Source organism: Melanaphis sacchari, unplaced genomic scaffold (genome assembly GCF_002803265.2).
Source record: "Melanaphis sacchari strain LSU unplaced genomic scaffold, SCAv2.0 Contig19_pilon_pilon, whole genome shotgun sequence".
In the NCBI taxonomy this organism is placed as follows: Eukaryota; Metazoa; Arthropoda; class Insecta; order Hemiptera; family Aphididae; genus Melanaphis; species Melanaphis sacchari.
In genome coordinates, this window is record NW_020270975.1 from 162,120 (window position 1) to 234,208 (window position 72,089).

At 28.9% G+C, this 72,089-nt stretch overlaps 7 protein-coding genes across 10 annotated transcripts in view; 4 read left to right on the plus strand and 3 right to left on the minus strand.

Moving 5' to 3' along the window:
- The first annotated feature begins 7,195 nt into the window (after positions 1-7,195).
- LOC112593037 (trypsin-1-like) lies at positions 7,196-15,733 on the plus strand. The gene is made up of 7 exons (XM_025337258.1): positions 7,196-7,621; positions 8,825-8,951; positions 9,924-10,086; positions 13,052-13,260; positions 14,061-14,257; positions 14,926-14,986; positions 15,390-15,733. The coding sequence occupies exons 1-7, from the start codon at positions 7,511-7,513 to the stop codon at positions 15,509-15,511; spliced, it is 990 nt and encodes a 329-aa protein (XP_025193043.1). The 5' UTR covers positions 7,196-7,510; the 3' UTR covers positions 15,512-15,733.
- Positions 15,734-16,514: 781 nt separating this feature from the next.
- Positions 16,515-28,000, plus strand: LOC112593040 (trypsin-1-like). The gene is made up of 6 exons (XM_025337260.1): positions 16,515-16,617; positions 16,797-16,893; positions 20,757-20,919; positions 22,399-22,604; positions 24,824-25,084; positions 27,356-28,000. Exons 1-6 carry the CDS (start codon positions 16,549-16,551, stop codon positions 27,475-27,477), a joined length of 918 nt encoding a protein of 305 aa, XP_025193045.1. The 5' UTR covers positions 16,515-16,548; the 3' UTR covers positions 27,478-28,000.
- LOC112593036 (U5 small nuclear ribonucleoprotein 40 kDa protein) lies at positions 27,254-32,961 on the minus strand. Of its 2 annotated transcripts, XR_003114577.1 has the most exons (8): positions 32,626-32,961; positions 32,409-32,538; positions 32,153-32,326; positions 31,532-31,746; positions 31,268-31,471; positions 29,708-29,873; positions 28,911-29,010; positions 27,254-27,509 (listed from the first exon to the last, which is right to left on the minus strand). XR_003114577.1 is itself a non-coding variant. In XM_025337257.1 (7 exons), exons 1-7 carry the CDS (start codon positions 32,707-32,709, stop codon positions 28,961-28,963), a joined length of 1,023 nt encoding a protein of 340 aa, XP_025193042.1. In that variant the 5' UTR covers positions 32,710-32,961; the 3' UTR covers positions 28,866-28,960. The 2 variants fall into 2 exon arrangements, 1 of the variants encoding a protein (XP_025193042.1); XM_025337257.1 differs by lacking the exon at positions 27,254-27,509 and having other exon boundaries at positions 28,866-29,010.
- Positions 32,962-33,082: 121 nt separating this feature from the next.
- Positions 33,083-36,245, plus strand: LOC112593035. Its single transcript, XM_025337256.1, has 6 exons — positions 33,083-33,958; positions 34,025-34,161; positions 35,074-35,308; positions 35,398-35,448; positions 35,559-35,710; positions 35,940-36,245. The coding sequence occupies exons 1-6, from the start codon at positions 33,421-33,423 to the stop codon at positions 36,045-36,047; spliced, it is 1,221 nt and encodes a 406-aa protein (XP_025193041.1). The 5' UTR covers positions 33,083-33,420; the 3' UTR covers positions 36,048-36,245.
- A 2,462-nt stretch (positions 36,246-38,707) lies between these two features.
- LOC112592992 (trypsin 5G1-like) lies at positions 38,708-47,181 on the minus strand. The gene is made up of 7 exons (XM_025337178.1): positions 47,089-47,181; positions 42,812-42,875; positions 41,915-42,077; positions 40,994-41,226; positions 39,786-39,991; positions 38,944-39,001; positions 38,708-38,850 (listed from the first exon to the last, which is right to left on the minus strand). The coding sequence occupies exons 1-7, from the start codon at positions 47,179-47,181 to the stop codon at positions 38,729-38,731; spliced, it is 939 nt and encodes a 312-aa protein (XP_025192963.1). The 3' UTR covers positions 38,708-38,728.
- Positions 47,182-51,716: 4,535 nt separating this feature from the next.
- On the minus strand, positions 51,717-58,352 carry LOC112593007 (stearoyl-CoA desaturase 5-like). Its single transcript, XM_025337210.1, has 6 exons — positions 58,173-58,352; positions 55,239-55,545; positions 54,177-54,307; positions 53,863-54,068; positions 53,367-53,552; positions 51,717-52,179 (listed from the first exon to the last, which is right to left on the minus strand). Exons 1-6 carry the CDS (start codon positions 58,179-58,181, stop codon positions 51,810-51,812), a joined length of 1,209 nt encoding a protein of 402 aa, XP_025192995.1. The 5' UTR covers positions 58,182-58,352; the 3' UTR covers positions 51,717-51,809.
- A 3,559-nt stretch (positions 58,353-61,911) lies between these two features.
- Positions 61,912-72,089, plus strand: part of LOC112593006 (deoxyribodipyrimidine photo-lyase) — a 29,416-nt gene continuing 19,238 nt past the window's right edge. Inside the window, exons 1-10 of one of the 3 annotated variants that reach the window (XM_025337201.1) lie at positions 61,912-61,992; positions 62,046-62,230; positions 62,512-62,587; positions 63,914-64,124; positions 64,903-65,097; positions 65,261-65,510; positions 66,001-66,298; positions 67,590-67,666; positions 69,769-69,958; positions 70,762-71,202. In XM_025337201.1, the coding sequence (XP_025192986.1) occupies positions 63,928-64,124; positions 64,903-65,097; positions 65,261-65,510; positions 66,001-66,298; positions 67,590-67,666; positions 69,769-69,958; positions 70,762-71,108 (1,554 nt within the window). In that variant the 5' untranslated portion in view covers positions 61,912-61,992; positions 62,046-62,230; positions 62,512-62,587; positions 63,914-63,927 and the 3' untranslated portion in view covers positions 71,109-71,202. Of the gene's footprint in view, positions 61,993-62,045; positions 62,231-62,511; positions 62,600-63,913; positions 64,125-64,902; positions 65,098-65,260; positions 65,511-66,000; positions 66,299-67,589; positions 67,667-69,768; positions 69,959-70,761; positions 71,203-72,089 lie in introns of those variants that run through there. The other 2 variants (XM_025337200.1, XM_025337208.1) reach the window with 2 other exon arrangements.

Consider the following 72,089-nt stretch of genomic DNA (forward strand, 5'->3'; position numbering starts at 1 on the left):
ATACCTAACTACCATAATTTATGTGAAATATATAATAAAATACAAACGGATATAATAATACCGATACAATTAAATTCACGTGACATTGATTTAACGATGCTTATTTTTTCGGACAATTTTTTTTTTTTAATCAAGTGAATTTATCATTTTTACTATTTCTACAAACATAAAAACGTATTTATTATATGTAAGTACTAACTTACATTCAAATATTCATTCTATACGACTTTATATAATATACTGACTATAAAATATCCCTTGCCTCGTATTTGAACCATTTGAGAGTTAGAAATCCAGATTATCTAGGTCAACAAGAAAATATACAAATAATTATTGTTGCTGGGTACAAACGAGAAAAAAAATTTTTCAATATCTTATCTCATTACAGGAAGGGTAGAAAAAGATGAAACGTTTCCATCGAATTCTTTTCTATATCTCCGTGAAGTACTTAGAAATTATTGTTAATAACGTGTAATACAATAAATGCAATTAAAATATTGCTTATAAAATATATTTTAATAATAATAATAATCATAAAAAATAAAAATATTTACAATAATAAGCCAATGCAACAGTACCGATACCGGAAATATAAAACCGTATTTAATATTTCAGTATTTCAACTGAATTTTTATAATGCACACGGAAGCTTTGAAGTCATATTTCACGGAAAAGACGCACACAAATGCATAACACGATTTGTTAAACCATAGAATTAATATAAATATATTATTATTTTTCAAACAAAATGCATACCGGCCATAACATGGAAAAACGTTTCCGATTATTTTTAAAACTGCGGTTTGATGTTAAACGCTAGAAGCGTAACCATAATAACTGAGTTATACAATTTTACATATTATATTATGCTGAAATATAATATTTATTTGTGTATTTATATTATATCAGTCGTATAAGTTAATAGAAAAACAATCCTTTGATTGCTGTTATTATTATTATTATTATTATTATCATTCATCATCATCATCATCATTCTCATACTCATACACCGCAATAATTTACTGTTTAATTTTTGAACAAAGTAATATTAATTAATGTTTTGAGAAAGAAGCCCGCGTGTATGCACGTTATAGTAATCAAACAACGACAACTGTGATTCAAACATTCTTTTTGATCTCGAAGATATAAGTTTGACGTGTTGAGCTTTGTATAACTTACAGTCAACACAGTACGGTTATTGCTGTAACAGCTTCATAAATATTTACAAATGCTGATATCCTGCGATATTCTTTATGTTAAGACATTTATGCATAATATACGAGTATATTATAACCTAAAGCGATACGAATATCTTTTATAATATACACCATACATTATACTCTTAAGTTTTATAATTTAGTGTAGGCACCTATCTAGGGGATTTACGATTCGAATAACAAACGACATTTTAAATAAACATTAATTATCATATCTTTCAGGAATCAAAAACTTGGGCGTTGTACCTACATCATACATAATGAAACATTAAAAGATTGACGCTCAGCGCTAATAAATTTTCGACTTTGTACATGTTAGCATGTTAGTATAGAAACATTGTTAAAACATTTTAAACGTTACGTATACCATAGTATTCTATACACTGAAAGTGATGAAATTTATAATTCATTATTCATAACCGGTAAGTATACAACAGTCTTCCATAATTCGTTTTATTATTTTTTTATATCAGCGTAATTCAATTTTAATACAATAGTAATAATAATAAAAGCTGATACGTATACAACAATTATTGAGCTAAGCTCGTATCTCGTATACGGAATTTAAATACGCACTTCTATTAAAATATAATTACGTTACTTCTTTCAGAAATAACGATTTTCTGGTTTAGCTTACTGAAAAGTCTTACAACTGATCTGACGTATTCTAAAAAATTCATACAATAAACTAAATCTTTTTATTTTATATTTGTGTATATTAAAATTATAATTAAAATGAAAATAACTACATTAAATCAAAATTTTGTAAAACTAATCACATCAAAATTTAATTTCGTGCTGTTTCCAACAAATAACTTGTAGTTCATCTTGACGTCATTTATTTTAATCAAAATAGTTAATATTAATTTATTTTATACCACTGTGTAAACATTTTATAATTTGTATTTCTGATTATTATTTTTATGATAATGTATTTAATTTGAAATTTCACCTTTCACCACTCAGAAAAATCTTTAATCCAGAGTAAAAATAATATAACATCATTAACAAAAAATATATTATATACTCATACATGCACAATGAACGATTTTAAAAATTCGTGTTTACTTTGTGGTTTGCATAGAAATCGTCAATGCTGGTTTTTATTCGGTTTTTTTTTTTTTTTTTTTTAGTGTGCGTCTTGATTTGAGTAAACGTACTTCTACCGTCGACGAACACTATCTGCTAAGTAAACATTTTCACTTTCATAAAGCCGGTCTGACGCCATTATCACATTCTATTAAAAATGACAGTATCTACCGATTTCCAATTAAATTGAAGCTAAATATTAAGTACTTATTTTATTTATTTATAGTATAAAAATATTATACTATATCACAAAACTGTAGTAAACCATGAACGATCTATTTTGCTACACTACACGATTAGTGTCGGTTACATAAATCAAAGATATAAAAATAAAAACGTCATAGAAATGATAGAACTTATTTTAATTATTAAATTGTAGGTACTTTCAAAAAAAATAAATAAATATAATTTGCAGGATAATAATTTTATATTATTTTTCTCAATCAATTTCTGTGATTCTGAAAAAAAATGAATTTAGTTTGTTTGATTTAATTACAACGATAACCTATTATTTAATTAATTATTTCAGCTGTAAATTTTTAAATGTCAAACTAAACTTTAAATTTCTTAAAATAATATGTGATACTTAAATATTGAAAAATTTTAATTTCTAATTAATCAATATTTTGAATTCAGACCAACGGACGGAGTAGCACAACAAAAATCGTGTGGAAAAATTAAGATTGAACAATATTATCTATAATTTTTGACGCTTCGTGATTAAGTTTAATCATGTGGGTACGATTAATAAATACTAAAATGGAAAATTTTATTTTATTTATTTTTTTTTAACTCGGACAACACACAAATCGGTTAATAGTTAATACTATCATCATAAAAATTTATTTCGCTTTCTTTTTTCGTTTGTGAACTACAGATATGAATCATAAAAATATTTAATCGTCATTAATTTTATAACATAATAAAATAAAATAAAAAATCATATTAAAAATAATTATTAAATTAAAATAACAGAAATCATTAAGCTCTGAACAACGAACTTTACTTATTATGCAATGTAATTTTAGCAACAATTGATTTACCTGGTTAAAACTCTTTTTAAGTCCATGTATTTTTTTAACTTTTTACCATAGTGTTTTAACTATTCGATAAACAGTTGATGAAAACATTATTAACATATAAATACACCTAAGTATCATTCCAAAAGTTACAATAAAAATGTTAAATATTACTTGGTACCATATATTTAAAATCAAGATATAATAAAAATAATAAAAATGTTTAACTACATTTACTTTACAGTTGTTGTCAAATCCACGGGTTTTGCGTAAATTACTGTAAAAATTAAAAATAAACACTATATTTGGTTAGTTAATTTGAAATACATGTTAGTTAAAAATACGTACCTATTCATAATATACATCTTATAAAATTCAAACATAATGCTTAATAGCATTATTTATACATTACCCTATAATTGTTATAAAAATACTTAAGTCTCATAAAATATATTAACATAGTAGGTATACATTACTAGATGTCATTATATTTAATTTATAAAAGTTAGAAGTAACAACCGACGAAACACTTAATGAGTACTGAGTACCTAGGTATGAGTTATAAGTTATAACCATTTGAGTGGAAGTAAATTCACTTTTAGCCGTTTGAATTTCATTTGTATATTTGCATTGCATAATAATTTTAGGGCTGTAAAAAAATAATGCTGACATTGTATTTTTTTTTTAACCGATCCCCTTGTATCGAATTATTCAAATCGACTGAAAAGTTATCTCACGTTGTGTTACAAACGTAATATTATATGCACATAATGTATACGTTAGCAAACGGTTAATAGTAAGCTATATATGTTTGTACCGTGTAAGTATTGATAGATAGACAGAAAAGACAAGAGGGCAGGCAAGTCTAGCGGGTAGGTAGAGCTGCTGCTGTCCAATACACGTTTACTTAATACACTTTTGCCAACTTTCTGGTTGTAAGTCAATCAAAATTCGACGATCGTCTTCACAAAACAAAAGTGTGCACGTGACATTTCTGCAGTAACTTGATTTCCGACGAATTTCATTGTTACGAAATACATTAAAACTTTTGGCGCAATATATATATATATTATACACATATAAACACTATAATATAAAGCACGACGGGAGCTGCAAACACGAGTTATTAGTTTTACATTTATTAAGTGTGTAAAACTATTTTGAAAACTGCGAGTGTCGAACTCTTAATGCATTATATTATTCTATACGTATATCTAACTAAGACGGTATAGTATAGCGCGCTTATAGTGTGTTATTATTACCATATGACGAAGCTTTGCCTTTGAAAGTTTAATGTCGGTTAAAATTTCGCATTGCTTAATAATGTATCACCGCATATAAGTATAGTACACTTTGTGTAATTAGCTTTTAACGGCATTAAAACGAAATAAGACAAATATGTATAATATGTTTATATCTATACACATACGTATCATCGTTTGACATACTATATGAATCCTGCAAGCTTTTACTAAAATTATTATTAACTGTAATTTAATAATACGCAGAGTAATTTCACATACTGCATAATGGCATAATATATTATTTATAAGATATACATTAACACATTAATCTGTAAAAAAAAAAAAAAAACATCAAGTAATGTTCACTACTATATACGTAGTCTATAAGATATAATCGCTATATCTTGTACACGTGATTAAAAAAAACTGTTCAAATTTTAATTAGCCGACTTATTAACGTTTTTTTGCACTGTGCGAGTATGCAATATAATATTAGATCGTATCATTTAAAAACTAAACGAAACATATAATTCTCAATAATCTATAGATAATCATTAAACCTATTTGTAAAATGTCCATACATTTTCGTAAAAAGTATGAGATATCTAAATAATAATAAATTACTTAAGTTAACGTCGTGGTTCCAATACTTGTATAATTAACGTAAAAAATAAAATGTTTCATAAATTGAAATTCGTTCCAAGAATCTCTAGGGTATACAGAGTACATTAATTAACTGTATGAAATGGTTTACTATACGTATATAGATTAGTTTCTTTTTTTAAGCTAAGTGATTTTTAGTTCCGAGTAATGAGAAGATATTTTAACTTCTATAACTCGTTATTTTATTTTATTTTTTCAACATACTTCTTAGCTTTTACTTTTAATAAGGGAAAAATAATTAAATATTAAATACTAAGCACTCATAATAATAATTAAATAATTCCATTACACAAAATGTTATAATTTTCATGATATTTAAAAGGTTTTTATTTCACATTAAAAATATTATTCAAATTTCATATTAACTAGTCATCTCAGTTTAACATAATTTTATTTATTTCTTTTTATTTTATAAAATATATCATGGTATTTTATGATATAATAAATAGCGCAATCAACATGAAACACGTAAAAATTAGAGAATTAAATAGGTATATAGGTAAGTAATCTTTTATAAGAATAGCCAATAGGTATTTGGAGCATTTTATTTTAATATGACGATGAATGTTTTAAGACAGTGAGACATAAATATCTAAATAAATGAGAGAATTAAAGAGGTTTAAAAACTTGAGTTACAATTAATTATTTACAATTCCATTAAGCTATAAATATTTAGCTTTGGATCTCTGTGAGTATGTTTAAAGGCAATTTCTTGAAAAATGTGTGTTTAAAAGATATTAAGATATTACTATCTTGGCAGAGCTTCATATTTTGCTTTTTAAATAAGTATTTTATTTTTGAAATAAAATTTGTTTTTAAATTTCAAATAAGACAAGTAAAGTAAATCCGAAACGATTAATCGGTTGCTTGTGTTTTTGATTGATGTGATTAGCCCAGAACAATCTTTTGTATATTTAAATGGCTAGGTATTTTATTGATAGTGAATAATGCACTAAAATTATTATTTGGATTGAATGAAGGGCATTTACTTTTTTAACAAAAAAGTTTACCTGAGCTAATTTTTCTTTGATAATTTTAAATTTGCACTGTTTTACCAAAACTCAAATCTATTTAAATGCGATTGAATAATGATATGAAAAAATATAAAAATTTTAAATGAGTAATGTTTTGTGAGAAAATGTGACTAAGAGAGCGCATTATCGGAGTTGATAATATGATGATATAAGTACACGCCTTAGCATAAATATTTTACCTGAAATAATACATTATACATTGGTAATTATACAAAATAATATAATCATAACAAATACTATAAACTACAAAAATTGGCGTGCTGAATATTGATGGGAAATAATAAAAACAGCTTTATAAAGCGCCAAAAACAAAAAAAAAAAAAATTAGTGAAAATAAAGTGAAAACCATTGTTCTAAACTCTATAACATAAGTGATGCGATTAGACATTAATCAGTTTGAGAGAGGAAAACGGTTAAACTGCAGGTTATATCGATATCAGCAACGAATTAAATTCGCGTATAAAAACACAACTGTGAGTATTATATGGGTGGAGGGGAAGCGGTAAGACATCGAATTGGCCTTGTCGTCGAAAAAATATCGTCCCCGGCACGTCGCTGCAGGATTATCGATTACAAAACGACAAACGGTTGCTCGAAACGAAATTTTTCGGCCCCGTGACAATGTGTTTCGGCGAGATTTTTCTGCGATGTATTACATTCAATACACGCTATAGGTACATCGGATTTATGATATTATATTATATTATATTATATTATATTATTGCGGACTCGAAGCACACGATCGACCGTCGGTGGCGGGGCGCCTTCAAGGTCGTCGCGTCCGCAAGAAAGTGAGAGTAGGCAACAAGTCGCGTACGGGTCCGTACAATAATAATAATGTATAAAATGTACGTATACGACGCATACCGCGACCACAATACCAACGATATTACGCGGCTACCGGTACCTCGCGCGATCACGTCCGCTTTTACTCGCGTCCGGTCCGCTGGCGGGTGCACTTTCTTTCCGCCGCCGCCGCCGCCTTCGTCTCCGTCTCAGTGGCAGCGACTCGCAGTACGACGCGATAACTCGGTTTAGTGTGGTGCACACGGCTCGCGTTGGAGGTAACCACTTACCGCGGTGTGTAAATACGCGCGTCGCGTCCGGAACGCCGTCACGTCGCAAGGCCGGCCGCACGCTCGCCAGGTACGCCGATCGCCACTGGTCGCTCGCTCGGACGGACGGACGGACGGACGCTCAGACCGCGGCCAACGCGCGTTTATGGTGCACGGCCGCCGCCGACGATGCGGTCGCAGCAGCTGCAGCTGATGGTGGTGCACGTGTGCATGCTGACCGCCGCCGTCGCCTCCACCGTCGGCCACGGATCGGCCACCGCCCCGGCGGCCGCGTCCACGGTAAGCTCCTGCGCTCGCGGCGGCTACTTCGAATTCCGGCGGGTTAAGGGTGTGCTGTGAGAGGAGAGCGACTACGCGAGACCGCCGTCACAAGACGATTTCCGGATAGGGGTGCGTATCCGGACGGACTCGTGCGTTGCTCGGTCGATAATTAAAAACGATTAGGATCACGGTGTGTCGTTAGTCGTTACGCTCTAAGGTTTACCGTCGCCAACGTTTTTTTATCTCTGTGACACGACTTGTATTTCGTTCGTTTCTATATAGGCATACGCGCGGTCTGCAACTCGTATATTATATTAGAATAAAATCATAACGCATGAGTATGTGGTAATCTTAAATAATTACAATAACCGTGATTTATTGTTATCGAGGTGCTAGGGTGTGAGAATTTTAATGATAAAAAAATAAATACAAATCTCTTCGCAGCGATTCGTTATTGCAAATATCGACATAGGTAGCAAATTCTGACGGTGATCGTGGTTATTAGCCATTACCTGTGTTATTGAACGTTCAATATTCTCTAACAATTTTTTTATTCTTTTCTCTCGTTGTTTAGGATCGAACAACAAAATATATAGTTTCCATAGTGTTATTATTTAAATACCGAATACTATAAATCACATTAACACTGATATTTCATGAGTTTAAATGACCGTGGTAAGTCAAATAAGCTAACATTTTGGGAATGTCTGTGGTTATTTTTATCATATTATTATTATCATACTATGATAATTAAGGGACATTCGTTTTCCCATGGCCTTGAAAAATTCTAAGATGGCACTAATTGATTATTAACAATAATCGTGTCTGTCTCGAGATCGTCATTGTTGTTCTCTCATGGCTGGTTCGAGACCGAGACGGTATGTGACATTTGTGTGGTAAAAGTAGCTCTACCGTCACCGAGAAAGAAAGAAAACACATACGTCGCGTGTCTAAGAAAAAGAAATTTTCAACGACCAAATAACGTTTTGACGAGACGTACGCTTAAAATAAAGTACTATTATTACAATTATTTTTATTACTACACATCTTAAAATTCCAATTCGATGTCACGTGACCCATCCTACTACACCTAACCTATCTGTATGCATACAGGTTTTATCAAGAAGTTATTGAGAACACCTGTTAGGTCCTTGTGGTTTATCCTTTATGAATATAAGTGTGTATGTAGGTGCGCTTATTGTTTGTACTTTCTTTCCATAGGATGATGACGATGACGGCACGTCCAGACCCGACAGACAAGACGACAAACGAATATTCTTTGACGACATATTCGGTTCGGTCAGCTACGAACCCGAGGAGAAGTTACCAGTGTCCAATTGCACTTGCAGTGAGTACATAATTGATAACATAAATAAATTATCATTTAGTATTACATTATTAATTATTGCATATTAACCTGACACGATAAACCATCATGAACACAATTTTTTTGTGTCAAAATTTTATTAGGGACACCGTTTGACCTGATAACCGATTTCAGGACGTGTTACGGAAACTCTTCCCATACCGGCTACAGTGGCGCTAGTGCGCCACACAGTTTTCGGGTCAGAATGTAAATACATAATATTATACTTTTACCGACACGACGAAATGCGTTTAATATAATATATTAATGCATATTTCAAATTCGTAACGGAAAGCGTTCGAAATACTTCCTAACAAGACAGTTCCTAGTTTCTTTCGTGCATACAACACATTGTATAAAATCGGTTGTATTCGATCGACAACAACGCTTTCGATATATAATATCATTTTATAATACCACACGCCAATAGCTCCCACATCGAGTGACTCTTATAAATTTAAATTATTACACACGCACATTCATCGGACGGGGATTTTCATTTAGCATTATCATTGCTTTTTTTCGACTGTTAATATGACGTCACGACGATTTGTATACGGTTAATAAAGTCACTTCATGATTTCTAGTTTGTTATTGTCAATCTTCATATAAAATCCGCTATAGCCACCCGTTTTTTGGATTAAATAACCACGTATCTTTGACTAAATCATATTTATGTCTTAAAATTACCAAAGAAAAAGTGAAAATGTCAATATTTTTATTATCTATTATAATTTAGAAAAAACAAACAAGTCTTTTAAAATTTACGAGAATCAAATCATATTATTAAAACTCGCGGGTCGATTAAGTTTTACGAAATTCAAATGAAAAGTGACATTAGCCCTTCTACTAATGCTTTTACTCAAAACTGATTAAATATCTTTGATGTAGCTTCTATAGCAATCTATAATTGTTTCGAGTCGTCCAATATTTTAATCGTTTATTTGTGTATAGATTGCGGAGTGCCAAACCAAGAAATCCGTATAGTGGGCGGCCGTCCCACCGGAGTGCACAAGTATCCATGGGTAGCGAAACTCATGTACGAAGGTCATTTCCACTGCGGTGGATCACTCATCAACAGCGATTACGTGTTAACCGCAGCTCATTGCGTCCGAAAGTAAGTGCATATATTTTTAGTTGATTACGATGTTTTTTTTTTTAAAGGTCCATACTTTAATATCTTGCTGTTTATTTATTAGTAAAACATTAAAAATTATGTAAAATGAATGCAAAACTGAACAATGATTAATAGTTATTTGATCAAAATCTGAAAACAATTGTGAATAAAATATAAAAATATTAACATACATTTGCATAATATGCATTGTGCATATACAAGTTCACGAAACTAATGGATATTTTTTAAGGAGAGGAGAGTTATTAAGATGACAATGATGTAATTTGAGCACCAATAAAACATTGACATACGTTAAAATAATCCCTTATATCAGTCAGAAAATTATACGAATAGATAATATTTTTATAATTAGGCAATGTTCTAACTAAAAAAAGTTAACAATTTCACGTCCCCGGAGATTTTGAGTCTCGTTATCATAATATAGTGTTTCGTATAAAAAATCTAAAACAGAAATTTAAAAAAATATTTTTAAAAAGTCTAGCATTCAAGCTCTAAGTTCCGGTAACTATTACCACAATAATTTAATTTAATTATATAGCCACATGTGTACGAGTACACTAAAGAGAGAGAGAGAGATGGAAAGACCTATCGCTGTTTTTTTTATACGCGTTACTATAATAAGTCAACTTCTATGTATAGAAAGTTTTAAGACCCTCGACTCGTTGTACAGCGGTGGCCAATAGTCAATAACATTTAATTACGATAATATCATAGTCCATAATACAATTTATGTAGTATGTACAAGCTCTACGATATTAAATTTTAATTACTTACGATCGATTATCGGTGTGTCATAACGGTTCTCGAATGCTTCTCCGTCGACGTGACACCAGTAATACGCGGTAAAGATCTCAAATTTGGGGTTTTCTAACTTTCTATACACTCTTACACATGGGTATCGCTGTTTAAAAATGGTCTAATAATATTTATGTATAATATGTTTGCGTACGCGTTTCATAAATACGTCATGTGCCCATACTACTTACTACGCGTGACACCGATACATTATTATTATTGATCGTCTCTGATTTCGGAACAACCGTTATTGTAATAATAATATAGACAGTAGACACCTATATTGTACCGTAAAAATCACTCGAAAAAAAACCGCAAACGCATGCGGTTAGTTATATGCGAATGTGCTTACTGCAGTTGAGCAGTATATGGGTGTTGATTCATTTAAGTAGGTACCGTCAGTAATATTTTAGATCTGTTTTCATTTTTCAAAAACAAATCACACATTCTGGAGAATGGTTTGTAGCGCTCTTTTTTTACGACTGCGACGTTTTATGGATTTTTAACTTTTCAACGACTGCTTTATTTTTAATTTAACTATCTGAAGCAAAATGCGTTTCTAAAAGTGTTTTCTACTTATATGTATAAATATAGTTAGCACTTAATCAGATATTTAAGATAGTTTGAGGTAACTTGACTAAAACCTCTCCAATGAATAGTGCTACATTATGCACGACTCATATAATCTCGAATTATACTTTGAGTATCTATAGGTGTATATCCTAGATGCACAGGTTAACTGTTTTTTAGATATTTTGCTTCAGATTTGTATCAAATCAGCATTGTAAAAACTTGTGCATTGCGTGAAAATGTATCAGCAATGACAATACTTTAAAGACTTAGTGACTAAAACACATAAATCGACTATGAAAATTAGTGATAAGTAATGGGTAATAGATAAGCCACATACACGTACCACTCCATAATATCAATATGTTACGTAGATGATACCCGCGGTATTTGTACCAGCCGATTACCGTGTAGGTACACTAGGTACCCGTATGTTGCCGTATAATATAATATTTGACGCGTAAAAACGTTGTATTTCGTTTCCACTATCGGAATCGCATCGTCATTATATATTATAATATACGTTTATATACCTGCTATATTTCAATTCACCGTCGCCGCACCGAGAGATTTCGTCCTAAATTGTTGCTTTACCAGCGTGGAGTAAACAACGAGGTTAAAATATGCATCCGATAGATATGTGATAGCCGCGGTACCTATACGCGCGCGTAATAACTTTCCATTGCGAAATTATTCATAAAAACAATTTCGAATACGCGAAACGTACACATTTTCATTTCACGAACACATACGGACGAAACGTGAACATCGTTTACATAAACGTATATGCGTATTGTGATGTGAGTTTGTCAATTAAAAATTAAAACGTTTGTACGGTTGTTGTGAATAGCAACGATTGCGATCGGAATATTTTTTACGATATAATTTTATGAACTATCGTTACATAATAATATATAAAATATTATATTGTATATTATATTATTTGATCGAATACAGTGGGTAATTAAAAATGCAATTACATTACACCATTGAATATAATATTAAACGTTTGATGTGCTTTTATCGGTGTAAAAAATCACGTTCGGTTGAATATATTTACTTTTTTTTACTCTTAATAGTACCCGTCATAAAACATATATATATATATATAGCTAATAAAATATAAGATTCAACAAACACATATATGTAGGTAGCGTGATTTCGAGTTTGTACCAGTTATTGTTAATCGAGGACTTGGAGAAAGTTAAACACACATTCACACTTGTTTTCGTATTATAATGATAAACAGGCGTATATCATCTGATTAAGATCCATAAATGTAAAGAAAGAAAAAATACTTCTATTTTCTTCTGGACTGCAACTTACTGTTAATGTAATAACAGTTAATTGTCTACACACGCGTTATATCGTTATAACCGAAGCATAATATCATAATGTGATATTATATATCCTATTGGCTATTACCATATATTATTATACGTACACAGTGAATCGGCGTTTTATTCTTTATCGCCGTGTTATGCATAATATAATATACCTATGTGTTATTATCGTCTCTTAACGAGCAATAACGACTATAAAAAACTATAATGTAACAAACGGTGATATTTATTTATAGATTGAAAAAATCTCGTATACGTGTGATATTCGGCGATCACGACCAGAGCACGGCGACCGACGGTGAAACGATGACCAGAATGGTATCTTCGATCGTGCGTCATCGGAACTTTGACGTGAACTCGTACAACCACGACGTGGCTCTATTACGACTGCGGAAGGCGGTACCGTTCTCCAAATCAGTGCGGCCGATATGTTTACCGTTAGCTAGTAAGTGCATACTGTGTTTAATTCGATAAAACCGAGTGGACTGCGACGAAATCGTTGCCGATGGTATAATAATGACTGAAAATTCCATACGCCTTGTCCATTGTCTTCCGCCGTCTTCTATCCTACAATATCACCGCCGACTTACCCTGGCACGTCGACAAATCACAAAGATTTCCTTAATTCCTCGGCCTTTTAATCCGTCCAAATATTTATATTTCGTTGTAAAAATCATGCTTAGGTTCCGTTACAGTATATTAAAAAATATTATAAATACAATAATGGTCTACTGCTCTTCACCTTCTTCGTAATATTATGTATTAGTTAAGTGTCTCCGTCAAATAATTTAACTTTTCTTTGAACGTTTTAGTCCGCTGTAAACATATTACATTATATTATTACCATGATTTTATGGGTTTCAGCCGAAAACTTTATTAATACTCGGAAAACTTCACAGTTTAGAAAATGTATAAAAAATAAAATACTACATACTTACGTCTGAGAATAAAAAACATTTTTAATATTATTACACATTTATGCCCAGCAATCGAAAAAATTCTACCTATAACCAGGCTGGACAGAAAACTGATAAACAAACACGCGATTTTTAATATGTTTCAATTCTAACATCGGTTAGTTTAGGTTAATTCCTGGTCCCTATGGCATGTTTATTAATACAATCTACACGTCATTTTAATAATTTACAACTATAATGATAAAGTAAAATCGCTGTAGAACGACTTTTCCAAAATCTTATCAAAAACACGTTAAGTAATCATCGTTATAATTTATATTATGTGTAGCTCGCGAACCATCCGGAAAAGTGGGAACCGTGGTCGGTTGGGGACGTTTGTCGGAAGGTGGAAATTTGGCGGACGTCGTGCAAGAAGTTCAAGTACCTATCCTGTCGCTAGCGCAGTGCCGGGCTTCAAAATACCGACCACAGAGAATCACCGCCAACATGATTTGCGCCGGAAAGGGTGTTGAGGACTCTTGCCAGGTTAGTTATTTTAATTTGTGCGTAATAATAACATTTTGACCTCCAGTTCGTTTATATTAACCCAAGTCCAGCAGCTCAGCATATTGTGGTCATTGCCGCTTGTACGTCTTTTTTCGAACTCTTTTTTTTTTTATAATCATTATTAATAAATTGTTGCATCATTAATATATATTATTCCGGTTTGACGGTTTAAGACCGTGATCCCGGGAATGAGACGTCCAATTCTGACGAACAATGATTCATAATATGAAATTATACAAAACCAGCGAGATCAGAATAACCACTACTTTATACATATCATTATTATCAAAATTTCCAGTAACAATATGACGTCGATAACATGAATACCCTGTTATTTTCTAGAAATAGCAACCTAGGAACTTTCTAATGTATAACTTCGTTAGTAGTATTTGATAAACGTCATCGTCATGTAATTTATTTCAGTTAATTACTCTACATATTTTATCGATCATTATCTATTATTATGTACTTCCCACGCGGAAGATGGAACGTGTTTCAAACTGTTTCGAAACGCAAAACCAATTTAAAAATTTTCGTCCACGAAACCGAAAATTATCAACACCCTACTAGTGATTTGCGATAAATTCGCGACGCCCACCATCTATCTATAGAGGCGTGTTCAATAATGTTAATTATTTTCATTGCAGGGTGACAGTGGAGGACCTTTGTTGATAAACAGCGAAACCGATGACAAATTGGAAATAGTTGGTGAGCATAATATTATGATATTTTATTAGTCCATTCGTGAAAAATACAACCGTAATGATACAGAGGGCGATTCTTTTAATAGTAAACATTCGTTGTCGTAGATATATATTAACACTTTGAAAATAAATCATTTCCAATGAGTAGATAGTCAATTTTTGTAAGTATTTAAACTTTAAATAATTTCATTTACTAAAACAGTAAATGATAAAAGTTAGATTTTGTTACGACTTCGAGTTGTGTAAAAACAGTAATTTCAGAAACTTGTACACTTTTTGAGATGACGAATGTTAACTATTAAATGATGCACTCAGTATAGACTGCAATATTGAGTTCGGTCAAATAATCGGTTACCTACCTTAGTAGGTTTAGTCGCCTTAATTTTTAATAACGTGTCGTTTTCCAGGCATAGTCTCTTGGGGCGTCGGTTGCGGTAGACCCGGTTACCCGGGCGTGTATACCAGAGTTACAAAATATTTGGATTGGATTCAAAAGAACATGCGAGACACTTGCGCATGCATTAGATAATGGCCGGAATTATTGCAGTACGACATTGGCATATTGTTCGTGACAAATTACGTATAAATTTTAGTCCTACGAGTATTATATATATATATATACATATAATACGTGTATTGTACACATTATATCGTGTTATTACTTAACATCTAAGTATTTAAATTAAATTATTTATTTGATCTTGTATTTTTTTTTTCTTTTCGTTATATACTATGTGTTCACGAACATTTAATAAACGTTTTGTATGAAAAAAGAAAAACTCGAATAAAACGTTATATAAAACATACTACCTACCTCTACCTATATATATATATATATATCATTTTGTACGCACATCATCGAGCACACTGTCTATTATTCTTCGTTTTGTGCTCGTACATAACCGTCTGCAGACAAAAAAACGTCACTGCCGCCGTCTCACTTTCAAGTTTTGACGATATAATAGTAAAACATGACGAACAATGTGCGAGTACAATCGATATTATATTTTGGTAGGTGTGCATTGTACAATAATGTACAGCTCTGAGATATCACAGCGTGCTCGCGCTCGTAGTGCCTATACGTTACGCGTTGCTCGCCAGTCATCGTTCCTGTCATTCATATTTTCGTCTTCTTTCACCGTCTCGCGGTGTGTACCCACATGATGTACGTATAATATAATAATATAATAATAGTATATAATATGTATGACAGGTACTTCCGTCAGACGCATTTCTGAAATTCCGCACAAAATGCACACACAACGTTTATATTAACCTCGCGGACGCATTACACAATCCAAACACGTTTTAATAATACACACACACACACACACACACACACAAGCACGCACGCACACGCATTAATATTTATATATATATTTACTGGACCCGTCGGTCGGTCTTGAATTGGCGTGTAGAAAAGTGGATTCCCGTTTGTTATGTCCAAGACGCATGTGTGTGTGTGTATATTTAGTGTATTTATGTGTATTTGTGCGTGTGTATGAGTTTTAACGATGTCCGACACCGTTAAACGTATAATACTGGTGGCCGCTTCGGGTCACAGTCATGACACCGAGTCGCCAAGGTTCGCTTCTCGCCGGCGTTCTGCTCGCGATAGCATGTGCAACGCAACAGGCAAGTACCTAAATTTTATAAAAAATAACATTATATTGTATCGTAATGCTTTCCGAATCATCGGCTCCTGCATTGCGGTGCATATAATAATAACAATAATATTATACGTTAGAAAATAAAAAAAAAAAATAAAAAACCGTTAATGTTCGACTAATATTTTGCGGCGATTTCTGGTGCAGGGTCATGGCGTGAGAAACGTATTCACAGACTTCGGGTTTCGTGCGCCTCAAATGGCCGCGAGTTCGGTCACCAAAAACGACCAAGAATGCGACTGTAGTAAGTTTGTCTGAATATTTCTAGATATCCGATAACCGTGGTCGTTCGTACTGTCGTACGTACTTACTGCACGAATTTTATTTTAATATAAAACCAACTCGTGTTGAAGACATAACCACAATAGTACAATAGTGTTAGATAAGTTAATTTAAACTTATTATTTCGTTTTAACTAAACAAAATCTGTTGATTTACGACTTTGGTAAACTCCAACCCGTATGTATAGAAAATTTTAAAATGCAGTTAAGTTTAATAATTAAACTAATAATTTTTTTTTTTTAATTTGATCGTTAAATTTGATATTATTATTTTTTCTCCAATACACTAAGTTTTACATCATAGAATTATAAAATTGATTAAAATTGTATAACATTTATTCAGAGATTAAATTTTTTTTTTTCCATTAGTAGAGTATAAAATTCAAGAAATAAATACATAAAATAATATTTAACACAACTTTATGGAACACGAAAAAAGAAACTTAATTAAAGGGTATCATTCGAATTTCTACTTTGAACGAGTACAGAAATTAAACACTCCGTAACACATTTTATCGTTAAAATTTATACTTAAAAGATTTTAACTTTTGAATTCACTTAACAATTATCAAGATTACCACAAAATTTAAAAAAGTAATAACTTATAACCATAAACCAATACGATAAATGAATGTTACAAATATAAACATTAAATAAAACAATATTATAATAGTCAATGTTAATTTCATTTTGTCCTCAAAAATATACTCTATACAGGAACATAATTCTAGAATCAAATAAATCAATATTTTAATCTCAAACTTTATAGTACGTCGAAACATACATCTATAGTTGTAACCTTTTTTCCAATTTTTTTAAGCCATTGTTTGAAAGAAATTTAAAAAAAGTTCAATGAAGACTATTAAAAATCTTTTTCTTTTGGATAAAAAAAATATTTATCAAAATTTAACAATTATTCTGAGAAGCTTGAGCATTTTTCCTGTGAAGTATTTTTGAAAATATAATACACCCTATAACCTCTCCTACTTCCTTAAATATAGGTAATGAACTGGAGAATAGCGAAAAAGTATAATAATTTAGTTTATAAATAATATATAAAATATAATTTACAAATATTATGAAATAGTGGACAATTTGAGAAATTAGTAGGTACCTACCGTGTCCCTTAATAATAATAGACTAGTTGAATAGTAATTTGTATAATTGATAATATCATAGAAATTAATGGTTTTCATACGATATTCAACTTATTTATCATTATTAATATTATTATTAAAAATACTAAAGAACTTGACCTAAAGTTACATAATTCCCGTTAAAATATTACGATACTATTGTCCATTACACGATTTCGACTTAATTAACTGATAAACCTATCAAGTATGTTATAAAAACTTTAAACATAAATTTAATCTTAAAGGCCAAAATGTTCAGAATTAATTTCTTTCTCTATATATTTACAAAATTAATCTTGTACGTTATACATTTACACATCATACATAAGTATGATATTATACTCATGATCCACCGTTCGTCCATTCATTAATTGTAAATCACAGGTTTCTTACTCATAAAAAACAATGCGTCTGAAGAAAAATATAATACGTACCTTTGATATTCATTGTCTTTTACACATTTCTCTAGAAATTAGGTTAAAATATGAATACACAAATGACTTATACCAATATAGGTCGGTATTATATTTCAATAATAATATATACGTTGGTACTGGATACAGTACTAAAAAAATATTTTATAATTTAACATTTATAGGTACCATATGTGTATAATTTCGATTGTTAAAATTGTGAATAACGCCAAAATTAAACATTATGTTTTGGACTAGCTGACCCGGCAAACGTAGGTAAATACGTATAAGCGTTATGATCGCGAATTCATGATAAAATCCCACCAAAAAAAGCACTTTTAGTTTTTCCCAAATTTTTTCAATTCTCCAAACAGCTAATATTTTTTTTCTATAAAGTCTTTATTTGAAAATTTAAAAAAAAATAAGCTCAATCAATCCATCATTTTTCAAGTTATACGCGCTTATCAACGAACAGCATTTCATTTTTATTTAAATATATTTAAATATATTCTAGCCCTTGGGTGACAAAACAGGTAATGAAATATATTATACACAGATATATCACTTTATTATTCTATATTATACAATGTATTATGTATATCGTACACTATTTTAGATTATGTTTTAAAATATGACTCAAAATGTAAAATTTTATAAAAATAATAAACCAATTTATTGTTTTATTACGCTAAGTTGGCAGTTAAAATAAATCGTGATTTGAGTATACATTTTACTTGATAAAACTCTTTTAATCTATTTAATTTTAAAATAATAAGCAATCAGTAAGTATGAAAATATAAAATTCATGAATGCGCGATACGTTTTAAATTTTGAACACGACTAAAATATTTTTAATTTTTCATCAAGAACGCAAAAATAAATATTAATACTTTAAAAGTGATAAAATAAAGTTCGATCGTGGTTGCCAAATAAAATTTTAAAACTTGCTGTAAAATTCACTTTGCAGAGAGAACTATTAATAATTAACGTTAATTCTATTTTCGACGTCACAGCAATCGAAGAGTAAATATAATTTTAGTTTTAATGCATGAAGTGTTTTACACTTTGACATTTACGAAACCAAACTTTGCGTATTTAAACCGTTTTGACATTTATTTAATCAAAGTCGCCGTCCCGTGTCAGCACGACGTTTAATAACCGCGTATTACTGTGACATGTGATATAATATAACGACCATTGATGTAATAACTTAGGATTATGCATTATAAATAAGTGTTAACGTATAATTAATAACAGTACTCAAATACCTTTTTATAATATTTGTCTGCTCATCGAGTCGAGTAAAATATGTGATAATTTATCACATGACAGCAAATTATAATATGTGGTATAACGGTTTATTATAAATTTATAAATATAATTTAAAGTTTTAAGCATATTTTTTATTCGTTTCTGCTATTCTGAATTTTTTAAATGTAGTTGAATAACTATAATATTATTATCTTAAAATATTATAAATAAATATGTTTATATTAATATATATATATATATATTATTTATTATTATAAATATAAAATTTATACTAATATATTAAAATTAACAAGGTATTTTTAAACATTTTAAATAATTCATTAAAGTATTTACCTATTACACGAGTTCTATTCTCATTTCTCAAGACGTGTAACTGTGTAAGTATTAAAAAACAGAAGTTGGAGTAACTGCACTCTTTTTCAATATTATATTCTTCTCTTATTTTCTGGTGACCAATATCGTAGCTTCATTATACCCATTGTGTAACATGCAGTCAACAATCAACCACATTATCGTCCATTATCCATACTGTATATATTGTATAGAAGTTGGAAAATAATTCTCCATAAGAGTTACGAGTACGACCAAACCGAAAAATGTTTACAAAGAAATTTGACCCTTTACAAACAATTTAATTTCTTATTTCAAATAAATTTAAACGATTGAAAGATATAACGAAGTATTCTATAAGGTATAAATAGTTTTAATAATCGTAAACCTAAATTCAAATCTACAATATACATTATACACATCATATACCTAACACTTCAGTAGACCATAATATATACATTGATATAAATTAACAGATTATTATGAAAAGCGCACAATATCATAAAGGATATTAAACATGGTAATGTGCTTTCACGCGATATTTTAAAGTCATATTTTCTCTTCAGTGCTATACATTTTATTACACACACTCCCTATTTTTAAGTACAAATTTGAAATTTTAAACATTAAAATATATTTTAATACCAATGTTTTTTGTGCGAATAATCAAAACAGGTTGCGGATCACCGAACGTCGACACGAAGATTGTAGGCGGCGAACCATCGGGCGTGCACGAATACCCCTGGATGGTCCGTCTGTCGTATTTCAATCAATTCTATTGCGGCGGTACACTGATCAACGACAGATACGTGCTGACAGCCGCACACTGTGTCAAAGGGTACCTATAAACTGCATTTGAACAACGACAATAATGATAATTTGCATAATACATAGATTTAAAGCGCAGGTTTATTTTCACTATTTAGTATACGATATGGGCACATGACACACCTGAATACGTTATTAGAGACTGTATTTAATATTTCCGTAACATAATATCACAAAAATTAGAAAAATAATTACTATTATACCAGTACGAAAAACATTTTAAATTCTAAGCGGAACAATGAATGCACTGATTCTACAACGATACATGGTTTTTCCGTCTATCGTCACCTTATAAAGCATAAAAAACTATGGTTTTCAACTTTCCGATAAATTGAATCTAAATAGGGGAGGACGGTTAAAAAAAAATTTTAGTACTTCTTAAAATAACAAAAATTCTTCTTGCAAACAATTTTTTAAAAGAGTTTTTTTTGTTGTGACTAAAAAATAATTATAGAGACTTGAAATGTTCACTAAATATCAATGTTAACATCTACGAGTTACTTAATAAGAAAAATTTTCAAAATAATTTCGCTCTTTTTGAATTATTCGTAAGTATTTTAAATTGTTGACATTTTTTTGTTTTGTTTTGATTTTTACATGATGAAATTTTGTTTTTGGATAAAATGCTTGAAAATTTAAAATAAGGTCCCTCATAAATTTTTCATGTATAAATCAAATAATATCAAAAATACGTACTCCCAAATTTGTTTATAAGTTTTTACGAAATTTATAAAAATCTCGAAAATATACATTGTAAAATCTATTTTATAATGAATAGTTTATACATTTTTAATATTCTTAATTAAAATAGTCTGGTTATAATTTAAAAGAGGATACTTAATGTTCTAATATTATCTACAGAATATAGGCAAATTAAAATTTTAATATATTATGTAGGTATAAATACTTTCACTTATATTGATGCATTTCATTATTTAAATTTACTACATAATATTTATTTAGTTTTGAATCAGTTAAGAATTTAATATTCTGTATTCTGTGTTGTAAAGTACATTCCAAAAGTAAACTTTAATAGGTATACCTAATAGCTATTGAGTAATAGCTAGTTACAACAAAATTATAAATAAAACAATAATTATAATTAAACTATAAAAAACTAAAATAAACAATACTTGAACTCAAAAATTATCTATTTAACATGCTTTATGATATCGTGAAGGGTATAATACTTGAACTCAGAAATTATCTATATAACATATACTTTATGGTATCTAAGGATATTTTCTCTTATCATATATCCTTTTGTAATCTTTTCCTTCTGTAATAAAAATTACTGGTAAAATTAGTTAATATAAATTGTAAATAAAAAATAGAATAACTTACAACTTTTGTTTCCAAATTCATGTAATTATTAAAATTATTTATTCATGCGTTTAATGTTAAAATAATCATCCTGTGTGCGAATAACAATAACTACGAAAAAATTACTCCGTTCGCTATGTACTTTATTGTAATTTCTTGTTTGCAGATTCTTTTGGCCACTGATCAAAGTCACCTTTGGCGAACACGATTATTGCAACACCACCAGAAAACCAGAAACCCGATTCGTCTTGAGGTCTATTGTAGGTGAATTCAGTTACCTGAATTTTCAAAACGATTTGGCGCTGTTACGACTCAATGACCGAGTGCCAATGACCGCAACCATAAGGCCCGTTTGTTTGCCGACCGATGCAAGTACGTTGTATTAAATTAGTAACTTATATAAAATATATATTATTCAGAGTAAGTAGTAAGTACACTGAGTTGTAACAAAAAATTTTCGAACACTCATTTTTGCTTTTAATTTCATATTTCAAAGTACAACATTTCTCTTAGTATTCTTATTAAAAATTCATGTAAAATTACAAAAAAAAAATAGTTCTTCGATTTAATATGTAGACATTGGCTTTAATCACAAATCTATGACAATTATTCAGCAATTGATACTCAGTCACATACAAACTAATTGTATTGACACGAATTGTGATGGAAATCAAGACACGTGGACATATTATTTTATTAGTATTCTCAGCAGTTAGTTGTATCAGGAGTTAAAATACCCTGGATAAATATGAAACCTGCTAAATAATAAACCTAATTACTCAATTTTGAACGAGAAACCCGTATGACCTATACGAGACCTTTCATAATGAACGAAAAATTCATAATTTTAAAATATAAGATATGAATTGTTGATTCAAAGTAGAAACATAAATTATACAGTAATGCAAAGCACTTGCAATATAGGTACCTTCTATTTGGTAAAGACCGTAAGTGAAAAAAATAATATGTTTGTGTTAATAGTTTCGATGCATATGATTGTATATAAGTAAGGATTTTAACCTTTGGGGATGTGTATTTTTGGAACTGTACAAATTACATCCAAAATTTTCATTGTTCAGTGAACAAAATTTTACGAATATCATATTATAATACAAAATCTTAGTACAAAATTGTACATATTTCCATCCAAAATATTAAATATTATTATCAAGGATCGCAGTTCAAGATTGTTGATTGGTAATGTTGATTATGTTTTTATTGTATTGTTATATTTGTAATTTGTATACATCTGCTATTATAAATTATTACCCATTTAAATGTGTAGCAAACTAGCATAATATTACACCAAAATAATTAATCAACAAAAACTAATATACCTATTATATTTTAGTAAATATAATAATCCAAAAATGAATTACTGTATATAAAAATTAAGTAATAGGCTTATGGGTTATGACCGTTTATTTTTTTCACTAGGTATAAGTGATAATTTTCAATGATTGTACCTACTTCACGTTCACTGTTTGAACTGGTAATCGCTCACTATGCAATTGAAATTCAGAGTTTTTCTACAAAATCGGTTTTCATTAGGTAGGTCGTCGTATGCTTTCGTGATTAATAATGTATTTGGTTCAAATCAATGACGCATTGACGCGAGTGTAAACGGCAATCCGGCGATATAATACACGTCTATACGCGTATATTATTCGTCGTTCGTTTAATTTTTAATAGATTTTTGTTTGTCTTTTTTTAACAACGCGCGGGTAGCCGCCCACGGCGGTCCGTAACGAATATCGGGAAAAGTCCAATACGCAGAACGCTTGTTCATCCTGCAATTATTTGTGCGCTTAAGGCTCGCAAGCCGGATGTCAGTATAAAGATACATGTGGGTACACGCCGTTGCTCCGTATAGTTTTATATTGATTCAACCGACGTTTAATTTCCGCAGAGATCTGTTTTCGGCGCCCGTTGTAAATACAATACGTACATACCTATACATAAACCTAGGTTGTTTAAATCGCAGACAAGGTCTTAATTCCTGGATCTATGTGGGAGCCACTGGCCGGCGGGAGACTATTGACAGACGACGAAAAAATCCTTTTCCGAGACATGGGTTGTTATGTATGTATTATAGAGTGACATTATTCCCTGGAAAATCGTGTTAAGTTTGAAAAAGCCTGTGTACTTGGATAGTTTAAAGATCATTGCTAACGACTAACTTTAAAATTGACTTTTTTTATTTTCCATAATATATTATGATATATTAGTCGTGCCGAGTTTACAACTAACCCCCCCCCCCCAACATCACCGATAACGGTCTCGACGATTCGCAGTAAATAGAGATACCTGAATACTATTATTTCAACACAAAGGGAAAAGGTTTAACTACAGGTCATAAATTCCGAGTGTCTGTAACCGCGGTATTCAATATGGGTGCTTGTGATTTATTACATATACCTATACGTCTTACCTAGATATATGTAAAAAGTCGTTTTTCCGTGTATAATGTACCTACATTATAAGTACGTATATTAAATAGCTATATCGATGATAAAATATAATAATTATTATAATATACCTGCACGACTCGCCAACGTTACAACGGTAATAGACGAAAAAACGTTTTGCAGACGACACGTACAGCAACGGCATAGGAAAGGCGGCGGGTTGGGGTACGCTGTACGAGAACGGAAGTCCGTCGTGTCACCTGAGACACGTGGACGTGCCGATCGTTGACAACGACGAGTGCGCCAAGACCAATTACACGGGCGACCTGATCACGGAGAACATGATTTGCGCGGGACACGAACTTGGCGGCAAGGACTCTTGTCAGGGCGACAGCGGCGGACCGCTGATGAGACTCATGGAAAACAAACGGTTCGAGATCATCGGTACGCATAATAATAATAATAATAATAATAGCGTTATTGTCAAATTTGCACTACCGTCGTAACGATTGACGACATAGGTACGTCTCGTTATTATGCTGCGAATATTGTGGGGGATGTAATAATATTGTAAAGCGACGGGGTCGGATTTTGGGTGTGGCTGAAGGATTGGGCCGCAAAAATAAAACGTCAATAATCGAACTATTCAAATCAATAAAAATGTATAAAATATTTTACATCGGTCGAGATTTTGACGAATAACCCGTATTGAAAAGATTCATATTATTCCGTTTTTTGCCGCAGTGTATTGCCACTTCACGGTCGAAGCCGAGTCCAGAACAAACTTTTGAGGGGGGGGGTGGTTATATAAATCTCAGTAAGTGGTGTATAAAACAATAACGAACAATTCATAAATGCTTTAAAACTAGGTACTAAATACGTACATCACCTTAAGCGGCGCCCATAGATAAATTAATAAGGTTTGTTAATAATTATTTAAATACGCGCACAATACAATATAATATAAAATAAAATTCGATTTTACAGCACAAATTTTGAATTTCTATTTTTTTTTCCTTAGAAAAACGGTTGATTACTTCCTTAGGATTGACGTGAATATTTCTGCGTACACTAAATAATGCTAAACACATTAATTTATCTTCAGCGATAGAGTTTCGTAAACAGAACACCGGTAAAGTACCTAATCAACATTTTTAATCAAAATGAAATGTTCGGAAAAAAGTTTCGACTAAAATTAGAATATGCTTCAAGTATTTCGTCCTACATTACAATAATTGTTTGAACTGTAATACTATATTATTAATATTAATATTATACTAATAATAAAAAAGAAACGGAATGTTAAATGTCTAGGTTTGCGTAATGCGAGTAAAACCCTCTGGGCACGACCTTGTACACACACGGTATAAAATTAAATTATAAATAAAAATAATACCATAATGTAAAGCTTATTTTATGGGCGATACAACTAGCGCGCTCTGCCCCCAATTCGCTTCGCTCGTCGATAATTTGGGGCTTCGTTTCCGTGACCCGAGAGTTATAATATCTATATTTAAAAATATTTAAAAATAAAATAGACAAAACTTTATCTGCGAATAATAGATTTTTAAGTAAGTACCTAATTAATTAATAATAATAACGATCATTTATTTATTTAATGGTTGCCATCGGCAATTATTACGTGGAAGGTATTAATTATATTGTAATACTATATTACAACTTATTACTGTACAGAAATAAATTTAAGTATCGTAATTGCGAGCTATGTATTACATATGATGTGTCAACGACCTGTACGAATTAAATAAATTAAGTAGGTATAACCTGATTTAATGTGTACACATACACATAATACACAAAACTTCCATACACGTAGTGTAAATAAATATTACAGAGTTAAAGATACACAATTAAATACTATATGATATTGAAACAAAAAAAATCTAATACAATTTTATTTCTCTTTTCGGAAAAATTGACGTGAAAATAATTCCATTATCGTTTAAAAACCTTTCCATACAAATCAATTTAAAAAAAAATATATATATATATAATGTAATACAACACAGCGTAGGGCTTTTATAATAATATATGATTGTTAAAATAGAATTTCCGCGGTGGTCAGGTCATAAAAGCAATTTAGCCACATCAACGTTAATATAACGTTATTAAGTCTCTAAAATAAAATTTCAACAGACATAACCATCATTTATTATTTTATAAATTGTTACAGGCAACATTAAACGAACCAAATATAAATTAAATTAAAAATCGTTAAAAACGGAGAAAGTTGGCAACTACTGCTGTAGTGCACTTCATGATTGAGGAATAAGTCACTATAATTTATGCATTACATTTAAAACATTTTTATCATTTATGAAAAAAATAAAAAAGTAAAAATTTGACAAATATTAATACATAGTTCATAAAGATTTGAAATATTTAGAAAACTGAGAAAAAAATGTATATTTTATATATTTAGATAGGTAAAAATTGCAAATATTTACAATTATTCGTTTTTGAAATACTAACAACGAATAAGAAAATCATTATTTTACATGTCAAAAGTCAAAATTTAAACATTTTAAACTATAATTGATATTTTTAGATATTAGTTTTCCATAAAAATCACAGTTTTCCTTAATATTATTTTTTATGTTTTTCAGTTATTTAAAAAAAAAAATGAGACATTTTTACATTTGATTCTCCAAAGTATAATATAATAATTTTATGATATCATTGTTGTGTGTATAGGGATTGTGAGCTGGGGTCACGGATGTGCCCGTCCTGGATATCCTGGAGTTTACACAAGAGTTGCCAAATATTTGCCTTGGATCAAAGAAAACTCCAAAGAAGGATGCTATTGTTCACAATGATACAGATTGAAGACACAGTACTCTGTATACAACTAGAAATCACAACACAAATATAATATAGCACACTTACCAAATATTATCGTAATATTAAGTTCAAACGAGAACACATAATTTATTATTAATTTAAAGTTCATTACTTAATAATCATACTTTAATTGCAACTATAATTAATTATTGTGATAAAATAAAATTGTAGAAATATAATTGGTGTATCATAGACCATAGAAAAATTGACAATTTGAGAAATTTTTTAATAATTTTTGAGATAATTTTAACATATTTAAACATATAATTCAATATTTGCATGACACATCCTATGTAGTGTGTACAGTATATAATATTGATTGTAGTTGATAACCCTTTTACGTTTCTATTTGCTATATATTTTTTTTTTTTTTTAATCATGGTAGAAAAAAGACAATAAGCTGAATATTGCATAAAAATATATTCACTATATGCATCATGAAAAATAAAATTACTGTCTTTCTAATTAATTAACATACCTACAATGTGTTATTTACATTAAATTACCAGAAAAATACTTCAACAATTTGTGGGCATTGTTAAAAATACAAAAAACATAAATTAGTAAATTAAATAAGTACTAGATTTAATAATAAAAAAAAGTAAAAATGTTTTACATTTAAAATAGTTTAAAATAGATTAGTTATTTAAAAGATATATCCAATTTATAGTTTTACTGCATAATTTAAGAAGTAGATATAATGACAATTTAATTAAGATTGAAATATATACTTTAATGATCAACAAAATGTAATTTTAAGGCCAATGTAAACATTTTGAATTTACTTTAAGTCTTTAAATCGTTATTTTACAATTTTCACAAGGCAGATCATTAATTAAACTTTCCATTATTTTATATTCCTATGTAATTATGTAAATAACAATTTAATTTCAAATTTTAAGTAAATACTAAGTACAACTATGATCAAAGTAATGTTTTAGTATACCACAGTCTACTATCAATTATTTTTTAGCATATAATCATTAAAAGTTTGTAAATTGGTATTTGATAAAAATAATTTCATTGAGATTTACCTTTTTTTATATAAATAACTATTAACTATACATTACAGAATATAAATAATTTTTACATTAAATTATTATTAAAAAAAAAAAAAGTAAATTATACAAAAGGTTAGAAACTTTATGAAATTATTTTTATTTTTATATTTATACTTCCTTATTTTTGAAAATATTTTATAGTTACATTGTTCAAAGTACAATTTAAAAAATAAACAATACTGCGAACATCAAATAATTTTTAATAATGTATACATATTTCAATATTTGTGGAATTTGAATAACATGAATACATAAAATACTAAATCAACGTTTAAAAAATAAACATTTATTTTATTATATGATTGAATTTAATTGTATAAATACAAAGTAGCGAAAAATGTAAATACCTTAATATAAATTTAAAATTACAATAGTGTCAGTTCAGTTTCAAATGGATTCAATCAAACTCGCCAAGATATACAACTTTGTCACTGGATCCTGACATAACTAAAAAAAAATAAAAACACATTTAAAAAGCAATTACAATTACAGTTAAACATAAGTTCACATGTTGTAAATTATTTACAAGTAAATTTTTGTCTGAATTTTAGCATAGAAAAATGTATATATTAGGTATATTATATTATTGTAATTGTTATTTTACCATTTTAATAAAATTTTATTATTTATTAAAATAAAATCTTTTAAGATTCCTCTTGGGGGAGGATGTCTTATTCAATTAAACAAGCTGTTTACAAGAGTATTTTTAAATTGTTAATAGTTATATTATGATTAAATTATAATTAAATTTAAAAGAAAAAAGAATATTTTTATCATAAATTCACTCAAAAACTTCTGCAATCACATCATAAGAAGTTTTTAATATATATATATATTTAAAATTAAGTGTTTTAGTATAATTACAGTAGTAAATAATTTATTATTTACTCTTGAAAACTTAGGAAAATGATAAATTAAAGTACCATCTAATACTCACAATAAACTCAATAATATTAAAATAATGATAGCTTATCTTGTAACAATAAATAAACACTAAAACTTATTATTATTAAATTATCATTTGTATCAGTAAACAAAAATATAATTTACATAATAAGCATTAAATAAGTTGTCCTACTTCACAATGATATCCTATGCTATTACTTCTAAAGAAGACCTAAATGACCTAAATCATTTTACTTACTTATTGGTTCTTTGGGATGGAAGTCCACATCGTTTACACTTCCATTATGACCTGGCAACTTATACAATATTCTACGAGTATTAGCATCCCAAATATAAACATATCGATCAGCTGAACCCGCTGACACTTTTGAACCGTCAGGTGACCATGCACACCGCAATAAGTTCTTATAACAAAAATTTAAAAACAAATAAAAATCAAATAAATATAAAACAAGATATACCTAGTTGTGCCATAAATTCTGTTCCTTATACAAATGTGTATACTTAATAAATAAAATAAAATAAATTTATAAAAACTGATGTTGTTTATTCTTTATTAACTTAGTAACTTAAAAAAATTAAATACTATTCAAAATGGCCACCGTTTGCATTTATACACTTTTTAAAACGATATGGCCACTCGTCTGTGACAGCCACACCACTTCTAACGGTATTGAGGCAGCTAATTTTACCAAATCGGCTTTTAATGATTCGATATTTCGATGGGGCTTAGAGCAGGCCTTCTCCTTTAAAATACTACACAGTTTGTAAACCAAAGGATTGAGGTCTGGACTTCCTGAGGGCCAATCTTGAGCGGCAATAAATTCAGGTAAATTGACCTCTACCCAGCGTTGTGTTGTTTTTACTTTATGTGCAGGCGCTGAATCCTGCTGAAAGGTCCAGTTCTTTCCTACAAACAAGGTATCACTTAAAGGCTTCACTACCTTTTCTAAAATATCATTTTAGTAGTTAATCGCGCATGTTTTGACTTCCTGTTAACAGAAATGCAGTTTCATATGATACTTCCAACCAAACCATCACTGAGGCTGGATGATGACATCCTCTTTTTACTCTTTGAATTTTTTTAGCAGCTTCCAGAGAGTTGTGAGTATAAACTCATTTTGATGGTTAAATTTTTCTTCCACAGTAAAAATTTTTTCATCTGTAAACAGTATCTGTCTGTGGCCATTTTTGGTGTACCACTTATATAACTCCTTCGTTCTTGTCTCTCTAATTTGACGTAACGCATCTGTCAACCGCTGACCGGTGCTTCTTCAATAAGCACCAAAGCCAAGGTCTTCTTTAATAATGCGTGACATGGTTCTTGGTGGAATTTTCATTTCTCTAGCCACGATTTTTTGCTCGCGAAGTGGATTTCTGTGAATCCTCTGTGCGACAGCTTTAACTTTTGTATTTGTTCTTATTTCACGTGGACGTCCACTTCTTGGCTTGTAATCTATAGTGTTGAACTCTTTGAACCATTTTATGGTCCGATAAACAAATTTTTTCGTTATTTTCAACAGTTTCAATGAGTTGAAAATCTCTAATAGTATTTTATTACACTTAAATAACGCAAAACAGCAATACGATTTTCTTTAATACCCCTTCCATGTTTAATATGTGATGTGAACAATCGTACTAACCAAAAATAGTAAATATGAAAATTGTTGAAAATTATATTCATAAACAAAGTCATCAGTGTTATCATAAAATATTAATAGAATAACTTATAAATAGGGACAGAACTTATGGCATGACTAAGTAAATTAGTCAAATACATTTTTTAATATTAAAATACCTTTTCAAAATTATGAGTATGTCCTGAGAAGACTTTCAAACATCTATCAGCAGGTGCATAAGGTCTAACATCCCATATTCTCAAGCTATTATCCATTGCATTAGACAGTAAATAACAACCATCGGGTGACAATTCAAGTCCAGTCACTGTATCCGTATGGCCAGGTAAACGATGAAGTAACGCATTTTTACGTAAATCCCAAATCTAATATAAACAATTATATTAAACATTAATAATACTAAAATATATAAATAATAATATTACTTTTATTTCGTTATCTAGACCACCAGTTATGACTTGATCAGCTGTATCATTAAAACATACGGACATCACTTGATAATTATTATTAAAAGTGGTTACTGCATCGCCTCCTCGTTTTCTAGGATCCCATACTTTTATAGTACAATCATCTGAAGCACTTGTGATCATCTGAGGTCCACGTCTTGCAGAGTCACAGGAATTAACAAACCCTGTATGTCCTAAAAAAACAAATAGTGTTAGACAAAAATATTTTGCATTTCATCAAATAAAAAATATATAAACTAAACCAAGTTCCAGCCTATTATTTGGTATCTGTATATTTATTATTTTTGATTTCATAACCAGGAAACATTAAATTAATAGTTAAGTATTTGTTAAGAATTTGACTAGATGAAATAGTACATTATGAAATATATTCCTGATATCCAGTGATATGTGACTCCTCTTATTAAACTTTTAACATTAAAAAAAAAAAATTATTTACCTATTAACAAATTATTTAACAAATAATAAACATTCATACTAAACAAACGCATTAAGATTATTATCAAAAAAAAAATATAGATACTAAATATTTCAATATTTAGTAAATAGTTGACTGATGAACTGAATATCCTAGAATACCTTTAAGTTTTTTGACTCTTTGGCCCTTGTAAATATCCCAAAATGAAACTGTCATATCAGTACTACTTGTGTATATTAATGTTCCGTCAGTGGAGAATTTCATATCTAGAACAGCTCCAGAGTGGCCAGTGAGGACACCCAAGTTTTCACACTCACCATACACACTCCATATGACTGAAACATATTAAGTCAATTTAAACAAATATATACATCTCTGACTAATATCTATGCCGTACATTGACGACTATGTACTTACAAATCTTTCTGTCAAAACCCGAAGAGGCCAGATAATCGCCTTCAGGATGAAATTTTGTAGCAAATATATCACCATCATGACCTTCCAACGCCATGATAGGCATAAAAAGACTGGATGTACGGACATTGGACTATAGTAAAATAAACAGAATTAAATTTAATGAAATCGACATGACCAAACATTAACGTCCAAACGTACTAAAATTCATAAGACTTACCTTGTCGGTCTTCAAATACTTTTCTCTAACCGATTTATTCTGTTCGGCGTCAGCCAGAGCTACTTCGCTCTTGCGCTTTACCATTTTATTCTTGTTTAAAATTTGACTTACTCGATAACTACTTTTTTAAATAATTTATATTAACTAATAATATAAGCAATGGATATTAAACAATGAAAATCGTTATGAACATTGCGGCCGAAATGCCACAGTTTCTTATTTCTATAGTTCTGTTTCTGACGTTTCAGTTAGACGGCTATAATATAATCAATTTCAATTATACTTTGTGTTTACTTCAGTATTATTATCGAAGAAATCTAAATATTCGAAATGTCCGTCGTAAGAGTTTTGCCCGGTCAGATGATTTAAGGTTATGTTTACGGGCATGAACGTGAAAACGAAAATAAATACTGATAACAGGACCGATAAGCGCTGCTACTAACTTCGTGACTTCAATAGAATAATATAAATTATTCGACAATTCGGTATTCAAATATACTATAACTATACTCAGGTTACTGTTTTCTGTTGTGTGCTTTAGTATTTTTTGCCTAATTTACTAAATTTAGTAGTTGTTCGTATTTGTACAGCTTTTTTTTTTTTTTCGAATAAATTTATGACTCGGCTCAGGGTTTAATTATTACTAGTTGACATTGGATTCGTGGAGTGTGACGACAAACTCGTCCTCAGATTTCCGTTTATGTTTGGCACTTACTTAATTTTTCGAAACTCTGCGTTCGCTGTATAATGTGAAGTCTATCAAGTTTGGACGACGAAACGAAAAACAATAACGTCATGATCACGGTCGGTATACGGCCGATACTTGCCGGACTGATAGTCGTCACGTTGCAGATTTGGAATGTGTCGACGGCACCGACTGAAAAAACTATTAGTCAACTTATGATGTCGTCTGGCAAAGTCGATTTGGTGAACTATTTCAAAGAGCTAAATCTCGACAAATTTTGTAATTTTCCGTTACTGGATGTTAAAAATTTCACAATGGTGGAAAACGAATACACTTTTCCGTGTTTTTGTACGGTGATTTACAACATTAGCAATGAATTTGATTACAATCTCATAAATGCCTCAAACTTAGAAACTGCAAAATTCATGACTAATAATCACAAATTAAAAGACGAAGTCATATATGAAATGTGGACAAACATGACCAAAAACTCCCAATCAATGAAATTATTAATGGATCCGCTAAACAATATAAACAAATGGAATAAGGTCTGTTATAATTTAAACAATGAATTGCATACATACTGTAAATTTTTAAATGTAGAGGTATTACTGTTCTACAGTGGCGGTTTAGAAAAATTTAATAAATGTAAGTAATATTATAACTTTATAAGGTATACTATAAATATACAATTCTGTATTTGATTTGCTTTAGCTATAAAAAAAAATATTGACAATCCATCAAAAGACCTTAAAGAACCCGTTGTTCCTAATGTCGTTGTTGCAGAGCTGAAAAACCCTGAGAACATACCTCAAATTAAAGTTGATAAATCTCCAGAAAATGAAAAGAACGTAAGTGTTTATTATTTTTAAAAATATCTTAAAAGAATTCTAATCATTAAGTTTGGTATAATATGAAGTTATATTTAATAAGTTACTACTACCATAGATTTCATTACAAGATAAACATCATAAAATAATTAGATCATTCATATATTTCATATCATACATGATATGTTAACTGAGAATCAAAAGTTGTAAAAAATATTAAATGCACATTATGTATTGATTATACAAAACAAAACAAACTATTGATTTTACTATGTATATTGTTAGTGTTTTTATTTTATTTTTATATTAATGCAATATTTGTTTTCTTTTTAACCCATATAAAAAACGCATTTATTCAAAATCTTTTGTTATGAGTTTTGAGTAATATTAAAGTAAAATTATAGAGTATAATATTTTTAAGTTTATTATTTGAATTTTATTTATTATCTAACTATTCATTTAACTTTAATAATAAAATTAAAATTGTTAATTTAAATAGATTTAAAATTTTAAGACAATATTGAAACAACCCTCAAGAATATTTTCTTCTATAATAATCATTATAAGTAATTTAACACCAAGGTTAGTTGACCAGTATCCAAAATAAGAAATTGTTTTGATGAATTATGTCTTTGGTAAAGATGGTTGGATAGAAAACAAATAATGCAATTACCATCATATAATATTAGAGTAAAAAAATTACAACTAATGACTTCATCAAATTTTACCCCTTAAAATTGTTTCAGTGAAATACAAATTTATCAATGCTGTATTCAAATATAATGTACTTGGGTATTGTTTTTTAAAAGTCAATACTTTTTTATAATTCATTATCTTGTTGCTTTTTGCTACCTACTTATCAGAAATATAATTACATAATTTATTATTATATTTTAATAAGTTATATCAATCATTAATTAAAATATTATTTAGGTAGACAATATTCAAAAAATAGTTGATGTCAATAACGGTGATAAAAATAATGATGAGGAACTTCGTTCAGAAATACCTAAGGATAATATAAACATTGATGGTGATGAAACTACCATTGAAGATGAAAAACAAATTGAAGATGAAAAACCAATTGAAGATGAGAAACCAATTGAAGATGAAAAACTAATTGAAGAAACAGAGGTCCAAACTCCAATTGATTCAAAACCAGATACAAGTTAGTGCCTATCATCCACAACCATAAAACTAACTCAAATTTAATGTAATATTCATAACATAATTTTAAACATACATTATTTATTGTAGAATCTAGTGTTGATTATCCTAAAGAAGACGATGGTACTATTCGGCAATCAGGTAAACTTGATTCTTTTTTTTATATTTTTAAACTGAAAATTAATATTTTTAATACTTTTATAACATTACTTTTTTAAAATAAAAATAATATATTTATCATAATTTTACAGAAACTAAAGAAAATTTATCAAAATTAGGACCTAAACCTAAATTTGCAAATCATGGGTTTGGTGATTCAGAAGACTCACATTTCCTTTTCTACTTCAGCATAATGACTATACTATCAATGCTATTTTATTTAGCTTTATACAATAAGAAAAAAGTAAGCATACAATTTTCAAAACTATGTTCTTCAATTTGAATTCATTATAATTTGCTGTGACTTATAAATACATTCTAAGAAAAGAATAAAAATAAACTATTCAATATTATCTAGTAAAAAAATAAATATATTTATGACATGCTTTATTGTAAATAAAAATATTTATATTAATGTTTTCCTCTCTTTCTCATTTTTCATACTATTCTCATATAATACTATCTTATTTCAGATAATTGCGCTTTTAATTGAAGGACGGCGAAGTACAAACCACCGAAGACGACCAAATACATCAAGTTATTCAAAAGTAGAGACTGATGATGGATCAACTGTGTTTTGATGAAATTGATAACCTTTAGTGTGATTTATATTGCAAAAACAAAATTAGTCGTAGACTCTCAATGTTGTGAAGTTGAGTGGTTGTTGATTGAAGTATTTCCTATAAAAAGTGTTGAATATGTAATGGTATATATTATATTAATAAGTTAGAAAAAATTCTGTGATGAAAATATGTATATATAAATTTTACAACATTTTTAGAAACCTTATATTTTTATTTTGGTATTGATTATAAATCTTATGAACTGCTAATCTTAAATTTTAAACTGTCCAACAAAAAAGTGACATAAATACTTAAATTTGTAATAAAAACATAGTTTTGTTTTTTTTTTTTTATTTAACAAAAAAAAGAACATTTTATATTAATTATATACTTAATATATAAAATTAAAATGATCACCTATTTATGTTTGTTCTCAATATTCTCCTATTATATATATTTAAGTTAATCATTCTAAATTTCCAAACACAGTAGTCATCTTTAGGCTCCAGATTGAAACACTTGCTATATAGTATGAACATATTTTTTCACACTTCCAATCCAAATTTTAATGTATATACTCAATTTCCTACAATTAATTTTTGTTAGTTTCAAAACCAAGATTAAAGGTTTAAAAAAAAAAAAATTACATTTATGTTATAGACCATTTATACACCATGCCAAATAGTTATTTTGAAATTTTGATTGTTCCAATAAATTAATTGATTTTATATCTCGCCACATTTTTAAGTGTAAATAATGTATCAAACTATCATTCTGATAGCAAATTTAATCTAGTTTGTACTTTGAAAGTAAAGGAAAAAAACTAAAAATATCTGACAAAATCAAGAATATTTACTAAACATTCTTAATTTTTGATAATATTATTAAAATTTAAATATTAACAGCAGGTTTTTAACTATTTTTAAGCTATTATAATAGGCTTCAAATTTTGACCTTTTTGATGCGTGTTGACAAAATATTTATTGTAAGTTAAAAATTTTGAAAATTGAATACAAAACTTACCACAAGTTTTACATAAACTAAAAGGTATGAAAATTTAAAAAAAATTTATTATTAGCAATACACAATTTGTAATTATTTGGTAGTATTTTGAAGTAGACTGAGCAAAGATTGAAGGCTAATTTCATGTATATTAAAATTTGAATACAAAGTTCTTCATAAATTGTTGGAATTTCAGAAACATTTTTTTAAAGAAATTTGTTATTTAAATAAAAAATAATAATTTCAAATAAAAAAATTTTAATCTAATTTTACAATTTTACAAGAACTTTTCACTATTATTATTCAACATACCTATTGCCAACGCATAATATTTTTTATACCCATTCAATGAAAAGTTCAAACACTATTTACACTACAATCCTATTCATACTAATCTAAAGTAGATATAAATTGTATTGTATGATACAATACTTTTTATTTTTGTTATGTATTATTAAAATGTTCATTGTTTTTTGGCATAAATATTAGTACCTACCCATACACGCCATATTATTATCAACAAACAAAAAACTTTAAAAACTCAATTTATAATAATAATAATAATAATAGACAAACCTTGAAAGCATGGGCGTTTATGTATAATTCTTTTAGATATGTTTCATGTATAATTTAAATAACTATTCATGGCATGAGTTTAATATAGGTATTTTTTTTTTATTTTCTTAAATATATTGTTTGCTGTAATGAAGTTTTAGTTTATAAGTTGGCTATTGAGTATTGATACTCTTAAAGCTCATTTATAGTACTAAATGTTATCAATAAACATATCTAGTGCGTTTAAATAGTTTCAAAACAGTCGAAATATTTTAAAAATTTAAATAATTTTATCGTAACTATAAAATGATAGCATAAACATTTGGTGAAAAATTCTAGTATCTACGGTTATTTGTTCTCGTATTACAACAAAAAAACCATAATCGATTTAGTCAAAATCTGGATTAACGTAAAATCTCCCGTTTTTTCCTTATCGTGTGTTTCTGTTTTTGTTAATTATAAAAAAATATTGGAAATTTTTTGTTTTTACCTCTTCAAAGTATAAAATAAATTCAATTTTCTACCAAAAATCACCCCCATTTTTGAAAATTAACGCATTTTATCGACTACGTATCGCCGTACACATAGGCGAAAAAAACACATCACTGTAAAATCAGTACATTCATCGCTCCACTCAAAATCTAATATAATATCTACGTCATTATATTACTAATAGTAATATCGGTAAAATAAATTAAGTGAGAATATAATATTTATGAATAGAGACAGCACTTCGTTTTGGTTATTGTCTTAGTCCTTAGATAGTTACTAGCGTCTATGGCCGTGGTCTCCAATGAGAATCGTTTAAATATGTAACACATCCATCACAGTTGTAATCATTTACTCAGGTGTACAACGTACAAATCGACATACCCAAACATTTTTGTGGGAAATTTATTTGGGATTTTTTTTTTCAAATGTGAATGGATCATAAATCATAATAGTATTTATTCTAGACAAAACCGCGTGATTAGTTAATAGTTGGGCGTTGGCTCGTACCTATTTCATTTAGTTTATATTATATTATTATTTATTATGTATATATTATATAAGTACGTCATATATTATTAAAACGTGTCATATTATTTGAACGATGGAAACTCACATTTTTACAACGGGTATTATATCCATGAAAACTGGATTCAGTTTGTACAGTGGCAACTGTCCTTCGTATTTCTCATTATCCATCCTAGATATTTGTCTACCCGTGTGTATACTCCAGGGAGTTTCGGAGCTCCGCACCCGATACCCCAAGATACGATTCCTGGAAAACGAATCATTTTACACGATCACCAACGTATTCAGCTGTAATAGAAATCGAAAGATATCTTATGAAATAATGTTGCAATAGGCTCACCTGCCACTGTTATTTTTTCGTTATTATCGTAAAGCATCAAAGGTCCACCGCTGTCGCCCTAAAAGGATTATTTATCAACCTCTGATGACCAATAATATACAAAGGCACATAAAAAGGCCTCAAGATTGATCGATTTTTGACAGCAACGACTTTGCGATAAAACCGCAGCATATCAAATGCTCACTTGACCTAAGAGCTATATATTTCAGTCCCAGATTCGGATATATTTATAAATTATAACTGTATTTCATCAAACAATTATTGGTACGCAACCAGGATACTTCAGGATAGGCAGGTTGATAAGTATAAAATTTAAAAATGATTTATTTAAATACGGCTAGTATACACCTAACTCAGTAGGATAAAAAGGCTAGTTAATATTGGATTTTTCTAACGATATCTTATCCACGTCATTTAATACTGGCTATACGAATTGACTAATAATTAGATATCGCATAGGTTAGGTATAGTCGATCATCGATACTCTGTTACTCTGTAAGTAGCAGTATTTGACAACAATAATAATAAATAATAATCAATTACAGTAGAATTCAAATGTATGTGGTATCTATTCAATAAGTTAGGTACTAATTACTAATAAGTAGCCAGTAGGTAATAACTAATACGAAGTAGGTAATAAATAATAATTACACTCTTTCCTTATTTTAGCATTTAATATTCTAGAACTACAATTGTTTAATATTGTTTATTTATAGCCCTAAGCCTGTGAAATGGATTTTTTTCGAACATATATTAGGTTAAATTTTAGGACCAAATAAAGAGTGAATTTGAGTTCACGAGTCTCATGTTAAATGTTTATTTATGTAGGTACTAACGCGTACCTGACACGAATCTACTCCTCCTTCTCGGAGTCCGGCGCACATCATGTTGGACGTGTATCCCGTTTTCTCGATCTCAGGTACGGCAGCACATTCCTTTTCGGTCCACACGGGAAGCATGGCGTGTCTGAGGCTTAGTGACGTGCTACTGAATTCGCTCAACTGTCCCCAACCGGCCACGGCCGCGCTCAACCCGCCGTAGTCGTACCCTGCGTATATTATTATAACCGTGACGTCGTGACGAAGATAAACACGGTTTATGCCGAAGCAATGAGAAAATAAAAAGGCGGGAATCGCAGAACTACTTCGCATTTAAAGATTACAGTTGAACTCAACTAAACGCTAGTAAGATATAGACATATAGATGGGTAATGATTATTTAGTACCTTATTAGTTATTAGTATTGTTTGGTCGTACTGACTACACGAAAATAATTGATTTGTAGCGTTTAAATATCTAATGATATTTTAACATTAACTATAATGACTATACTTCGTACAATACTGTAGTTATCTAGTTATTAATTTTCTATTAATGTAATTAGTTGAATTCACTTAATAAATTGCTTAACTACAACGATAATAGCAGAAATCACTTTAGTTACTATATATATTTTGTAGTTAATCTAAATACTTTTCTAAGGCGATTAACTGTTTTGTTGCTTATTCGAATGCGTCTCCGCCTCTGTATAGGATTAAAAACGTAAAAATCAAATTTCATAGATAACAATTATTATGAGCACAGACTCCCCCCCCCCCTTTGATAAGTTATATATTATGCATATTGTTAAATTAATTACGGTTTTGAAAATATATTATCTAATAATATACCTAATACCTTGCTAATATATACTAAAACTATATTTGTAGATTTTCTAAAAATAAAATTGTACTCTCTACCCCAATTCCAGATTTATAGATTTGCGAGTGAATTATAGATACCTTCGTACAAGCATATAGTTTATATTACCAGTATAACTCTAGTTTTCTTACTTTAGATATTAAAAATACGGTATCATATTTTAATATTTATAACTTCCGTGAGATTAATTAAACTAGTACTACATTAACAATACTCCCATCAAATGTGTGAATTACGCAGCGCAGTTAAAATGATAGAAAATTCATGTCATTAAATAATTTATATTGGTATGTAAAATAATATTGTCAATAAACGTCCTACAATTTAGTTTTGTAAAATAATTCGCTCACTGATCATAGGCAGACAAATGGGCTGGGTGGTGCGTTCGAATTTCACAGGTCTGACCATCTTGACCAACGCTATGTCGTTGTCGTGGACGTTCGCTCCCAGTCGATTATACTTGTGGTGTATCTTCACTACCGCTGCCCGGATGATGTGCGATCCGCCCGGAAACAGTCTGCCGGGCCTCCTGGTGTGCCCGAGTACAACATGAACCTCCCGATAATTGGTTGTCGGCACTTCGCTTTGATGTACAGACAATTATAATTTATTACTATTCCGATTAGATATAGTTATAGTTTCGATTTGATATTTTCATGTCGTTTATGTAAAGACGCGTAGGAATGGATATTGGTCGCTCGTTTGCATGTTTCGTATTTTGAAGTCTAAGACTTTCTTAGACTTATCATTACTATTTATATTATTTTATGAGTTACAAATCTATTTTATGATTTGAATAAATGGAAAATCAAAAATTATTTGTTCAATTCTTGTGATGTCCGCCATATATTTTATGGATAATAAAAAGATTTTATTCGATTTGTTTAACCCGACCATTAAGTTTTTACTGTTTCAAAGACAATTACATAGAATTTATAAATATTTTTTTTATTTTAAAAAGGGAATTATAAATTGTTTCTACATTTACAGCCTGTGGAAAGGGAGAAGGACTTTTGAAAGGTTGTGATCTTTTTCTTAAAACTATTTCTAAACATATACCTACTTTTGTACGGCTATGTACTCAAATGCGAGAAAATACAAAATATTTTACTGTGGTGTCGTCGTGTTAATAATTAATATAATACAGAATGTAGCAAAATACCCTCCCTAGTTTTTTTAGTAGTTCCTATCCAAAGTATATATAAACTAGAGAAGGAGAATCGGCACATTCTGTAATTCATATCAATTGATACGGCCGATAAATCACTTACCTAAAACAATGGGCGGCCGTGAGTACGTACTGATCGGTGACGATGGAACCGCCGCAAAAAAACTTCCTCCTGGTATTCCACAGTGACGCCATCCAAGGATATTCGTTTTCTCTGACTTCGCTGCCACCCACGATTCTCGATCTGGGATATCCAACACCGCACACTACGTATAAAATGTAATGTATTACGAATAGACGCAACAGTCTTAGTAAATAGATATGATGAGCGAGTTGGGATTCCCTGCAGGTGATTCGTTAACGTTTACTAAAATCGTATAAAAAAACGCGATATCGGCGTTAAGAAACAAAATTTTGAAATTAAAATATTTTCTGTTCATTTTTATTTTAATAAGACGAGATAGATATTATAATCGAGTAATCACCACACCTGCATTTATTGTCTCCGTATTGGCTAGCTCGTAACACGGGAACAAATAAATAAATAGATGTGCTGTTGTCCATAACGTCAAAGCGATTAATAATAATGTTATTGTAAGTAATATATTCGATTTTATAAATGCTCATGACACGCCTTAAAATTAAAATATCGAGAAACAAGTAATATTGTTATATTTTGAAATTTTGAAACTAACGAAAGGAAACGTGTTCTTTTGGGCCTAATTTTACTATATTAATATGAGGTAAAGACAGTAAATGTGTTTGTATGTATAAATGGTTATTAGGATTTAGGGGGAGGGCTGGTTCGGGGAGATCTTAAGCATCTTTATAAAAATTTTAAATACATCTGGTAACACTGATGTCAATATAAGATACTTTTAATCCCCGTGTATTTTTTCAAAGTTTTAACACCTCTCCTCCAAATATTATCAAATATCCACTTATAAATATGCTGTCCTCTAAAGTCTAAAGCATAATACTATTATAGTATGTAACTCACTACACGGCTGACATCTCGAATCCACCGCTACGTCATCCGCCTTTTGGTCATCACGACTATATAACTGTAAAAATAAGATGATGATAATACATTAATACATAATATTATATTCCTACAAAAATAACTGTATAAATGGATCGTTCGCCGGCTGAGATGGCAAGTATTCATCATACATATTGCAAATAACTCACAACGGGACAAATTTTGCAATTGTTCGAAGTACACAAATCACAAGAACCCAACTTCACAGATTCTTACTTAAGTATTATAACAAATCGAAAAACATGATCATAATGTTATAATAATTAATACGTCATTATTATTATTTGCCACAAACGTACTATGAATATCTATTTAACTGTCTCCGATTAATTGTTTCACCATTCACCATCAACATTTTAAGTTTTGTCGTGTTGATAAAACCATCAGAAACGACTTTAAATAGAAGATTGGATTTATGTGTGTACACACGTTTATTGCACGTAAGTATAAGATAGGGTGACCACATTTATAAAAAACAGGACAAAAATAATAATCATAATATTTTTAAATTAATATTTATTATATTTTTATTTATTGATTTTTAACTGTGAAAAAATATAATTTTTAAATTATTAAAAATTAAAATTTAGACACATAAAAATATTATTTTGAAAAATATAAAATAACATAGTTAAATTAAATTAATACTTTTTAAAATTTCCTTTAATCGCGTATATTAGTATTTTACTTAAAAAAAAAAATTGTAAATTGTAGAAACAGTACCGAGTCATTGAACTCATTATTTATATGTTATTAATTAATTGTCAGCTGTAAATTTTAAATAGTATTTCAGGGCGGGCAGTATGTCATGTACGTAATTTAATTTCATTATTGGTTTACATTTTCGATAACGAGAGAGTGGCATATAATCGTATAGTCACTACCTGTGTACCGTTGATCGATGATTATTGCGAGTGTCAATCGCAAGTCTCATATAGACAACACGGTCGCCTCGAATATCGGTTATACTTATAAATAAATGTTGTGCATTATGATTATATTTTTTTATATATATTGTGTAACCTGACTAATAACAAACAAAAGCTAATAATCACACTTGGTTACGTTTAAGGCTAAACGAATATTTGATTACATAACCATTGTGTAATTCATTCTTCGAAATTGTATCTTGTTAAAAATAATGAATTCTTGTATAATAGATGTATTTTATTATATACAGTATATAATATTATAATGTTTTTCCAGTAATTTATAACTGGAAATAATATTGTTACGTATTTTTTTTTTTAGATTGAAGATAATTATACCGTGGATATTAAAATAAAAAAAAATGAACATAAAAAAATATCATATTAGTTTTATTATTATGTTTTAGTTTGGCTGGTAATATATATATATTCAATTGCGCAATTAGTAAGTACTAAGTTTAAAATGTATAAAAATTATAAAAATTTTTAATTTTTTTTTTTTTACGAACCCAAGAATAAAACGACTATAGAAAACAACAAAGCAATATTTAAAGAAATTGATGAACTAAAGATAAAATTTAATGAATTGAAAAAACAACCCATAGAAACCGATGATAAAAAATATGCCAGAATATTTTTAGCCCTTATTAAAGGGTGTTCCCAAATTCTTAAATTATGTCATGCCAATGAACAAAATATTCCGAAATACAAAGAACATTCTAATTTTATGAAAAATTTTAATGGGTCAAGTAATGTTAACATAACTTATATTAATAACATTAATAATTATGGAAATAACACGATGAATCTTAATAAAAACAAGTCCATAATAACTGCTGCTCATGAATCACTCCGTCCGATGAGTTGTCGGCGGATCTCCTGAACCCAACGAGCACCGCCGATCCACGTCAGTAGTATGTTTTAGTATGTTTTGGATCCCCCGTCAAACTGGTAAATTCGGTTACCCTGTCCAGCCTATCTCTATGCTATCACATACTCGTATGTTCGGCCCAGCCTCTCAAATGCCCCCCTTTCCACCCGTTATATCGTGATGTATCCACCCTTCTAAGTACAGTTGTATTAACAATTTATGTAAAATAAAGACATGATATATATAAAAATTATTTTTTATTCATTGAAATAATATTAAGTTTTAAAATAAATATTTACATAATTGTTCTTACTTTGCCATTAAATGGATTTTAAGTTATAATTTGGTCATGTAATATTAAGCGATATGCCGAAGTGGAGGCTGAAACGCTTCCTAGGTCTCAATCTCAATCCTTAGATCAACAGTTGACGCTTTTACATTATCGTTTTGTCTGCTCATATAGTCATATTCATAACTATAATCGGCGATGGTTTTTTGAAATCTGATCAAGTCAATAGAGGAGTAAAATTATCAGGACCATAGCAGGATTTCTGAAGCTTGGTATATGCGCGGTATAATGTAGCCATCTTGTTTTTATTAAAGTCGCTTTGAAAATCTTCGTAGGGTAATACTTCAGAATTTAAATAAACCTTCAAGTTTTTGATTTCACAATGATCAAAACATGGCATTGCTTTACTCATACTGTTTTTCCTATCAGTCTGAAATCTGATTATAGCATACCGAGGTTTTTCTAATTTCAAAATATGTGTGACGACGCTTGTGCTCAATATGGAGGCCATGGAGCTACTATAATTGGGCTAAACTATTATATGTAGGACGTAAGTACGGTTTACGTCGCCGACAACAATGTGATTTAGCAATAATTATGGTAAAAACAAGAATCCAAAAATACTACTGAAGAGTATAGATTTTTATATTATTTTATTCAATAATGTCATACAAAAATACCGAAAAAATAACGACTATTCTAAATTCAATTTCAAAAGTTAGACTAAAATAGTAAGACTAAAATCGGGAATAATACGGGACAAAAAGCGTCCTGAAAGAAGATTTTCAAGATAACACGACATAAAATTGAAATAAAGGAAAATCCTGTATAAAACAACACGTATGGTCACCCTAGTATAAGAAATTATAAATAGCTGTATAATTATATATAATTGGCGTGATCGACGAGTAGAAAAAAAATTGTATTTAACGGAATTCATAAAAAATTCTCTCGGTGTATGTTTTAATATAGAAATTATATTTTCATGTTTTAATGATTGGTTAAATAAAACAAAATATTTCGATTTATTACTATATAATATACTTAACATAAAATATATTATAGTTCAATTATATTGATTGATCATCTATTTTCTAACTGATACGATAAAAAATAAGTATTATAATATTAAAAAATAATGATAATATTTTATTATCAAAACATTTATTATAATTTGTAATAATAATATATAACTACACAAAAATATAAAATACTACAGTGATACCTATAAATGATATAAATTACTACTCTTTTCTCGGCCCTTTACTTCACAATTTTGTTTTGGTTGACCAGAGACTATTAAAAAAAAATTTCTCAGGTTTTTTCCTACTCGAGTCTCCGAAAGAAATTCGCCTATAGCTAATTTTATACCAAATACTCTAAATAAAACTAAATATCACAATACATGTCGTATAAGGAAAAAATATTTTACCGATTCACGGTATATTTATATATATTTATGAAGACTGTTTTAGTAGTATAGCAACATATTCCAGCCTATATTGTGTAAAATATTGCTTTAAGTACTCAGATAAATACAAATATTTTAAATAAGTAATATAATTGTATCGATTTCATCTGAAAACGCCACACCGGCACGTATTGTCTCCATCCTATATAGATATACAATATAATAAATTTACGTTCAGTAGTATCTACCCCATTTTGTGTTTTTAGCTTTAAATAATATCATAGTGAATTAATCTATTATCAAAGTCAAAGGTAAGACAATTATTAATAATCAAGTATCGATTTTTATTCTTTATTTAAATATATGCTAGACACGAGCATTTCAATGTTTTACATATTCCTGTCTCGCTTAATCACTGATAATTTTCTTAGCTTTAACTTTGATAATAGGCCAATTAATTCTAAAATTAAAACTAACCACACATAATGAGTTCCACTGAACGCAAATCTGCTACATAAAAACAGATAAAATACGGACAACACATGAGGGTGTGGTGTCTCCTTAAAAGTGTCTCTAAATGTAAAACGATTAAAACGCACACGATACAAGTATACACCTTCGTCACCCCCCGCGCATTAAAAACGCACGATCCCTTCGCCAATTCACCAGCACTCAAAATCAATTATTTCACTCGATTTTGGTTTGGCCACGTTATTGTAGTTTATTTGTACTCACGTGTCTAGTTATGTTCCGTCGGGCCGACATCAAAACGACAGGGTGACACAACAGCGATGCAATTATCGACAATAACTGTAGCGATAACTCCATCACGAATTGTTTTCTCGAGTGTTTATCATAATATTATATTGTACTCGTCAAACAATACACCGATCATAATAGTGCAGATGATGCATTTTTTTTCTCCGTCAACAAACCACAACCTAAATTTACATAAAATATTATAATATTATAATACCTATCGTATACTGCGGCGAAACTGCCAAACGACCACACGAGTGGCGACTAACCCGTAAGCCACGAATGTGATGCACGTAGATGTATGCTGTTGTCGTCGCAATGCCATCGACCGTAATGGACGGTAATTATTAACTCGTTAAACATTAAAATCGAAATATTACGTTACAGTAATAATATTATATTATAAACTGCGTTTTCATTTACCTATCGTACATACGACATTGATGTAATGCCTAATCATTGGAAATCGGAAACGGGGTAAATGCTTGCAATAAGTATCATGCAGTACTTTACTGGCACGATGACGATTAATATTAATTGTAATATGTTTTAACACGCGTAATCTACTCGATGTCATTCGTTTTACTCGTCGCCACCGTTTTTGGAACGTGCATTTACGTTTTATATAGTTACATCAATCCAGGCCAGTACAACACGAAAATGCAATCGTTTTTGTAAACTTTGAAATTAACGTTGTTATTATATATTCAATCGATCGATCGATCGATCTGTCCTCGAGAATTTTTAGTCTACAGCAATATCTATAAATTTCAGGTCGATTGGCACGAAAATTTCACCCGAGTCACGTTTATTTTATTTTATTCGTGAAAAAATATGTGTTTTCTTAAAAATCTATACATCGAGTTATTGTAATAAAAGTGGAACTTTGTTCACTACGTCATGTCCTATAATTCTTCTAGCCTAACCCAGTGGAAGTCATATTAAAAATCAATGTTGCTACCGGACGACCTGCAAGATCACCCGCATCTAGTCATCAACATTTCAAATTAGTAATTACCTACACATTGTTCAATCAATCTAATCGTTACTTTTTATTTTGTTACATTCAAATAGTACTTAAAATAGTCAACCATGACCACCTAATAAGTACCAAAAATCAATAGTTGTTTGATTTAGCCTCCTCTCGTCCAATATAAACTAAAATATTATTTGGTATAATATTAATCAATAACCTCCATTGTATTATACTCTTACAACTTACAAGCCACAAAGGTTCGTTTATTCCTCGACAGACCACATGACTTGATAAACCGATGAGTGTGTTTCTTTGTGCATCTATACTAATGTAAACAATTAATTTCTTACACATTATGTAAATAGTTCCCCATCATAAATTACTTACAATCTGCAAGACTACTGTGCACGGGACACTAAAATAAAATATATTTAATCAGGTAAATACGTATCAACTCATCAAAAGTTTGCACAAGTGTGTAATTGAATCGGAACCCGGGTTTTCATTTTTATTTTTTTATTCAACATCATGTGTTCATTACGATATTATATTAAATATTTTGTGTAAAATATGAGTATTTAAAACTGAGTATAATATAACTATTATTTTAGTTAATGAAGAAAAATTGTTTATTGCTTAAGGACACTTCTTAAATGGCATAAAAAAAGTATTTGGAAAAATGGTTTTTATACATAGTTAAAAAGTAAAATACCAGAATATGAATAAAAACTTGGTGAAAGAAAAATATGGAGTTCAAATAATAATACTTGTTTGAATTATTTGTTTACCTATCCAATGAATAATATTATTGCTGTAGGTATTCATTATTTTCGGTTTTTGTTTTTCACTAAATACTATAAAATGTATAGATCATTTTTTCTAACATAGTTTATTCGAACAATTTAAACATTATTATAGAAAAATCAATAATATCTCAGTAATAAAATTATTAAAATATTATTATCCTGTGTTTAAAAGATCATTTATTTTCTAAACACCCGTACAACTCATACATTGGTAGTGAATCATAATTATATTAATTAATCAATAATGATCATGTGCCATAGCAGTTTTAATAATGCATTAAAAAATTGGGTCATTATAAGACAAAAAACGTTTTTTAGAAATAAAAATATTATTTACCAGTAAAATATACCTATATTGCAATTATCGCGTTAAAATACGTGTTTAATAGGTATATGAACTGTAGAGAATAAAATTTTGATAATCATTTATTTTGAATTTATTGGCTCTTAAGCATACACATTCATTTCTGCGAAAACGCATGTGTTCATTTATAGAATAAAATTAAAATATTAAAAGTTTACTTATAGGCTATAGTTATTCTCTTTAAGAAGTGCCTATTACAGTCATATAACTAAATACTACGTAGTATTACATGTTAAAATATTATACTACTCGTATATTACCCTTTTTAAAGTATAAATATTAAATGAATGTTAGCTTAAAATGTAAACTATATTTTAGAAAAAAGTTTTCCAACTTCAAATTTATATTAAAATTAAAGAATATTTTAATATATTTACGCTTAATCTGAATGGTTTAATTTTAGAATGAGCGGTGAAGAGAATTATCATTGTTCTTAAAAGATTTCTGTAAGTATGTTGTATGATGCTGAGTAGGTTTTGCTTGCAGTTGTGAGTAATATATTGTTTAGTATTTGAACTAAAAATATTCTTTGCATTTCTCGAATTATATTTCGTAATATTTGAAAAGTAGACTATGAATTAACGACTTAACACTGTGACCCTATTGATTATCAATGATTTTTTCGTAAGTCATATTTTATCCCGTTCAACATCGATCATCGTCAACGCTTTAGTGTTCAGTTGTTTGATATCTACAAATTCTTAAGTTTATTTATTGAAATTTATCAGTTAAAAATAATATAATTAAACGCAATCTTTATAAACTTAAATACTAAACAAACTTTAATGTTTTTATGCGCGATATTGATCATATACATAGATTTCCGCTCAGGCGAGGTAACCTAGCTAGGTTCACATTATTTTTTCAAAGATGTTAATATGCACACTAGCTGAGTATTACTAACCAATAATAGAATACACTTTAAAAACGTAAACAACCGGCCATGTTACATAATATAATATTATATATTATAATACACGTCGTGTACAATATTATAATCGGAAAAGGAAGTGATTTTCAAGTAGGTACCTCTACTTAATGTGCAGCGTCAGCGTGTCAACAATAAATTAACATATTATATGGTATTATATTATTGAACACGAAATGGAATTGTATTTTATGGGTTCGTTATGTTTACACTTGAGTATTTACATGCATACGTATACATATTTGATTGGTTGCGATCAAGATTGAAAAGATTTTTTTGGATAACGTTACTACAGTGGCCATGCGTCGTATTAATTAAAATACAATTTTTTAACAATACAGTATATAATATACTATTATTCTGTAGACTCGAGGAGGTTTGGGTGGTTTGGCTGCCGTATAGCAAATATCTAATTGACAATAATATTTAGATTATAATTCTGTATTTTTTCACTTGTAGCAATGTTTCTATTTTCGGTACATTTTTATGGCTACACGTTGTCCACGGAACGTGGAATGCGGGAAATCACGGCCTTTTTATTTCACAATCACGACTAAATATTACCTATTCATATTTCGAATTTGTTTTTCAAAGTAATTAACCCGTATTTACGTGTAATTTAAGGACAAAATATTATAAAATATCTAAATAAAAGTTAAGAACACCTACATCCCGGACGCGTAAACGCAATAGTAGAAAACCAATAATAATTTAATGATTATATACTATACAGAGCACGTATTTCTCAGAAGAAAAATAAATGTACGCCCGAAAGTGAGAACACAAATACTCGCGTAAAGACATGTATGTACATAAAAAAAAACGGCTATATTACTATTAAACGATTTACATATTTTATAATTTTGAATAACAACAACAACGATTATTAACACTATAAAAAGTGGTACGTAAATATTATTGATTTTTTCAGATAATGATTGCAGAACATTACTACCTATTTTTTACTATATTCATATAGCGTTTAACTGTTATGATTTTTAGCATTAAAATAAATGATAAAAGTCAAAATTTCATAGCAGATAATAAGATCGCTGTGTAAAAACTTCAATAATTTATATTTCAAAAAATTAAATTGAGTAATATGTTCAAATTTAATTAAAGAAATTGTTCAATTTATTATAATTATGATAATGCATTAAAGTTACCATATTGAATCTAAAAAATATAATTAGATTGAGCTCAACAATTTGAAGGATGCTGATTTTTTTCAATTCAAAAAAATCCCCCTTATATTTTTCCAATGTGAGCACTACATATATTACTATCATAATTATTATTATTACAAATGTTTGTGGTTCCTATATCTATCATACATGTTATTATTATTATATCGTCAAGCAACGTAAATATTATGTATACATCCCAGAGCAAGATAGATAAAGAGAGAGAGAGTCACACTTAATCGCCGACATGTGTAAATTGATTATATATAATATACAAGTGCATACATACATAATATAAGAAAAAAAAATGTTTCTAAAAAATATCCTCTGGCGACGTATAATAATAATAATAATAATTATTATAGTAATAATTAATATATACTGTATAGCTAAGTATAAAAAATGCATTATATTATATTATTCGCGGGTGTGGAAACGTTCAGCCCTTCTGAGCCTCGGCCGCACGCTCGGCCGACCGTTCCTCCAGCCAGAATAGCTCTTCGTAAGTCTCATCGTCCGCCACTGGTTCCGAGGATTCATCATTTTTCTTAAACTGCGGACGACTGTACTTGCAATGCGTGCCATCTCCGCGTTTCGTCACTCGGCTTCGGACCATGGCCGGTGTCGCGTACTTCTTGTCCCACACCCATCCCATCTCTTCGAAAAAGTCGATCAGCATGGTGGTCAGATTAAAGTACTGCCCGAACTCGGCGGCCCGGTAGTCCCACGGGAACGAATGGTGATAGTTATGCCAGCCCTCGCCCAGCCCGAACATGGACACGTAAACGTTTTCCACGGGCATTATATCACTGCATCCAGTCCACATCGTCCGCGAACCGACGAAAATGTTTGTTATATTACGATTATATATTATATTATACATTTATAATCCAACCTAACCTATAAAATATATACCTACTAATACAGAACAACGTGGCATCGTTGTGGTAAGGAAATCGATGACTATTCCGAGATATGTAAAGAATTTTTACATTGTTTTTTTTTTTTCAATAATGTTTAATAATTTACCTAAAATTAACCAAAAGACCCACATACGTTTTCTCCGTCTTACAAAGTATATTCATCAAGTATCAAACTTATTAAGGCAAAAAATATTATCGTATTTGCATGTTGACAATATGTATTTCAATTGTATACAAGTTAAATACCTATACAGAACATGAAAATTCAAAAAAAATTCAAATATCCTAAAAACCAGCATACAAACACAGATAATATTCTTTACTTAAAGTGTGATTTCGGCAATATTTAGAAATTTACTGTCTAAAGGCAAAAAAAAAACCACCTAACTATAGAAAAAAAAGTAACACAGTGGATAATGAATTGAGTTCATTAATACCTAATAAAAAAAATTAAAAATTAAAATTTTAATTTTCTTTCTAAATTGTGACAGAAAATTCTTTAATTATACATATTATCATAGTTAATAGTGAAAATTAGATCACTTTCGATATTTATTTTTAAAACCGACAAGAAATGTATGTTATTGATAATGATAAATATTACTAATTATAGCAATAAATCATACAAAATATAATATTTATTATAGGTAATAATTATGACAGAATTAAAACAATGAAAACATTTAAAAAAATTAGCCGACTGGTGCATTGACCTTTGTTGCAGAGTTTGACTATTCACTAATCACTTCACTTTAAACTTAAAGCCAAGTAGCAACACAAGATTATAGTTCTACTGAACGAAAATTAACTTTGTTGCTTTGGAGAAAACAATTAGTGTGCTAACAAGCATAATAATTCTCTTATTTGATATAATGTAGTTATACGTTTGTAAGACAGAGACCAAATAACATAAGGGTAAGACTATTAGTAATTTTTCTAAAGCTTTTTAATTCACTATAATAAAGCTTATATAAAAGAAAATCGCCACGTGACAAAATGACGATAAAATATGAAAACGTTAGGTATATGGTTTTATACTATACGGTTGGAGACCACTTAAAATATTTACTCACTTGGTAAATGGTTTGTTTCCATAAAGATGCGCAGCACTGTTGACCAGCCAGGTCAAGTTTAAAACCATCATCAGCCGAAATAGGAAGCACACGAAGAAACCGTTCCACAGGGTTTCTCCCCATAAAACGTGTGGCACGATCATCGGCATGAGCATGGCCAAAACCGTGAACAGTATTTTGTAATATCTGTGTGCATAGCAACGGTATTACATATAGGCGAGTACTTAATATGCGTGTATAACACAAGCGCTCAATTTAAAGACACTATGAGTAACATTTTTTTTTCAAAATTGAATTTTTAACTCTACGACTATTTGTGAAAAATTATCTTAACTTAACACGGATTAAATTAAAAATTATACTAAAAGTATATTCTAAAAATGGTGTCAAAATTTAATTTTTTTGTTTCACTCAACAATAAATGTGTGATACGTAGAAATAAAATTATTGTATTTATAGATACTTTTTTAATCAAAAATATCGGTTTAAATCTTACTTTTTTTGAAACATTGCGTATGGATCCATTTCGATGTCGGTCATGTCGATCTTTTTGCCTTTTTCAATGACTTCTGGATGTTTGCGTACCATCAACCATCCTATATGCGAGAAAAAGAAACCCCGCGACGCATTGTGTGGGTCGGCCACCGTGTCGCTGTACTTGTGATGCTGTCGGTGGTCTCTGATCCAAACATACAAGCAATTCTGAGAACAACAACAGAATGCATTTAAGAAAAATCAAATAAGCATGAGAAGTCGACAAAATTTCTCAAAAATACTAAACTGTAATAAGATTATATAGTAGAGACTTACTTGTCCCGCGACCGTCTGCCCGAACACCAGCAGAGCTTTCACCCAATCATTACATTTGAATGTCCTGTGCGTATAAAGTCTGTGAGCGCCCATAGTGACGGAGAACGCACTTGCGCCCGCTACCAGCAATGCTAAGTACATCAAAATATTTTAATTGGATTCTCAACATTTTAAATATATCAACCAGGCGAATCTTTTAACGTAAAAACACTCATTATTTCAAAAATATTATTTTTTTTTTTTTTTTGTAATTGATGACTAATTTTGATGCAAAGGAATGGCGGATATCAAGTAAAACATTTAAAAAATAGATTTATTTTTATTTTTTAATCTCCATATGGGAAAAATATAGATAAATTTAAAACCTAAACAGTTTATTTAAATCTTTACGTTACATCATAACCATATGGAAGACGAATTTATTATAGAAGAATTAATATTAAATATTTAAATTTAATACGATAAAGTACGAATAAGGTTGTAACGTTGTCAAATTTTTATCTACACAACTTAAGAAATTTTTTATATTTAAATAATTCATCTTGATATTTCTTAAAATTTCATTTCTTTAATGACTACTTATACTGTATTAATGTATTATTAATTTCATAATCGAATGCATAATACTTTTTAAGAATATTTTTTATGAGTAATTATTATACATTTAATATTAGTTTATTTGTTTTTTCCTTATCATTAATACTTTAAAACTTTAAACTTAAGATACGTATAACTTTTAAAGAGTACCTGCATATGCCCTACAAAGAACTCAGCTAGTCTAAATAAAAATATCTACTAATTAAAAAAAACTTATATTCTGTTTCAGATCATATAAAATTAAAAACATAGTTTTTCAATGATTTTTTTCAAAAAAAAACCTATACAATTTATAAAATAAAAAACCGGTAGGTAACTAGCAAAAATATTTATTTTTTCTAAAACGGAATGTGGCTAATTATAAATATAATATGGATCACCTCGTCATCGTTATCAATTGAGCTTAGAAATCGTACTGTGTTATACTACATTTACTGATTATTAGTTATCATTCGTTTTACTTACTCCACAACATGGTGAGTATCATTGTCGATGTCAAGAACAAGTACAGGCCGTACACGGCGCCCAAGTGGAGCACAAGGAATCCGATGGTGTTGAACCAGACGATCTGCCTACGGTACACATACTCCGACCGTTTCGGGTCGTCCGACCGCTGGCCATCGACATCCTTTCGGTTCTTTTCCGCCTCCAATTCTTTTTCCAAAATCTCCATGCTTTTCAGCGCCCAGTTGTCGCCGAACTGCCAATCGAAAAACAATTTCTTGCCGAACAGAAGTTCTTGCGCTATGATCAGCAACTTGTAAATCAGTCTCTGCGAATAGTCTCGATATTAATCACAAATAAATTACGTATCTATCATGATAACACGCGTGTGCACGCGTTTATGTGTTTACGTATGTAAGTGTAACAAACTCGATCGATCAAACAGTATATATAAATCGTTCCACCCGCGCTACACGTTCTTATATAACGCCGGTCCAATCGTGTACAGCGACAATATTATGCTAATTAAACAGCATTTGTAGTGGCAGACCAAAAACATTTTTTTCCCTAACACCCATGCTAACACCCATGTCCTATTGTCATTTTAATCGGTTGCATACGTTTATAATAAATAGTAATATTAATAACATATACACGATACGTATAATTTGCGTATGTATTGTATAAAAGCACATACATAACACACGTATCTATGGGACATAACGGTAGTCTGAATTCAGAAGAAAATATTAAAATATATGTACGATATATACATGTATCTTCCAATCATAATCACAACATCATAGCGGAATCGTAAAAGCTGAGCAACTCCCTCATAAAAATAATGCTGTGGTTTGGAAAGGGATGTCTCTCCAAAGCATAGATATTTTAGTATGTAGTTATGTATTGGTATTTTTTATTACTAATTACTTATTAGTATTAATGTATTATTTAAGACCATCTACCCAAAAATGGTTATCCCTATTTCCGCATATGCACCTAATTAGTAAAAGATAAAATATTATAAATAACGATGAATTAATAATTATGTTATTGAGATTTACGGGAAGTCGGTAGATACTTACTATACTTACTATGTTTATTGTGCATACCATTGCAATGACAAATAATTTAATGAACCAAAATTTCATCTAAATCGCATTTTAATTATCTATTATAGATATATTATATATCAAATTATAATAATACAAATTTGACGAAATAATTTTAAGAAATATCAAGAAAATCAAACATTTTTATGAAATTAACTATTTTTATTTTAAATATAAATTTAAAACATAAACAGTCTATTAAATGTTAACGCCAAATTATAACCATGGAAAAAGAATTGTGTATAAATAATAATTAAGGTATTCGTATTAATGCTCAAGTATAACGTGATCGAGCAAGGCCATAAATCATAAATTCCATGACTTTTTGACTAAAAATTATTATCAATGTCCCCTGGTAATATCACACTATACAACGATCTAAAAGTATGAATACTATTCATGCCTCTACTGGCTCCACTTTCACTCCAACCATCTTCCGGGAAATCCAGCCAGACGCTTTAAACGTCCCACATCTTTCACCATCCTATTTATATTATTTAGCTAACATCATAAAATTTAGTGATCTATACACCAGTATAGATTGTAAATTAATTTAAATAAAAAGAAACATTGATATAAGATTTAATCATAAGTATAATGCTAGAAGTAAAGAAAAAGAAAATATTAAATCTTTTTTGTGTTCTACTAATTTTGGCAAATGTAGCCATCTGTTTCAGATAAAAGTAGGTGCAAAAATTTTTAAAATATTAGAATTAAATATTTAAAAATTAAAATTGTATAATAGTTTTAAGAGGAATGTCAACATTTTAGATTTAAAAACTCATTCAGAGAGACATACATTAAAATAATAATATTATTAATATTAAGTATATTTTTTTTTTTTATTTTAATCATATTTTTTATTTTCTTTGTTATTAAAAAATTAACTGTCTTATAATGAATTCTCTCAATTCAACACAAGATTTGCTTTAAAAATGAGAACTTAAAGCTTAATTTTATTCTATATTTATAATTATATTATTTAATTGTGATTTTGGTGTCAATAAATATATTATTATTAAAAATTGTATTATGTATCTTGTAATTGTTATTATTTAATATACATAAATAAACCAGCCGTTTTACACAGTGTTTTTTTTTAATTTTTTCGAGTATTTAGAAATAATTTCAAATCCCTTCCTATATTTTATAAAGTATCAATCGATAAACATCGAATAAATAATCTGTAATAAATATGATTTATAAAAGAAAAAAATCCTTAAAAAAAAGTGGATTAAAAATACAATGATTATTATTTTTTTAGATGTTTAAATAGAAAAAAACCGTTTCAGCGTGCAATTTACTGCAGTATTCAGGCGCTTTAAATCGTAAATACATGTAATATATACGTATTTTTCCAACTAAAATCAAGCGTACGACTAACTTTATAACAAACGTACAACATGGCAAATCCTAACCAATTATGTATTGTTAGTTTATTAAAATGAATTGAATCAAATTTAAAGGTAGTACATCTCATGAACTTTTATTGATATTTTAATCTCAAAGATTATAATATTTTAAATGATAATAATAAATGTGCACTTCAAATAAAATCATACGAGTTTTCCTAGAAACCTAATATTCTTACTTATGAGTTGGATAATACCTAAACTATTCGCTCTAATATTAAAGCTAACAATAAAAAAATTGGTTAGTTCTACTGAACATAATTTTCCAAAGTTCTACATTTGTAATATAGAACAATACATGCGGATGTAATGTACTCGTTAATGTAAAATAATATATCATATTATATTACTCATTAATCTGTGGCCCTTGTAAAACCACACGACGTATAACGTACAAATATTAATTTATAAGAACAAATCGTCTTTCTTACGTATCTCATGACTGCGATTTGTGTTCAATTTCTTCTATAAGATTGTATGGATCCTGGTTAATCGAATTCGATACAAAGACGAAAATTTACCAATTGTACAGTTTTCTGACTTCGTATCAATAAAATACAATAAAACTTATTAGCGTGGCGTGTTTATTTTAATCTTAAGCAATAACGACTGTGGAATAGGGAAGCGAAGATCGTATGGCGAAGCATATGAGTGGATCCAATTGCTGTGATCTACGCTGCCGTAATTTACATCTCATTATGCTCGGAAAAGACGATTACACGCTTTGAATTTAAAAATTAGATTAAAAACAATTTAGTTCGTAATGACAACGCTTATATAAATATATATAATAGTACATACTTAGTAAATCAATACAAAAATGTTTGTAAACCTGCAATGACAACTACAATGTGGTTGTGTCTGTCGCCCAACGTTACTCACCGCTGTTTCTGCTTTCAACTTGGAATGTTATTTATTTGATGTATAACTTTAAAAAATATATATTCAAAAAATTACCTAATACGCACTAAAAATATACATTAAATCTATTTTAAAAGTAAAAATTTTCTTTATTTTTATAGTACTTAAACGTACCAAACTAATTTAACTCTCAAACCTTCATTTTGAAGGAAACAATTTGTCACAATTGTGCTTAATCTATGATAAACTATTAAATGTTTATTTTAAAAATACGCCTATACAGTTATTTGAATTAATATATTATTATATGAATAATTATCTATTAGCATTTATTTTACAATTTTTTCTCGAAGAGAGTTATAGAGTTAATTATTAATCATTATTATTATTTATTTAATTTTGATGTTTTTATGAAAAAAATATTATTATTATTATTCCAAAATTATTTTATAGATACAAGAATAAAAATTATTTATACTTTAAAACAAAAATGTATATTTATATAAAAAAAATAATTCTACACACTTGTATTTAAAAATCAACCAAATATACAATTATGAGAGAAAAGAGTTAACTATAATTTACAAAATATGGTAGAAAAATTTTAAATATTAACGTAGTAAAAATTATTTGTTTAACGTTTAGCTACATTTAATTGTTATATTATTATCTAACTATAATTTTTCTAAAATTTTCTAGACCTAAGCAATTGACAAACTCTAATATAACAAATAACTATAATTCGAATGCGAATAAATAATTGAGCTCATATTAAATAAAAAATAATTTAGGGATGACATACAAATTGACGACAATAACAGAAAATGTGTATGGTATCTTAAATTTAAAAAAAACAATAAATACGATTTAAGTGATAACACTGTAATATGGCCTTAAAATTAATATATTAAAAGCAACCAAACAAAATTTTATTTAATCCTCAGATTTTACCGAAAAACAAAGAAAAATAGTCTAATTTGTTATCATCGAAAGTTTTAAATACACTAGCATGATTCATAAATGCAAAATGTATAACTATATATTTTTATGCAATGTATAAAAATGTTTACACCGGTAAAAATCGTGCATAGAACATAATTATAATATGTAAGTACAAGTCGATATATTCATTCTATAGGCCAAACATTTATACGAAAAACATTTATAGTATATAAATGTAATAAACGTTATAATTATTGTGTCTATAATATTGCAATTAAATTTGCATGACCGTCACTTTCATTAAGACACGACGATAATTTAATTTATGTTCTGATATATTTTGTAAATAGTACAGACACATATACATACTCGTATAAACGTGCAATGAACATTCTGTGTTGTATTTTGTAATCTAACCTATAACCTCTTTAGTATGTGTTTTAATTTCCATTTTACACGATTATATTGTAAATATTATAATCAAATGGAAATTTATCGCACATAGTGCAGGTATAACTGTACGCATACATAAAGATATTGTTGCAGTTAGTGACGAATGGACGGCAGTTTTAAAATTTTATCGATTGATGTGAAGATCTCAACATATTTTCTTGTTATGTGTATCTAGGACGAGGAAAATACAATATTCGTGTCTGGAAATTGTTATGTCCACGCTAAAATAAAAATTGGATCTAGTTGAGGCTTAGAAGGTTAAAATTGAATTTTCAATACTTTCCAAAATAATCGGGAAAAACAAAAACATTAGAAGAAAGTTTAAAATAGATTATTTTTTTTTATTGTAACCTATTTAAAAACAAATTGCCATTAGGATATGGAATTTTCTCTGAATATTCATATCAATATTAATTAGAAATAACTTATGAATTTTAAAAATATTTTGATTTATTTGTGTCACTTATAGATATTCAAAATTATTGAGAGTTTTTGTTTATGAGTAAAAAATCTTGAAAATGAAATACAAGGTAAAAAGTTGTTATTTAAAAAAATAAAAATTTTAAAAATAAATACTTATTCAAATTTTTTCTTATAAGTAATCAAAGTTCAAATTTTCACAAAAAATGATTTCAATTACGAAATTGTGCTAATTTTTTGTAATTAAAAATGTGTAAATATTTTAATATTAACAAAAGGAGAGGCATAAAAATTTTAGAAACTTCCTTGTAAGTTTAGCTTTAAGAAACCTAAAAAATCTCAAAAATACAAAATATACGCCATTTATTTTTATATATTTCAAATAAAAATTTAAACCAAAAATTAGGAAATTAGTTATATTTTTTTATAATTCAAAACATACAATTTATATGAACTTAAAAATTTTTGTTAATAAGTCATTAATAATAACTTTATCTTTATTATTATGATGTACTATACGCAATAAAATTTTCAAAATATTTAAATTAATTTTAATTTTTTAGGTAGTCACATCAGCATTTGTCAAACAGTTCATTTATAATCTCATAATCATATTTAATTATTGTTGCTACAAACAGATTGTAAATAACACACAATAATAATAAAAAATTAAATCATTTAATTATTTTTTTGTAGTATTACACTTTATAGTACGAGCCTATGTTTAAACTATTCTATTTTAAGTCGATATTTACTCAATTTGACTTATCAATTACTGTAGCTTGCTCAATGATAAAATACATTTTACACATACAGTACAACAAAGTGAAAAAATCAAGTTTTTCTGAAACTGATATAAATATCTTCGGGTTTCTTTATTATTTTGAAAAAAACTGAAAATTCAATACTTTCACCACTCAAAAAAAAAACAAATTTAACCAAATTTGTTACTAGAAACCTTTAGGTACTTTTAGCTGAAGATTTAAGCATTTTTCTGCTCTCAAACGTAATAGTGCACATAGTTAAAAGTATGACATCAACTATTCCACTTAAAGTCTAAAAATTGTAAAATTTTATATGGTTGATTGCTTTCAATATGCTCAAAATGTATAGGCTATTAACATATTTACAAAAATCAGTTTATTGACACTATTTATAATTAGGCCATCTTCTATAAACCTTTGATCCTTATCGTAAATATGACCATTGTGATTGTGTGTGATTTACATTTACGAGAACAAAATACGTACACCTAGTTGTAATGAAAAACTGTACATATTGATTTCTATTGTATTATTTTAATGTTTAAACTGGTTGAGTTTAGGCGTGTTCAATAATTTGGCGTGCTAACTTAATCGTAAACAATATTTTTAAGATGAATTTTATAAGACACTTAATCGGAATATTATCGGCTCAAATTAATTTTTGTCAATATAATAAACTATTTAAAAATTGTCTCATATAATTATTAATTCCATCATATGGACTAAAACTACTATGTAACTAAATATTAGTTATTAGGTATGCATTACGAATATCGTTGAATCCAATTAATATTCTCTCTAGTTTGTGATGGTAATTTAAATTAAATTTTTACTTCAAAATTATTCTCAAATTTAATTATTCAGTTTCAGTTCATACTCTCGAGTATACAAAGCTCTGCAATTAATAAATATTAAACAATTAATTTATTCAGTGAGGATAAGAAGCTTATATTTTTAACGGCCAAAAAATAGAGATAAACACTTTTTGTCAAGTACATATTGAATTAGTATACAATAAACATATTCCACAGCACATCAAATATTTTAAGGTAAGTAAATATAATATGATAAATATTAACGCAGTACCAACCCGTTCTTTAAGTAGTAAAATCATAATTTTTGATTTAATATCCTTCAAATTTTATGGTAGTGAACTACCTAACCTAACCACAGTATTTATATTTTACTATAATGTATATTGTATACACATCGCACTTATACATTGCATATAATAAAAAGTGCATGTCATATTACATTTATTCTGTATTACCACGGAATCCACCTCATTCAATTATTTTTGATAACTTAATTTACAATTATAACCTTTCAGATCGTAACAAGCACGTGTGCCGAAAGCCGATGCAGTATCATTGCCATCTCATAATAGTATTGCTACCAAGTTATCCGTAAAGTGACATGTATTTTATTTACGTTTTAATTTAATACACTTTAAATTGTGCTTAGTATAACTAACTGTCTAGTAAAATTAGACATAATTTTAAGATTAAAATCGTTTATTAGTTTTAAATATTAATTTCTGTTATTAATAAATCATATTAAAGATCGGTAACGTTCTATAATTATGACCACATAACATGAGTATAGGGGCATGTTTATAGAAGTAAAATTATATAAAAGATAGAATAAAATATGACGTACTTAACTTCACGTGTGTTACTTATATATATATATATTATGTTCAATTATTTTTTTGTAGAATTAATTTTTCATTTAAGCTAATATGATCCTACGTCTTCGACTTTTATTTATTTATTTTTTGAGAATCTGAAAATTAAAATAGTTTTTAACATATTTAAATAACAGAATTATTTCAATAATTTAAACTAAATACAAATAATGATTTCAGATAAGTATAACATACGATAATATATAAATAAAATCTGACTTTGCGATGTTGATAAAATCGAGAATTTACATTATTAAATAATATTGTAATGAACTTATAATGTATATACAATATACATACAACGCAGTTTTCCTAAAATGTACATTATACTGTTATAGTGTAAAATCAACGGTTCCTATAGATCTGCGACTTGTTTTTCTCTGAACCATAAACAATCTTTTACTCATATGAATGGAACAGAGAAACTGATACATCAATTACATTTTAAAATATCTTAATGTAAATTAATCACTTCTATTGAAAATGATGTGGTCATACGGTTTACAACTCAGGGATTTTAGCTAAGTGAAATATAAATAAAGCCCAAACATCTCGATCCAAATGACTTCGACAACTAATCAAAGCTTCCTTCTATGTCTGAAACAATACACTCCATTATGAACTCTCTATTTCAATTTTTAACACTGTAAAACGTAACCAATACTCAATATATACGCCTCCACTCAAACTTAAACAACTATCGCAATCCTCTAAATTAAAATTTATCTGTTTTGAACATCTTTGGTGACTCTAGAAGACGTTTAAAACATAAATGATACTAAAACCTTCTAAATGATCAAAAATTGTTCGTTATCGTGAAGTTTCATTACTAGACTGACAGAAGTTATATTTTGTAAGAGTGTAGTAAAGGTGATGGGGTGGCAAGAAGTTACATCATGTAAATAAATTAGTCAGAAACAAATTTTTGGTGTCATCAGAATACCTCTACACTTTGTTTATAAGTTAAGCACTATCTATAAATATCGACATGAAAAATTTATGATTTTAATCACCTACAGATCATTACATAATTTATTTTTAACAGTAAATCGTGAAAACATGTGGCTTCCGATTTTTACGACGCTTTTAGCTGTATTGGCAATTGCTTCAATTATATTAAGCATTAAAGGCAGAAGACGCAGAATATTAGGTAATCTAATACCTGGCCCGAAAGGATCATTTCTAGTAGGTTTATTACCGTTGGCCTTACAAGAAGCAGAACAAAAAATCAAAAGCGCTCAAGACTTATACAGAATGTGAGTTCCATACTTTTACTATAACGTATAGAAATAAAACAACTTATATAATATAGTAAACTATACTCTAATGTATTATTATCAATTATGCATAACAGTCTATTGAAACATAATTTTTTAGTAAATTTTTAATTATTATTATTTGTTGTACTCAAATTTATTGAGCAATCGACCATATAAATGAGAAATATTCTACAAAAAACTTATATTTGAAATTTTCAAAATCACATAAATAATGGATAGGTCCTATTAAATATCTATTAGATTATTTCACATTTTACATTCTGATTGGGTGGAAATTTTAAAATATAGATTATTTATAATGTAAAAATAAAAATGTTTAAATTAAAATTGAATACACCCATAACGGTCATAACAGTGGCTTACTCGACACTTTAAGTACAACAGAGCATTACCCACTTTCCCACCATTTTATAGCTTAAAATAATAAATAAACATGAATTTTCCTTCTGAAAATGTTCATTTTTTTCTTTTTACTATAAAACTTCAAATTGAAAACATTCTTTGTGCAAACAATGCTTTTATAAATGATAAGTATTCATGTATTGTCGTTTGAAATTTAAATATACCTGCTTCTTGCATTAAAACTTTTTATTAATAGGTGCCGATAAAATATTACAATTATAACAGTTATTAAAAATGTATAATAATTTTATGTAATATTATATATCATATTTATGGTTTTAGTCATAAGAATTCGCGAATAATTCCTAATTAACCAAATAACTTACCTATTTAAGTTGTGATATTGTTTTAGATACGAAAAATCATTATTTAAAGGTTGGTTGTTAAATAATTTATACATTGTTCTTACACGACCCGAAGATATTGAATTTGTTCTTACCAGTCCAAAATTTCTAAGAAAATCCAAAGAATATAATGTCTTGCAACAATCTATTATGGGACAAGGGATATTTACGACTGACGATATAAAGAAATGGAAAGTAAACAGGTATGATAAATCATATTAAATCATTAAATTATTTTTATGAATGTAATTATACCTAGATGGTTAGATGTTATTATAATGAGTGCTAGTTTCCAAAATCTATTTGTAAATCAAATCTATGTTGCACGTTAGTTTAAAAAATGATAATAATTGTTTAATGTTTCAGAAAATTGTTAGCTAAAGGGTTTGGTTTTACACTATTAAAAGGATTTATACCGATATTTTACGAAGAAGCACTCGTCCTTGCTGAAATACTCCGAGACAATAGTGATTCAAAATCGAAAGAATGTGACATCAGTGTTCCTATCAGTATGGCAACGATGGAAATGATCGGAAAAACGGCTTTAGGTGTGACGTTCAACGCTCAAAAAGGCGGTAAAAATCGATTTGTCGAAAATTTATTTACAGCGATGCACGTATGTTAATAATAATATATAATTAAATATTCGCAATTTTACCGTAATATATATACATCAAAATTTTGCTTTTATTACGTAAAAATATCAAAAATAATTAATAATTAACTTTTAATTATTTGGGAATTCAATACACTTAATAGGTAGACAGCAGTAAACATGATCATGTTCATAATCATGATAATACAAACATATTTATAGTTCCATTTATAATCCACTTAACACTATACCATTTTATATGATATAAAAAAAATTCTAAAATTATGTCAAATTATACTAAAAATGTTATACCTAAAGTTCGATGAGAGATATAAACACCATTTCTTATTTAGTATCTAATTTAATTCAATAAATTCAAGTAATAAAGAAATAAATCTATTCAGTTTACTCTTTTGATAATTTATTTGTTTTGTTCCTTTTACATGTGGTTAATTTGTTCGGTTTTTTTGGTACCTATACAAATATTTTAATGTATCTATTATAATTTCAGGCCTGGGAATATAGAATAACGCATCCGTGGTACTTGAGCAGTACATTATTCCAATTTTCGTCAGTTAAAAAAAAACACGATCGTAGCCAAACAATTATCTACGAGTTCACCGACGAAATAATCAAAGCAAAAATCGTTGAGTTAAATAAATCAGGAAGTAAAAATGACATGAACAAAGACTTTGACGATAACAAAGACATTGGAAGAAATACGGAAACTCTCACTAAAATTTTTCTGGAAAACTCTCATGAAATGTCTCTCGAGCAAATACGAGATGAACTAGTAACAGTCATGATCGGTAAGTAGTAAATACCTATATAATACCAGTACATCAAAGTTTGGACTGGGCCACTATTCCACTGGGCAACTATGTCTTGTATAATTTTTACGTGTTACTCGTGCCGTTACATAATAATCTAACATATATATATATATATGTCGCATCCACATAGTAAAACCATTCATTTCATGAACTAGATATCCAGATAGTGAAATTCGAGCAGATCGTGAATTTTGACAAAAATACATCATATGGACATCCATTTTATGAAATGGACAATACCTATATCGTGTACTTTGTGTAATTATTATTTTATTATATAATGGTTCATAAACTATCATTATACATTTATATGTATATTATATTTTATTACCTATATAAACAATTATATTTTAACAAAAATATTTTTATTTTATTTTTCACGATTGATTATTGACATTGAGTGTTACCTATTTATTATGAAATAATAAATAGATACACGTATAAACTGCAAACACAATAGTAACTGTGTTATACACAAACACTCACTAAATGTTATTTTTTGAACAACTTAGGAGTTACATAGGTATCCGTCAACTGTCATCCAAATATCCGATAAAGAAACATTCATATGATATCGGATGTGGAATTACCGAAATTAAATTTGATATCTCTCTAATAGCCTCATATAATAGAGATCACGGATAAAGCATTATTATCTTTATTGATATTGAAAAGTATGCTTTGTAACAGTCAATGTCATAATCAATCGTGAAAAATAAAATAAAAATATTTTTGTTAAAATATAATTATTTATATAATAAAATATAATGTACAAATAAATGAATAATGATAGTTTATGAACCATTATATAATAAAATAATAATTACACAAAGTACACGATATAGGTATTGTCCATTTCACGAAACGGACATCCATATAATGTATTTTCATCAACATTTACGATCTGGACGAATTTCACTATCTGAATATCCAGTTCATGAAATGAGTGATTTCACTATGTGGATGCGACAATATATATATATTATTATTATTACTGTGTTGAAAAAATATTTTTATGGACAGCCTAAAGTAATATTTTCATAACTTTGCTTCGGTGAAGACGAATGCTTCGTTATAATCATCGGTTATTACTCACTGTTCTAAAATTGTATTTTTTAATACAAGTTTAAAATATACATTTAAATATGAGTAGTTAATACCTAATTAAAAAATAAATTGTAGTACACGAAAATATAAATATCGCAAAGACGTCAACGTTCTTTTAATATACATATTATACATAATTTATATGTGAAATATATTACAGGAGGACAAGAAACAACTGCTTTGGTGAACGCTTGTGTGATTTTTATGTTGGCTCATCATCAAGACGTACAAAATAAGGTAAATACGTATTCATATATATATACAGTGAAACCAATGTTAGTTTCAAATGGTACTGCATAAAAATAAAACTTTAGATTGAAAATACCAGTGAACAGTGAATTTTTTACACTAAAATGCATGTACCCTTATATCTATAACGTGTATACTTATAAATTACGGACTATCACCATCCGCATAGGCGTAAATTGAGGAAGGGAAGCTTAGGGAGACTTAGTCCCCCTCCAAAATGTGTTTAACTCTCTATATTTTTTTTAAGTTTTTCATCAAAGAAAATTATAAAATGTACTATGTAGTTCCTAAACTGGATATCCGATAGGTATGTATTATGTGAACGTTTAAGATTCATGCATCATGCATGAATTTTATATTGTAAATTTTTAATAAAATTAGAACGATTGAGCTTCGTTAATATTATATAACAACGACTTTTTCAATCTACATTTTAAACAAAGTACTTATTTTATTAATCATTATAAAGTAAATATAGCGATAATATTTTATGAAAATCATATACTTTATATATTGATTAATATCTAATTTTATATTTAATATTTATTTAGAACTTGTTAAGTATTTCTGTTAATTCATCGAAAGCTGAAATGGCTGTCGCTAAAAATTGTATAATCTAAATATATGGTACTTCGAAAGAATTAACAGCAGATAATTTGAAACTCATTTTTAAAGCTGTAAATTTAATACACTAAAAAACTTTAAAAATGTCAAAAAAAAATGAAAATAATATGCACTTAAAATGCAAAATATTCAATATAAAATTCCAAAAATTATAGTATTAAATACACTTAAAATAGTTTTTGATTTAATTTGCATTTTATATGATACTATTCACCTAAAATATTTTTAAAATTTTTTTTTTATGTATTTGTTTTGTTAATAATTAGGTTTTTAAAAATGTTAATTGACGGAATTTAATTAAAAATACCGGGAAATGAACTAAAAAAGGAAAATATGACCTAAAAATACAAAAAAAATTACCTAAAAAATTAAAAACGTCAAAAAAATGCAAAGTTTCATAAATGGATTCGTTATTACATAATTCAAATTATGAACTTACAAAGCTACATTTCACAGTCACCAAAAAAAAAAAAAAAAAATGCACTTTCCTAGAAATTTACAGTCCTACTTATTTTACATTAAAATATTTACCCAAACTTGTTTTATTTGTATAAAATAGCTTTAACATTACGAATTAGTTTCTCCGCGTGTGAGAGAACTGAGAAGTTTCTCTGCTATGCGCCGGATAAAAACATGGTGTCAAACATTTATGCCACAAGATAGATTCAATCAGGTGTCTATCTTGTACATAGAAAAAAGCGATACCAAAAATATTAACAGAGAAACTATTCTTAAGAATTTTGCAGATGAACATAAATAAATAATGTTAAATTAGGTAATATAGAAAATATATCTATATTTAATAATTAATAAATATATTAAAATATGCTTCTGTTAAATCAATAATTTTGAAGTATTTATATACATCTTCTAAAATAAATGTTACAATAAAATTGTAAAAATTATACTTAGGGAGTGCAGGGGCGAAGCCTTCCGCGGACCTGTTCTATTTTTATAATTTTAGCCCCCCCCCCCCCCCCATCTAACAAGCCAAATTTACACCTATGATCATCCGCCACGAAAGTTCGAAACCATTTATACTAAAATTAGGTATTACAACCGCGATACTTACACATAGTAATCGACGCCACTGTATATTTATATATGTATATATATTTAAAAAGTGCCATGTATATACTGTATATAATAACTAGTGAGTAAGGGCCGTAGGGACGTGCTTGAACTTTTAAAAACGTTGTTCTTAAAATAATTAATACATAGATAATTGATTATAAACTCATATCGAAAACATCTAAAATTTGAAGGAAAACCGTGTATATGATTATACGATATATAACACCCAACTTTGGTATACGCGTGTATCGTAAACTAGTAAGTTCACCCCACCACCCGATTAGGTAACTTATAACAACCTAGTTACACCCGTGGACATCTGACATGAGATGCACGTGTTAATTGCGCACAAATTCACAAACACGTTCGTTTGTTATATATGTATGAAACAGGTGTTCAAGGAACTGGAATCGATATTTTCGAACGGAGATCGTAACAGAATGGTCACATACAATGATTTGCTTCAGATGGAGTACCTCGAACGAGTGATCAAAGAAACGCTCCGACTTTTTCCTCCGCTACCCGTGTTTGGCAGAGACCTGGCCGAAGACACGATGATTGGGGATTACCTTTGTCCAGCCGGTATGCCATATTATATACGTTTTAATAAGTGACGGTATCGATATAATACGTATTATACGCTGCTGCATCTTTTACAGGGTGTAATGTTATTTGTAAACTGTATTACAAATTATATATATATATTTTTTTAGAAGAGTCCTATTGCATAGAATATAGATAAACACACTGCAGTTCAAACTATTCGGATAGACTTTATACACTGGGCTTAGCTTAATTATATCGACCCTTAATTCTTAAACGATTTTCTGTATACGATGAAAACCCGTTTATATTCAATTACACATTGAAAGATAACTTAACTTTTCGTCTGTAGTATATTCATTTAAAAAACTCGTATAGATAACGTTGAACAAATAAAGATATTTAAAAAAAAATAATATCGTTTTTAATCGAATTCCCGCCACTTTGACGATTATCAACCCGGAGCTGAGGGGGATACCAAAATAATAAATATCATACTCATATGTATTTTTTGCCAACGTTTAAAAAGGGTTTGATTTTTTTCAACAAAATAGTAATTTCAAAAACTAATTTTATCATAAGACCGATTACCGCGAACGGGTTTAAAATTATTTTACTAGAAAAAACCGCCACTTTAATATGTGTGTAATGACTAAGAACTAAATAAATTGCAGTCAAACGATTTATGTCAGAATTATTTTTTGGTAGAAACAAAAATCGAATCTGTTATTAAATTTCGGATAGAAACCGCGTCATACAAAAGTCGATGCGTGGATAAACGAAAAATACGTTAATTTTACAGTAAAAGATTAATATATCACTTTACATATGTGTTTTCTAAGGCGTCACACTGATCATCTGCCCGCTGTTCTTGCATTCGAGTCCACAGTACTACGGTGACACGACCCACGGACCGGAGACGTTCAATCCAGATAACTTTTTGCCGGAAGCCTATCGCAAGCGACATCCGTACGCATACATCCCGTTCAGCACCGGACCCCGGAACTGCGTTGGTATCAAGTACGCGATGCTCCAGATGAAGACGGTCATATCCACGTTGGTTCGTCATCACAGGTTCCTGCCGTCCGACAGGTGCCCGACGCCGGATCGACTGCGACTTATGTTCTTGACCACGCTCAAACTGGCTGACGGCTGTTACGTCAAAGTCGAGCCACGGGGACCAGAATAACCTACAGACACTGTAAGATATTGTAGATGGCTGCCATATTTTACAACTATAGTATATATAATACCGGTTGAAAACATATTATTATTATTATTATTATTATTGGTATTACTATTATTATTATTATTATTATTATTATTATTATTATTGGTATTACTATTATTATTATTATTGTTATTGTCATTATTATTATTATTATTATTTTTATTATGTTTTATACCTATATGAAATAATAAACTTATAACTTATGTCAAAGGTCTGTTGGACTGATCGTATTAAGACAATAATTAGTAATTACGCGTATTAAACGCGTTGCACATGATACATTTTAGAACACATAACATAAAAACCAACGATTTTTATTAGTTTTTTGTGACTATTATATAATTATCTTTCATTCTTTTATAATATATCAGTACTGCAAAGTACAAATGCATACTAATGATCATGTGGGTATAATGGGTTATTATATAACTATAATATCTATTAATTTAATAACAGACAAATAGATATAAAAAAACTACAAATAAAGTATAAGAGTGGAAACAACGATTATCGTGGTAAATATGAAATTAAGATGATCTATAAATGATAAAATTATATAATTTTTTTCTAATAAAAATAAAATAATCTATTAAAATTATTAATACGTAGTTAGCCATTAAATCGAACGTATTTCTGTTATTAATTGTATTTTATGATTATGAGCATTTTTTTTAATTTAGTATTACACATACTCATTATTCGCTTAAAAACCAAATATCATAAAATACAATCGGAGATAACAGGCAAGGGCGTCCATATGGAGGAGGGCAAGGGAGATACATGCCCCCTCCCCGGAAAATGTTGAGAAATTGTTTATGCAAGATCTACAATGAGTGAAGATAGACTTGATAGATTATGCATAATAAGCATACATAGGGAAAAAGTTGATGATAAAACGAATGAATACATAGAAGAAGTAATAAATATATTTGGTATTAA

Excerpts from the sequence above, each read along its gene's own strand:
- LOC112593037 (XM_025337258.1), top strand. The coding sequence starts at position 7,511 with ATGCGGTCGCAGCAGCTGCAGCTGATGGTGGTGCACGTGTGCATGCTG. Across the intron at positions 10,087-13,051 it reads GCAGCTCATTGCGTCCGAAA|ATTGAAAAAATCTCGTATAC; the intron begins GTAAGTGCATAT and ends ATTTATTTATAG. Across the intron at positions 14,987-15,389 it reads TGACAAATTGGAAATAGTTG|GCATAGTCTCTTGGGGCGTC; the intron begins GTGAGCATAATA and ends GTCGTTTTCCAG.
- LOC112593040 (XM_025337260.1), top strand. The coding sequence starts at position 16,549 with ATGACACCGAGTCGCCAAGGTTCGCTTCTCGCCGGCGTTCTGCTCGCG. Across the intron at positions 16,894-20,756 it reads CGACCAAGAATGCGACTGTA|GTTGCGGATCACCGAACGTC; the intron begins GTAAGTTTGTCT and ends TAATCAAAACAG. Across the intron at positions 20,920-22,398 it reads GCCGCACACTGTGTCAAAGG|ATTCTTTTGGCCACTGATCA; the intron begins GTACCTATAAAC and ends TCTTGTTTGCAG.
- LOC112593036 (XM_025337257.1), bottom strand. The coding sequence starts at position 32,709 with ATGGTAAAGCGCAAGAGCGAAGTAGCTCTGGCTGACGCCGAACAGAAT. Across the intron at positions 31,472-31,531 it reads GTCTAGATAACGAAATAAAA|ATTTGGGATTTACGTAAAAA; the intron begins GTAATATTATTA and ends TGTTTATATTAG. Across the intron at positions 29,874-31,267 it reads ATACTCATAATTTTGAAAAG|AACTTATTGCGGTGTGCATG; the intron begins GTATTTTAATAT and ends TTTTGTTATAAG.
- LOC112593035 (XM_025337256.1), top strand. The coding sequence starts at position 33,421 with ATGATCACGGTCGGTATACGGCCGATACTTGCCGGACTGATAGTCGTC. Across the intron at positions 34,162-35,073 it reads CTCCAGAAAATGAAAAGAAC|GTAGACAATATTCAAAAAAT; the intron begins GTAAGTGTTTAT and ends AATATTATTTAG. Across the intron at positions 35,711-35,939 it reads CTTTATACAATAAGAAAAAA|ATAATTGCGCTTTTAATTGA; the intron begins GTAAGCATACAA and ends ATCTTATTTCAG.
- LOC112592992 (XM_025337178.1), bottom strand. The coding sequence starts at position 47,181 with ATGGAGTTATCGCTACAGTTATTGTCGATAATTGCATCGCTGTTGTGT. Across the intron at positions 41,227-41,914 it reads ACGGCCGCCCATTGTTTTAG|CGAAGTGCCGACAACCAATT; the intron begins GTAAGTGATTTA and ends TGTACATCAAAG. Across the intron at positions 39,992-40,993 it reads CATTTGTCTGCCTATGATCA|GGTACGACTACGGCGGGTTG; the intron begins GTGAGCGAATTA and ends TAATATACGCAG.
- LOC112593007 (XM_025337210.1), bottom strand. Across the intron at positions 54,308-55,238 it reads GATACTCACCATGTTGTGGA|CATTGCTGGTAGCGGGCGCA; the intron begins GTAAGTAAAACG and ends TGATGTACTTAG. Across the intron at positions 53,553-53,862 it reads TACGCAATGTTTCAAAAAAA|ATATTACAAAATACTGTTCA; the intron begins GTAAGATTTAAA and ends CTATGCACACAG.